This window comes from Solanum lycopersicum, chromosome 3 (genome assembly GCF_036512215.1).
Source record: "Solanum lycopersicum chromosome 3, SLM_r2.1".
Lineage (NCBI taxonomy): Eukaryota > Viridiplantae > Streptophyta > Magnoliopsida > Solanales > Solanaceae > Solanum > Solanum lycopersicum.
Window position 1 is genome coordinate 2,527,298 of NC_090802.1, and position 53,400 is coordinate 2,580,697.

At 34.9% G+C, this 53,400-nt stretch overlaps 2 protein-coding genes across 2 annotated transcripts; both read right to left on the minus strand.

Moving 5' to 3' along the window:
• Positions 1 to 3,171: 3,171 nt before the first annotated feature.
• Positions 3,172 to 43,081, minus strand: LOC101246111 (cleavage and polyadenylation specificity factor subunit 1). Its single transcript, XM_010319165.4, has 26 exons — positions 42,512 to 43,081; positions 42,269 to 42,415; positions 41,568 to 41,721; positions 40,462 to 40,594; positions 37,681 to 37,826; positions 36,019 to 36,114; positions 35,866 to 35,918; positions 33,934 to 34,065; positions 33,574 to 33,625; positions 33,329 to 33,448; positions 32,629 to 32,763; positions 28,484 to 28,612; positions 24,946 to 25,023; positions 22,593 to 22,733; positions 22,352 to 22,446; positions 18,816 to 19,012; positions 17,095 to 17,885; positions 16,724 to 16,804; positions 16,578 to 16,643; positions 9,623 to 9,700; positions 9,006 to 9,227; positions 8,177 to 8,308; positions 7,907 to 8,083; positions 6,754 to 6,933; positions 5,035 to 5,420; positions 3,172 to 3,945 (listed from the first exon to the last, which is right to left on the minus strand). Exons 1-26 carry the CDS (start codon positions 42,817 to 42,819, stop codon positions 3,831 to 3,833), a joined length of 4,344 nt encoding a protein of 1,447 aa, XP_010317467.1. The 5' UTR covers positions 42,820 to 43,081; the 3' UTR covers positions 3,172 to 3,830.
• A 2,472-nt stretch (positions 43,082 to 45,553) lies between these two features.
• LOC101246403 (ATP-dependent Clp protease ATP-binding subunit CLPT1, chloroplastic) lies at positions 45,554 to 50,504 on the minus strand. The gene is made up of 6 exons (XM_004234111.5): positions 50,087 to 50,504; positions 49,919 to 49,948; positions 49,644 to 49,753; positions 49,316 to 49,495; positions 45,878 to 46,005; positions 45,554 to 45,806 (listed from the first exon to the last, which is right to left on the minus strand). Exons 1-6 carry the CDS (start codon positions 50,311 to 50,313, stop codon positions 45,774 to 45,776), a joined length of 708 nt encoding a protein of 235 aa, XP_004234159.1. The 5' UTR covers positions 50,314 to 50,504; the 3' UTR covers positions 45,554 to 45,773.
• Between the last annotated feature and the right edge of the window lie 2,896 nt (positions 50,505 to 53,400).

Sequence of the window (53,400 nt, forward strand, 5' to 3'; positions counted from 1 at the left end):
TAAATTGTCATTTGGAATAATCTTTTATTATTTTTGTTCTCTATTTAAAATATTGAAATTATATCAACTATTATTTATTTCACATGCAACAACAAAAATGCATAAAAACGACAAATTAAGAGAAGCATTCAGTGGTACTAAAGTTTGTGGCATTGTTCCTGTTGGCCCGTGATTTTTTCTTTATTTAGAAGGGTTTTTACGTAAAATTTTTGATGATATTATATTTCCATTTTATTTTCATTACTTTTACCATATATATTTTTGTGCTTGTCCACGTTTTCCTAACAAAAGTCTCCAACACCTCCTAGATTTCGATTGTCTAATATGAAATAAAGATAAGCTAATCTCACCAATCATTAAAGAAATTAGTGTCACTAATTGAAATCTAGGAAATTTTTAAGATTACCCCGTTAACCTTTAAAGAAACAGGCTTAGATCACATTCTATTTTAAGTCAAAAGGAACTCTATTAATATATTTATCACACGTTTAATTATTTTTGACTAATAATATACATAAAACAAATTTTTTGAGAAAAAAAATCATTTTTTCTCACCCTATTCATTCACTATAGCTCTGTCCCTAGGTTCAACAGTGCATAATGTAGCGACAAACTACTAATCAATTACCAATTAAAAATTATATTACCGATATAACTCATCCAAATAAAAATTTCTTGCATTGATTACCAATCAAAAATTATATTACCGATATAACTCATCAAAATAAAAATTTCTTGCATGCTCAAAATTGTTGACTAGGAAATATAAATAACACCAATTTTTTGGAAGATATAATATAGTGATAATTTTTTGTCACAATCAAGACCCCCTATTGCCAAATCCCAAACAAACACCTAAGAGGGATGAGAAATTCAAAGTTAAATAGTTTTATATACAAAAGAAATTAGGCAAATAGCTGACCTTTACTAAAAGATAAAACTTAAAAAGTTAAAGAAAAGAAATAAAAATTGCATGTGAAAATGTATTCACAAAAAGACATTGACCAAAATGTTAATATTCTTTTTTTTTTAGGTACAAATATAAATAAAGTGAAGACAAAAGGCATGCCTAAAAGCAAAAATAACTTTCGACATTAAATTAATTTGGCGTAACGTTTGCCTTAGCAGCATGCATTACTTTCTTTCATCTTCAATGGAACAGTGTAATAATAAGGTCTTCTTTTTCTTCATTTCTTTTTTTTTTTTAAAATTATGTGTCACAAGTTTGAGTTATAATAGTACTTTTCTTAGTCAATGACTTTTCAATTGTACCTTTTAATATCTAATTTAACTTAAAAATTAGCGTGATCTTTTTTTTTTTGGTTGTTGTTTAAGATTACGTAAGGAGACTATAATATATCATACATATTCCATCAATCAACGTGAGCTTTCTTTTTGTTTCCTACGGGGTGTTTCAAGTTTCAACTATATGGGCTTCGACTAGTTTTTATTCTAGTGTTTATATACGAGACCTTAATTAATAATAGAGAGATTTTGTTCATCTCATCACAACTTTTGATGGTATTTACGTGAGACTTTGACATTCTACTTCTCATTTTTTAGTTGGAAATTAAGAATAAACAAGACACCAATTGCTCTTTCCCTATTATAAGAAGGGGATGAAGCTATGCTTAAGGTACCAAATTTCGGCAACTATAGCTCTAACAATAAAAAAAATTGGACCATGATTAATTTCACTTAAACCTAATGCCCTATCGTCATGTTCGGATCAACTTTCATATCTCGATTAAATCCACGAGATACATACCAGCTCTCACCAGTAATAGGTACCAAGTAACGCTGTCCACCAAGCCTAGGGCAAATGAGAAGAACTAAACACACGATAAAAACTCGTAAACTATATTAAGGATTCGTTACAACTAGAACTCTCTCTTCTCTCCATAACAAATGAATAATCTTCTCTTCCCACACGTATCCCTTGATGGGACCAAATTTAAGATGTTTTTAAAATTGAGGAGTTAGCTTTCATGATGGGCTTTTTTGGTAGCATTTGAAAGAGAGATATAACAACAATATCTAGTGATTATGGACTATACACAATAATGTAATATGAATGGGACTACAAATTGGAAAAAGAGGAAGAAACTAATCATGGGAGAGGAGGCCATATGCTATCTATAACTTCACTAATCTCCATTGCATTCTGATCTGTGTCCCTCTTTTTCTAGACATTTCCAAAAGCATTTGTCCCAAACTATATGACTGGATTTTAACTTCTTTATTTCTATGATATTCTTTTTCATGGAAATATTGGTCAAGTCATAGAGTTTAAACATTTAAAAGGGTTAATATGGCCGCTTAATGATTCTTTATAATTTGTGTAAACATGGTAAACCGACCATTCTACTGAGCTACTGAGGAACAACAGGAAATTCGATCCCATGAAGTTCAATTCCCGTTCCCTAACCCATGAGCAATATGAGCTAGAAACTTCCTTCATAATACCCAAAACTCCTTCGTAGTGGCTCCCTAGACTCATTTCAAAGGGAACCTCATAGTAGCTCTATCAAATTATATTTCATTCATATTCCAATTCTATAAATAGAAAGGAAGAGGTCAGTTACCAACAGGAGGAGGATAGAAAAGAGAGTACCAACAACCATTCCACTCGAGCGGAACTTCTAACTGAAGTTGCTCGCGTTTTTTCAGCAAGGTATATGGGCTACGGAGTCCTTTTTCTATCTTATGCGTTTGCGTTCGGGGACGGCTCATGGATGCTATCTATTCTAATTCGAACTTGTTGAATGCCAACTCGGCCCTTCGACTTAGTGCGTCGGCAAATTGGTGACATAACACATGTCATTTAAGTAAAAATAGGAATAAATCATACCATGAATAATCAGGTATCTATTAGCTAGGTTCATAGACAATTGCATACTACAGCTCTTTTTTTTGGGCAAAAAGTAACAGATTAAACATATCTGTACCACAAATATTATCAGACAACTACTTCAACTAGACCAATATGGGTTGTCCATCTATTAAGTATTTACTAATGCGTCCAATAAACTCCACTTTTTCTTCTCTTTTGAGAAGCCATGGCATCAATAACTAGAGCTTTTCTCCATTGACCATTGGAACATTCTTTCCAAATGTTCACATCTATCATCACCATCCTGAGTATACACACGTGCAACGCTTTAACCCAGATTTTGAACTAGTTTAGCAATCATTAGTTAAGAAAGGATGCATACATAAAAGAAAAGAATCAGAATTGGAAGTAAGGGTATGGTGAAACTGACAAGGGTTTTCAATTCGAGTATCATCCACCCACCACATAGTATGTTTCTAGAACGAATCAGTATGAACTACAAACACAGAATGCTTTAAGGAAAGAAGAAAAAACTCTGGAAATGAAAGTGTTGCTCTTAGTCATTCGGAATATGGAGCGAGGTGCCAGAAAATATGCAATAGTTGCGAACTTTGGTGATGGTGTAATCACTTATGCATCATAAACATAATCTACAAGATAAGCAATGATTGGTTATAGAAGATCAAGCTTCACCTTTCATCTTAAGCAGCAATACATAATAAATGACCCTGGATTTCATACACCTAATTCATATACATCCATCAATGACAACAGAGAACCAACGCTGCTCTTGACGAGAATGATGACTGCAACGCTCTTCAGATTCATGATTTGTGAGGAAACAGCTTGTTGGGAGTTAAAAGCAGCCTTACTTCTACGAGGATGATTACTGAAGGCTTTTAACTGGTCAAAGATTTCTTCTGGAATGCTTCAGTACCCCACTTCCTTCAAATTAGCTACATTGGTTTCTGATCTATCCGTCCTCATTAAAGCTACATTATAAGAAACTTGTACCCAAGATCATGTCATTCAAGTTTGACATTATTTGCATCCGAGTGGTTCCGATCTGCTGAGCTATCTCAAGCTGTTCCTCCAATGGGAGCATCTCATAGCTGCAAAATGAACAAGATATATACATTAATGATACGAATACAGATGCTACTACAACTGATCAACGTTGTCAAAAAGATTGAGATACAGTGTCTTGTCACAAATTTCACAAATTTTGATAGTGCTTTGAGCTTAAGCCCTTGCATAGTTTTGGCACTGCTCTATGCTAATTGTCTTGGGCACAGAGAAAAAAAGCTGAGTATCCAACTCAAAACCTTAAAGGAATGGGTGAAGCAGCCCAAGACATAATAGAATCCTTGAAAACCCTTACACAACAAATAAGGGATAAGTAACCTTATTCTAGGAATTTGCACACAAACTTGAACACTTTCAGGGAAAGAAATAGAGAGAGTATGTCTCAAGAGGGAAAACGGCCTAACCAAAGTTTGTTTCATAAGGTGCATCCCTTGGGAGGTTACAAATCCCTTTGAGAACTCTTATGAAACAAACAAGAATATGTATACTCTCTAATAAAACTTACTGAGAAAGATATGCAGTCATACAGCATCTCGTCAAGATCAAAAGTGATCACATATGATAACGCATAAGTAGCATATATAAATGGTAACTCGGAGGTCAGTAGTGTAGATATAATCATGTCCTCCATAGACCTCCCTATGCACCAGTCATTAATGTGACACTATGAGAAATGAAGATGACAAAATGAGACTTAAAAATCCTCTAATGGAAAGTTAAACTAACCAGTTAGGATGAATGCTTTGGTGTTGTGACACATTTAATAGGTCATCTATTTTTTTTCCTGAATGTATATTATGTCATGCATTAGCCAATGCTCTTTTAACCTTGTCAGAGACTTGTATGTCCGTGTAGGAATGAGTGTGAGATCTAGAGTACCCCAAACCAGTCTTGAGAAACAAATTATTGTAGTCATGGTCATGGAGCTCTTCAATCTCATCACAAGGCAAGACACTTCCTTTTCACTTACTACCAAACATAATTTATTTTGAGAAGGTACCACCAAACATAATATGGTACATACTCAACTGTCTAAACAAGGAAGTTGGCAACACTTAAAAACAAAATTTGAGTAAACTAAAAAGAAGTGCTAGATAGTTCCAAAGACTACTTACTGGGATAGCAGCTCACAGTCAACTATGTTGTCTGGACCAGGCCGATGAGCTTTTCCATTTGAACGGAACTGGCGGAAAGATCTTGGATTTAATCCAGCAACATGGGTAACAGCAGTGACAAGCTTTTTCTGCAGGGACTGAAGCCTACGAAAAGTAAGTTCATCCAGAGGGGCTATACAGCCAAGGCTGCCTTCTAAAGTGCCAAACACTGTAGCGAAGCGATTAGTTTTATCAGAGCCAGGAGTGGTAGCAGTTCGTTCAGATGTAGTGGGAAGCAACTGCAAGCGTAGAAACTTTGTAATGCGAGAACCAACATGGAACTCAGCCCTAGACAGAAGCTTCTGCCCTTTCCAACTTTCTGACACCTTTGGAGCATAGTAGAATATCTACATTTAAGCAAGTATAAGTAATTAGAGTCTGATATCAAAGCCCCTGATTAAATTTGAATAACATCGCAAGTCTTCAAACCATTGCTAAAAATAATAGCAGTAGGAAGTAAAAAAAGATATTAACCTCTTGGCTAGATACCATTATCAAGATGCTATTGCAAGATCAGTGATACTGACCAACATATATCTGAATAACTATTGCAAGTATGACTAGTTATATACTTTCCATAACTACGTTGCAGGTCACAAACTTCACTTTCGAATATCATCCAAGGAAACTATAAAATTCTGTGACTCAAAATTGAATTTGCTCACGACATGCTCAGTGGAAAAAGCTAGTTTGTATCATTTTCATGCATTAGAATAGTCATATCATAGCAAATTCATCCACCTTTTTCTAATCAGTGAGAGACCCTTCTCCAACCCGAAGGAAAGAAAGCACAAAAAAGTCCATAATAACAATAATAATAGTAATAAAAAAAAGTGGTACAGGAGATAGCTGAATAGAGAACAAAAAAACAAAACTCTCAGGTTGAAAATTGTAAAGATATGGCACTTGAGCTAACTCAACTCCAAAAGCTAGCTCGTGATGGGAAGATTGCCCAAGTTCATATAAGGAGACCACCAGTCCATTCCCCAACTAATGGGGGACTTTTACCAACTTTAACAACCCCCTACACGCCCAGGACCACTGGAGCGTGGACTGGGAGCACAAACAGGAATGGATCTGTCCGATACCATGTGAAAACATGGCATATGGGCCTAACCCAACCCCAAATGCTAGCTAATGAATGTAGGACTTTTACCCACTCAAACAAAGGTGATAGGCAACAAGTTTTGCATCATATGAAGAAGTTAGAGCAAATCAACTTATGGGTATTCAACTAATCCTAGACATTGGGTGTACACATGCTATTAGAGTGAACTTGTTCTGTGAACTTAAAGTTCCACAGAAGAGCAATGGCCTTCAAGGTTTACATGTCCCACATTTGTGGAGGTAATAGGTTGTCTCCTCATATGGTTTTGGACAGCCCGCGCCTTATGAGCTAGCTTTGAGGTTGAGTTAGGCCCAAAATTCATTTCTTATCCTTATGTACCAAAGCTAGGCTCATCCATGTTATTGTGTGTTTCAATGTTAGCCTCCATGTTATGTTGTCCATGCTATGGTTGGTAAGCTTGGTATGTGGAGGAAATGGGTAGTTGTCATTATATCGTCTTGGACAACCTCAACTTCTAAACTAGTTTTTGGGGTTGCTTAGATCTAAGGTCTGTATTTTATCACGAAAGTTATTGCATCGACAATACAGAAAAATATAAAACCACAACTTACCTGAACATTCTTTTGATCATCTGAAACTACAAGACTGAGAGTGCTACCATCAATCAAAAACTCTGTTGCTAAACAATCAAGAGGACTAAAATCTTTAGCCAATAAACTCAGTTGAGGCTCTTTCCAACTGACGAAGGATATACTCTTGTGAATGTCTCCAAGAAGAATAAAGTTCTTCACCTATAATAACAACATTGAAGGAAAATGTATGGAAAACATTCAGAATATTTTTTTTGTGAGAAGCTTTAGGAAACTAAACAAAGAGAACTACAAATACTTTCATGATTTAATATCGTTTGTCCAAGAATGAAAAGGTACTATTAGATCCCTCATTTATGGAAATTGACAAGGTTTTAGAGAATAAACAATAAATTATGTGCTCCTCCCCAACAGTCAATTTGATTCTCTTTGTAGCTTGAGCCACCAAAAAAATTTGTCCAACTACAAGTAATAGATATAGGACAACCAATCTGAATCTTTCTATAGATAAAAGAAACTACTAGCAGAGTGTTGCTCCTTTCATAACATTTCATTCAAGTTATTTTCCACTTTGTTTTTGGTCTAAGCATATACTCAGGGTTGGGTACAGGGCACACGATTTTAAAGCACACTGAGCTCTTGCAAAATGATTTATCTCATCAAATTCTGTAATTGTTACCAACAATGCAGAATAATAGGAACTGCAGAACTTGGATTCACCAAATCATGATTCATGACTGCATCTTATGCACTTTTTACAGCATTATGATAGGAACTCCTCAATCTAGGCACACCTGCCACTTCTAGTGGATTTTCACAACCCTGGTGTGCAAAAGTGGGATATCCACTAGACCTTCTTTTTAATGTTAAACTCACCACTCTTTAAGATTATAAATTATGCAATTCCTTGTGAGCTTATATTGTTAAATCTCAGATTATATTCATAAGCTTTTATATCCTCTATGCAAATTCGGAAGAGGGTGGGCTATCAGCTACCATTGATCCACATTCTTAAACTTCAATAATTACAAATTAAACGAACCATGATTTACATAACTTCCCCAGATGAAATGAAAACTTACTGAATAAAACACCCAAGTACTAAGCCTTAACAGGATTTGATCTGATAATATTCCTCAGAAATGAAGGAAAAGCCACTAAAAATTGTACTTACAATATTTAGGCTCACAGCATGAAGTGGAGGATAGTCACAAAAGGCAACTCCATTCAATTCAGAACCCGTCCATTTATGCAAGATAATTTTAGGACCAGAAGCTATCAACAAGTGACCTTGAAGTGAAGCTAAAGCAGGTATAGCACCCTTTAATTCCTTTGAGTAGACTTCTGAGACCTGAAACCAATTAAAAGAAGAGAGTAAAACAACTCATTTTGCCCCCAAAAAAGGACGAAATATGGAAGCCAAAAGCCATGTGGTGGGAGATACCAATGTTCGTGAATTATCAGCAGTTCGATCTATAGAAAACAAAAGCACACGCCCCCTTGCAGCCACATCCTCCCCTTGCACGTAAGCAGTTCCCACTGCCAAAAGTGTTTCATTCTCTTTCGTTTTTGTATTCTGTTGTAGAACATTGAAAAAAAGAGGAAATGATTAGTTTTTGAAAGTCTCCACAAAGAGAAGATTTAGCAGTCTCCTCATGTTCCTACCAAAGTAGTATTCAAGTAGTGCTCCAGGTTTTGTTTTATTTTCTTCTTTCTTTTGGAAAGGGGAGGAGACAAAATAGCGCAGGTTACATTTCAATTGATAGTGAAATTAGGGGAACCAACAAATTTCCTTACCATGGTACTTTCATTTCTACTTCCGACTTAAGGGTGAGAAATATCTTAAGATTTTTAAACAGATCACTTCAAGGAGAGCTTTTCAAAGGGAAACTGGAGCTTCAGAAACTCTACTTTAGGTAATTGTGACATTCAACAGAGAAAATGCACAGAAGAGTTGAATGTATGTACCACTAGAACAGTATCTTGTATTTTCCAAGTTGGAATTCCAAAAGTTGTAGCTTTTTATTAAAGAAATACCACCCTCCCCAGATATTTTATTCTCAATAAATGAGGTTATCAATGTTAAGAATCTAACAAGAAGGTAGTAACTTGACCTTCAAAGAATTGAATCAGCCAAGTCTGAGAGAGGAAATAAACATTGAATTATTTTATAAAGAACAAAAATTAAGTTTGAAATTCTTTTTGGAGAGCTTGTACTCAATATTAAAAACAAACAATAAAAAGAGAAAGAAGAGGAATAAGATTAAACTCACAAATAAAGTAACCATCCTCACGGTTAGAGCATTTTCAGAACTTTGCATAGGAATACTTGCCCTTGTTTTCCAGGGCCCACCAGATTTTTCTGGTTCCAAAATCCGAACCTCAAATTCTTCTATGGGATAGCTTCCTTCATAATTTAAATTATCAGGATCAAACTGCTGACCAACCTCTTGATCAGCTATAGATGATAGGACTTGATTCAATGGCTTAAGAACCTGTCGGAAATAAGCAGAACTGTATGAAATGAAGCCAGTAATATTAATGCTAGCCTCTGTTTTTTCCACCAATGATTCACATTTTCTTTCTATCTTAGTTCCTCTTCTTTTATTTTATTTTATTTTATTTTTGTGTGTGTGTGTTGAGTGGGGTTTGGAGGGGGACACACAGATCACTGACCATAAGTGTAGTCAACTAACAATTCTGTGTTGTGCATTCATGGGTAGGAAAGCTCTGTAGTACGCAAATTGCTGTATGCTTAATGACTCATCTCTGAGCATCTGTATTACCAGCCTAACTCTTGAAAGCAAAATATTACCAGCCTACCAACATATGTTAATACATTAATCTCAAAAACCACAAATAGATAACAGAGGATGGAGTATATACTCACTGGAACTGAAACTATAACTGAGTAAACATTCTTCTCAGCAAAATAAGCAACTTGATGTGGTGTTCCCTTTAGTGGTATCTGCAACCCAGTTCCAAGAATAAACGAGAAGAAAGACGAGAAATGTTAAAAGTCAGATATCCATTGGGAGAAAAAAATATTCAACTTTATGTACTAATGATTTTGTACTCTAACTAATGGGAAAACATTAGCAACAGTTCATATGCATAACTTTAATTATTTTCACAGGGAGGAGCTCTTAATATAATTGAAAAAGCTGAACAACATGCTATATTTATAATAGGATAATTGACATTCCTTGACCAGTAGTTGAACTGCTCGAGATGCAATTATACCTTGCTTTGAAACTATACTAAAAAATCCCTCCAATCAATCCATTAGTTGGCCACTGCACAAATTCTTCCAATTAGTAATCACTTTCATCAATCATTTAGTTAGCCATTATACAATCATATTATCTCTGTTGAAGCTCTCATCCGAAGTGCCCAGAATTTCTAACCTCTTTCCTCAATTGGTTATCTATAAATAAACTTGACACAAGCACAATTATTGTGTTGCCTTAGCTCATCAAAAGCAGATCAATCATAATATATCTAGAGGATCAATATAATAAGACATAATTAAGAAACCACTTTTGAATTTCCTTTAGGGGTCGTTTGATCGAGTGTATTAGAATAATGCTAAATGAAGTGTGTTAGTAATGTTTGCATTAGCAATGCATGTATTTTTTTTTCTGAAACTGGCAACTTTAATCTATATATCCTCAGGTATACAACAACAAAAGTGTAGTTCCCCTTCAAAAGTTTTATAACTTACAGAATAAAATAGTCTTAGTCTAAACTGCTACTTATAACTAGCACATCAAAGATATCTTCTGTCCTAGTTAATATATCTTGTTCACACCAAAATAGAAAAGAGCTAAGCAGTCCATCTTCTTGATCTTCTGTAAGCTATTCTGCCAATTTTCAAAACTCCTGGTGTTTCTCTCTTTCCAGATTGTCCACCAAATACATGCCGGGATAAGTTTCGATCTCTTCTCCTTGTCAGAAGCATTGCCATCTCTATTCCAGCTGCTCAGGATTCCTTTAATGCTCCCTGGTTTCACCCATCTTATCCCCTTTAGACAGATGAACATTCTCCATAATTGTTCTGTCCATGTAAAATGCAAAAAAAGATGGTTAATTGTCTCAGCATGTTCTCCACATAAAGTACATCTCGAAGCCAACTGATAGCCTCTTTTCTTTAGATTTTCATGCGTCGAAACTGCTTCTTTTGTTAATAGCCACATGAAGCAGTTTACTCTGTAGGATACTTTTGGTTTCCAGATGATCTTTCATGGCCATTCTATCTCCTGTCCAGCATTCTTGTTGACTTCCTTATACACAGAATTTACTGAGAATTGACCTTTGGTATCATTCTGCCAAACTAATAAGTCCTTTTCAATGAGGTTACTGGAAGAGCCTACTGAATCTTGAAATTCTGCCACTTTGTCAATCTCCCAATCCTGAAGGTTCCTCCTTAAGAACAAATTCCATCCTTGGCCAGTCCACATTGTAGCCACAATGGCCTGTTGATGTTGGCATAAAGTGAACAATTCAGGATGCAACTGTTTCATAGGGACAGACCCGTTTCACTTATCCTCCCAGAAGGATGTCTTTGACCCATCTCCCACTTCTACCTTGGTTCTATGATATAGCAATGGCCATAGATTTCTGATTCCCCTCCACACAGTGCATTTATATGGAGTACTTATCATTTTAGTCATCCACTTATCTTCCATGCCATATTTTGCTACGATGACCTCTTTCCAGAGCATGTTATCTTCATTTGCAAGCTTCCACAACCACTTCATCATTAGGCTCTGGTTTTGTTTCCTCAGATTTCTTATGCCTAGGCCTCCTGTATTTTTACTCACCATCAGTTCTTTCCATTTAACAAGATGAAACTTCTCATCTTCACTGCCTTGCCATAAGAAATTTCTTCTAAGAGCATCAATGCTATTAGATACACGGGCAGGCATAGGGAAGACTGACATCATATAAGAGGGTAATGCATCCATCACACTGTTAATTAAAGTCAATCTTCCTCCCAAGGACAAGTACTGACTCTTCCAGCTGGTGAGTCTCTTTTCACATTTTCCAGTACCCCATTCCATATGCCTTTGGACTTACTTTTAGCTCCCAAAGGCATACCTAGGTAAGTAGTTGGAAGCTCCCCAACCTTGCCTCCTAGTGTTTTGGTCAAAACTTCTGTGCTAAGCACACTATTGATAGGATAGATGAAGCTTTTCTCCCAGTTAATGTGGAGACCAGAGACAGCTTCAAAAATGACCCTCAAAATCAGTATTTGTTTTGTCTCAGCTCCACAAACTTCCAATGTGTCATCTGCATATTGTAGATGAGTTACCTCCAAACTAGAAAGTTCTCCTGCTTGGAACCCCTTGATCCACCCTTTTCCCCTTGCTGTATTAATAAGATTACTCATTCCTTCCATAGCTAAGATGAATAAAAATGGGGAAAGAGGAACCCCGTCTCAGGCCTCGTTTGGAAGGGGAAAAGCCAGTGGGTACTCTATTCACAAGTATAGAGAGCCTGACAGTGCCAAAACAATATTTTATCCATCTTATCCACCTGGCCCCGAAACCTACTTTCAAACATTTGTATAAGAAAGTCCCAGTTTAAGAAGTCATAAGCTTTTTGTACGTCCAGCTTTCATACAATTCCTGGCTTATTACTCCTTTGTCTGGTCTCTATGCATTCATTAGCTATCAAAACAGCATCCATAATTTACAAAGATACCCTCCACTACTATGGTAGAAAAGATGTAAAAAAGGTTTTGAGGGGCAATTGGATCTTTAATCATTTTAATGCATGCATTAAAACCGTTGCATTGCTAATACCTAGAAATCCTTGATATTAGCAATACACACTTCAATACACAATAGATTGTTAGTTATTTATACATAGGTTGAAAAAGAATACCAAACAACCCCCCTTAAAGTATTTGTTTTTTGCAGTTTTTTAAAATAGAAAAACATAGAAAGAGCATTAGAAACAAAAATGACGTTTGAAAACAATATTTCTATATGCATAGAGTAAAAAATTTTAAAGAGTGCTTAAAATAATATGTGAACATATACTCCCCCATTCCAGTTTATATGGCACTTTTCTTTATTAGTCTAATCCAAAAAAAAGCATATTACAATATTTGGAAACAATTTAACTTTAGACTTCTTATTTAACTCTTGATAAGAACCTTTTATAGGCAATGTTTTGGTGGAGACAAAATTATAGGAAGCAGTAGGAGATCATAGTCAACAATTAGAGGGTAATAGATTGGGGTGAGTGTGGGTGTGGGTGTGGGTGTGGGGGGTGGGGTGGGGGTGGGGATTTGGATGGCATTAGGTAGTAAAGGGAGTATAATTACTATGTGGGATAAAGGTCTTGGAAGGGGGAGATGGCGGAGAGTGGAAATCAGATGATCACTTGCAAGTTGAGTGGCATTAACGTAGATCTCAATTGGTTTCTTACAGCAGTCTTAGTTGCACGGACTCTTCTCTTTTGATGTCGCACCCGTGTCATTTGTTAAGAGTCCGAGCAACATATACAGCAGTATATGATTCATGTGATAGAAATGAAAGGAATGAGCTCGGGGAAGAACTAGGTGCAATGAAGAGTTTCTGTGAAGGACCTCGGGTGGTTTGTGGCGATTTCAACACTACTAGATTGCCTTCAGAAAAGACAAATCATACCAAACTTTCAGGAGCAATGAAAGACTTCTCTAGTTGTATCAATGAACTAGAGCTACTTGACCCCCCTTGATTTGGAGGATCTTACACTTGGAGAGGAGGGTCAAATCATAGAAATGCATCACGGATTGACAGATTCATACATTCATTTCCTTGGGACAAATTGTTTAATCAGGTCAAATCGTAGAAATGCATCACGGATTGACAGATTCATGCATTCATTTCCTTGGGACAAATTGTTTAATCAACTCAGACAGAGTTCCTTGCCTAGTTTGGATTCTGACCATAATCCAATTTTGTTGTCATGTGGGGATGATGTCTTCAACAGATCATATTTCAAGTTTGAAAAATGGAGGCTGAATGTGGAGGGGTTCAAATGCAAAGTACAAGACTGGTGGAATTCTTTTAATGTGACAGGAAGAGCAAACTATAAGTTAACAACAAAATTGAGTCTTTTGAAAGTAAAACTCAAAGAATGGAGCAAGGAGAATAAAGGTTACTGGAGGGCTAGAAAGGACCAACTTCTGGAACAAATTGGAAGCTTGGAAATCATACAAAAAGCCAGACCTCTTACTAATGATGAGTAAATGATGAAAGCACAAACACAATGAGCCATAGAGTACGAACAAACGGCTAGAACACAAAGAATTTCCACAGAATGGCTACTGCGCGTAAGAGAATCAACACTATAGATTCTTTGATGATCGATGGGGTTATGTCCTCTAATTCTGTGGAGATTAAGAGGTCCATTGTGGATTTCTATCAAAAAAAATTAATATCTTTTATGTTCAAACTAGTAGTATGGAGGAGCAACAACGGCTTACAAGAAGGTTTGAAAAGGAACAGGTGTTAGAAGGGATCAAAATGTGTGCAGCAGACAAGGCACCTGGCCCCGATGGTTACACATTGATTTTTTTTGCAACTTTCTGGGAAACTATAAAGGAAGACTAAGTTGACCTTCCACAACTTCAACACTCTACAGAAATTTGGAAAAAGTTTTAATACTACATTTGTAGCTTTGATTCAGAAGAAGGTGGGGGCAAATGATCTGAGAGATTTTACACAAATTAGTTTGATCACAGGGGTGTACAAATCATAGCCAAGGTTCTAGCAGAAAGATGGAAGAGGGTGATAAGCAAGCTTGTGAAAAAACATCAGATGGCCTTCATTAAAGGTAGACAGATAATGGAAGTTGCTTTAATTACCAGTGAGTGGATTGACACTAGAATTAGAGGAGATGTACCGGTGGTTATGTGCAAGTTGGATACTGAGAAAGCCTATGGCCATTTAAATTGGAAGTTCCTGATCAACACTCTTAGACAAATGGGATTTGGAAATAGATGGCTCGGTTGGATAGACTTTGTATTAAAATCACCAGGTTCTCCATCCTTGTTAATGGAGAACCCGTAAGTTTTTTTCATGCAGAAAGAGGACTTAAACGGGGGAATCCTCTATATCCGTTCCTTTTTATTTTAGCTACGGAGGGATTTGACAGTTTAATGAGGAAAGCGTTGGAAAATAATTGGATATGAGGTTTCAATATAAGAATAAGGGCAAAGAGAGTATGGAGATGACAGATTTACTGTATGTTGATGATACAATAGTGTTTTGTGAAGCAAACCAGGAACAGCTATATGCTATTTAAGTGTGATTCTGGTAGTTTTTGAGGCTTGTTCTGGACTCAAAGTTAACTGGAGAAAAAGACATATATTTCCTGTAAAAGAAGTTGCTAAAAGAAGTTCAACAGATACAAACACTAGCAAACATCTTGAGGTGCAAGGTAGGGAGGCTACCAACGGTCTATCTAGGCATGCCATTGGGGGCAAACCATAAAGCCATTACTATTTGGGATGGAATTATTAAGAAGCCTGAGAGGAAGTTGGCACTTTGGAAGTCTCAATATCTTTCATTGGGGGGTAGTCATTTTAATAAACTCTATACTAGATCTTATTTAAAGTCCCTTTTCCCTATACCTGGTGAGGTGGTCAAAATTCTAGATGCTTTGACAAGGAATTTCCTCTGGCAATGAAATAAAATTGAGAGCAGTTTCAGTTGGTCAAATGGGCAGAAGCTCAAAAAGGGAGGAATTATGGGGGTTTGGGAGTAAGGAAGCTCATGTTACATAACAAAAATCTGGTAAGCAAGTGGCTATTGAGGTACAACCAAGAGGAGCATGCACTATGGAAAGAGGTGATGCAACACAAATTCAGCCAAGAAGGGGAATGGTGTTCAGATAAAGTATCAACCACTTATGGAGTTATAGTTTGGAGGAATATCACCAGCTTTTGGCCGACTCTAAAAGTTAATACAAAAGTTAAAGTTGGGAGGGGTAAGGTTTTATTTTTTCTGGAAATAAGACTTGATTGGTCAAGGATCTCTTCAAAATTTGTTTCCTGGACTTTATTCTATCAGTGTGCATCCGAATAGCAAAATCAGTGAGTTGTGGTCTCAACAAGGGTGGAATTTGGTATTTAGAAGGTTGTTAAGTGACTGGAAGATATAAGGGGTAATTGAACTACTGATGATAGAAAGCTTTCCAGGCACTAATTTGGACACAGACAGACTATTATGGAGATAACACCCAGATGGAAGGTTCTCTGTCAACAGATTGTACAAGTGGGGTCTATCGGTAACTGGAGGAAGGAAAACAGGGCCATGGAGTTCTATTTGGAAGAGTGTGGCTCACTATGCAAAGAGGCACTGAAAACCAACAAACACTTATTTTTGCATTAACAACACAAGTATGGGCTTTATTCTTCAATTTAGCAAGCCTAAACTGGTGTATACCAGAACACACACAGCACCTGCTTGCATCTGGTGGAATATTTGGAAGGAAAGGAATCAGAGGATTCTTGAAGGAAAAGAATTCTCAATACAGAAGATTAAATGGAAAGTAATTACTTCCTTGGGTTTTTGGTGTAAAGAACAAAATATAGAAGAGGAAATCCATTTAGTTGATTTTGTAGGTTCTTAGTAAATATTTCTGTTTTTTTTCTTATCTTCTCTCCTCTGTTAATGCTTTTTGGAGGAGGTGACCAGCATAGCCCTTAATGCTGAGGAATACAAGTAACCCGTTTCAAAAAATATATATTTCTTTTTTTTACTTGATCCCAAAAAAAGAAAAATAGGAAGGAGCAAGTAAAAGGAAAAGAAAATTGTTTAACCGGTCTACAGAAATAGGATTCCCACCTTTTGCACTGGCCAATAGTTGTCATAGGACAGGAAAGATGGAAGTTGGCAAATCTTTAAAGTTCCCTGCAGTGACAAAAAGCAATCCAGAAATACATTAGCACAGACACATGAAAGTTGGAAGAAGCGTAATTTCATTAACGTACCAGGGCTGTAACATATATAAGTCCGTGATTACAGTTAACATTGTGAAGGACAGTGAAGGCAACAATAGGTCCATCACACAGCTGCAGCAACAAAGCATTACTTGTCAAGAAGAGTACATAACAGGTAAATGACCCAAGGTGAAAGTTTTTAGCTTAGACATCAAAGGTTTACAGGTACATTAAATGGTTGTGGTCCAGGAAAGTTGCTTCAAGGCAAGACCATGATTTCCTGGTTCATTTCTCAACCAGGCACCACAAATAACCAGCATAAACGGGCATCAACTTAATCTAATTTCACCAACCTCTCTACTCTACCAAGAAAACGACAACAATAATATGTGAAATACACATGGAAGTAAGTTAACAATAACCTGTGGATGTATTCTAAGTCGTTCACGAAACACCATGAACCAAGATGGCCTTGATCCGGTGAGAAATATTCCTTGAGAACCACCAATATTCTTATAAACATTCATTCGCTGTAATTGGGATCCAGATGGCATCTCTTCCCTTGCATAATTGTCTACTGGAACCCGAACAAATCTTAAATTTCTGAGCCTAGATGCATTTGTACTACTAAGACTAATGGAATTTTGTGATGAAACAGATCCATCAACTTTAGAAGAATTCTCTGAACCTTCAAAAACATAGGCATGGTAACTTAGAATAGTCCCATCAGCCAATATCCCAAAAAGAAAAGGGCGGGAATGTTTCCCTATCCATCTATGCATCATCAACTCCACCACGTTTATCTTCACGTCCTTACTATTCTCTTTCTGTCCAGGTCGGATTACATCCTCAGTATTCTTTGAATGTGCATGAAGACCATTGACCGAGTCTTGCATAAAGGTGTCAACAAGGTAGGTCCTCCCAGAAATGAATTTATCAACAGAGAAAACACAAGTAAAACTGGGAACATCAAATATTTCAAGAGTGCCATTTTCATAACAAACAACACAATATACATCACCCTGATCCTGAATTACCCCATCGGCACCATCAATTGCCTCCCCCATGCCAGAAGAAAGCCAAGCGTCAGTACTAGTCTTCCTGAGCCAAGGTTCAGGACCTTTATCATGATATAGTGTACAAGCAGATATTGACTTTTTTGAGCTTTCAAATACTGATGGAACAGTAAGAGAAACAGAGCATGATGATGGATCTGAAAGGAATAATAAAGTCAGCATGGAAGAGAAACACAGGATAAATGAAAAAGTTGAGCTTAAAAAGACATGGTTCAAGACAGATGGGAGACTTAAACTGTGAATTGTGCAGTTATTAATAAACCAGCTCAGGCCTTACAGAAATTTTAAAAAAATTGAAACTGGTAACGACTATATATATACACATATATTTTAAATTACACCATATCAGTGGAGAAGACTTCACAAAATCCCCACCAAGCTTAGGCTACTGCTTTCACAAGGATCTTATCATGTCGACTAGTGAGTCAGCCTCCTCAGCATAGCTTTCTTTACACCAAAATAAAACAAAATATAGAATTCATCTTAATTTTCTCTACAAAATTATTTCAAACACTCTATAGTTCCTCTCTTCCAAATGGTCCACCATATACAAGCAGGGACAAGTTTCCACCAATTTTTCTGACTAACTGCCCCATCATTCTGGTTCCAAGAAGTAAACTACAGTGTATTTTTACTAATGCAGATTATGATTCAAATTAGTAGTAAGACAATGATTGAGGCCAGTGGTAAGTCCCTTGTGAGTTGCAGTACATGTATGATTCGGTTTCAAGTTTATTTTAAATAAAGTTGAAGTCAAATTTCACTTGTATCGTTACTCATACGAACTAGATCAGTATGCTTTAGTAACAATTTAAGTTTTTGAGAATAAAGAAAGGGCATTTTGATGTACGGGCCTGCAAAAAAAAATTCTCTTTGAAGTAATGTTCACAACAAATATCACAACCAACACGAAACAAATAAGTAATATTGCATAAAGACAGCAGGGTATTAAGCTGGAACAGGATATATCAAATTAAGCAACGAAGAATGAGTTTCTTGTTGGTTATCACTGCTAGAAGAGTGGTAATAACATACAAAAGCATATATAACTTATCTTGCTAATATACCTCCAACAAGAAGCTGAAGACTTCCATTTGTCATTCTTAGTAGAACATAAGGATCCGCTATAGAAACAGAAGCTACAATAGAAGTATCTGAACTCGAGCCAGATTCCACATTTGAAGCCTTAAAACTCAATTCTTGAGTCATAAATGCACCATCAAGAATTCGAGCACCATGAGCAAACACTTGGATAACTCGGCGTCTACACAAAAAAGTGAAGTGCATTTAAAAAAACTTAAAAAACCCATGCAACTGCTCAACATAATCAACAAGGAAAGAAAACAAAATTCAAGACATAAGTCCAATGGTAAGTTTTTTGAAAAGAAAGTGTGGTATATACAAAATAGAACTCCAGATCAGGGAACTAAATCTTACTTTTTCATTCATAACAACCATAAACAGAAGAATAGAACATACTGCATTCTCATTTTTTATACGTATAACATATTATAATTTAAGGACCACAAAGAAAGCAGAGCCGTCATCAAACCCTTTTCTTTTGAATCAGCAATAGGTACCTTTAAAGAGAAAAAAGGGTTTGTCAATGTCCTCGAAATTATTGTACAACTTCTTGCACAACCAAATCAGGAAACAATGTGACCGCAGACACTAAATATGCCTATCTTAAAGAACATTTACATCAAGAAAGCTCTTTACGAGGCAAGAACAAATGAAGGAATCACTGGCTTTGATTATGCAAACAAAAGGTCATTAGAAAATGATTTGCGTTGAATAATATAATGTCAATGACAACGAAATGTGATTATACAGAATACAAAACCAGTTATGACTAACAAAATGATGTAAACGCTGCCATTTTCATTTCAATCACACAGCATTTCTACTATAATACGCCAAAATATGTTTGAGATGACTCCACTTTTATAGAATTTTGAAGAATTAAAATTCACCAACTTATTCAAACTTCAAATTTCATGAGAATTAGGCAGGGCATGACGCAACTTCATCTCACCAAGGAAATTATCCTTGATAGGAGGGTGTGAAGGTCGAGAATTAGGATAATCGGTTAACAGGTAGTCGAGTGTTTTGCTTTCCCTTTACAGAAGTGTTACTTGGAGTCTTGTATTTTCATATTCTTAGATTTTTGTTTCTATTGGTTGTTTCCCTAGCCTTGATTTTTGTGTTTTCTTGTTGTTCGTACTGCTTGTTGTTGTTCTTACTACTTCTTGTTATTCTCGAGCCGAAGGTCTATTGGAAACATATCTCTTTTCCTAACACACTACCCTCCACATACTCGACTTATGGGTTACACTAGGTATGTTGTTGTTGTGCTAATTTCTCTATCAAAAAGTGTTTCAACACTAATTTAATACAAACTCTACTATCACTAATCTAATATATATGTCAACATCACGTATCATTTTTTTTAGATAAAGTAAAAACTTTACTGATGTATGGGCAAAGCGCTCATATACAAGTATACCAAAAAGTAGAGAACCTACAAAATGAAATGATTTCACAAAAGACATCCAATCTTCTAACAAAATGGAATATCATGGGTGCACCAACAGGAAATAAGGGACACAAAAGCTCTCTTATTTTTGTCTCTCCATGCAACACACATAAATGCAAGCAGTGCCACATTCCACACCATGTGTCTTCTACTCCTTTTACAAACTAGCGGAAGAGTAGCTCATGTCAGCATGGGTCATTGTCACAACTGAAATGAAATTATCAATGTATTTTTGTCAAAATAATATTTAATATAAAATAAAATATGCTTAGTCTACTACTGATACAAATATATATGTAGTCTATTAATGATCAAAATAAATTTGAAATATTGATTATCTATGAGTATATAAGCATCGGGGAAGATGTTTTCTACCATAAATTTAATTCTAGAATTATTAGTAAATTTTTAAAAATCGAAGTAACAACTGAATTGAACCGTACCAGACCAGTTATTAGGTGCCTTTAATTAAAAATGTATGTTAGATAGGTTTTAGTTTTTAAAAAAATAATTATAAAAGTATTTCATACATTTGACTCATTATGTCATAAAATTACTTAATGATAAAAACAACATCAGACGAAAATAATATTCTTCTTCGTAATTTGCTAAAATGAACACATTTTAAGAGAAAAAAAATTCTTTATAAAAGATCCAAATAGAAAATAACATTTATTTACTTTATTATTATTATTAAATTAATATGAATTGATTTCACAGGAAAATTCCAGCCAATAGGAGGATAACATTCTTGTTGATTCATATTATCGATTCTTCGCATTCTTTATTCCTTCCAAAAATTACTTTTTAGTATAACTTTGTAGTATATACTCCCTCCGTTCAATTTTACTTGTCATATTTGTCTAAAAAAATTAATGATGGATATGGGCTATTTTAGTACTCAATCCTTATTATTATTTAGTATTACGTCTTTAAAAATGTTTTGGGAATAAGTAGTTAATGCTAAGGATAAATTATGAAAAAAATATTCTAGAGGTGGGGTTTCATTTCATCAAATAAGAAAATGACACATAATAAATATTTAAAAAAAAAAACAAAACAAAGAGAGGGTTGTTAGTTTCAAGGGTAAAAGTGAGACAAAAAGGTAAATGGAAGGGTATTTTTAGATCGAAAAGATGAGTAGAAGGGTATTTTTCAGACCAGAAGGTGAATGAAGGGTATTTTAGTCCTTTTCCTATATTTCAGGGGTATTTTTGACTTCTGATATTTTAATAATAAAAAGTAAGTTAAAAATCTATTTTTGAAAATAATAGACAAGCAAAAGTGAATAGAGGAAGGAAATAGTATTTAACTATGCTGATTCTTTTTTTAAAAAAAAGGTAATTAACTATGTGCAATACCTAAGGGCCCAATCAAATGAAATTACTCTACGAAGGACTAAGGGCCCTGTCTGCATTTGTGGAAAATAGAAAAAATGATGCCCATCAAATCTTCAACTTCAATAGCACTATAGGGCATGATTTGTAATTTAGTAGTAAGGGATGAGCTTTTTTACAAACTTTGATAAGGTACAAGTAAGAAACATAAAAGCCAATCTTCCTAAGCAAGTTTATTTTACAAGAATTTTTAAAGACTTTAATACCCTTGAACTTTTATTTATTACCCACAAACTGACATGTTGAAACCTTCATTTCTAATATGTAGAAATATTCCAGCTGAACGACATCTCTTTCATAGTACCCGGCATCACGCAAGTCAACATCAATTATCATATATATATTTGTGAATTTAAGACCACAGACTCTGTATCTAATCAAATATTATCACATAAAATAAAACGCGGAGAGTAGTTATCAAATGAAACAATATTATCACATAAAATGGAACTGAGGTAGTAATCAAACAAACCAAAATAGTCTAAACCTAACAGACCAAGAAGGAAGTAAATTGTTGCAGGGGGGAAGAAAGGTCGTGTGAACTTTCTAATTCCCAATCATCAAGTTTAGAAGCATAAGGAACTCAGTGAAGACTTGAATACTATATGACAGAAGATATTGGAAGGGCAAAAGGAAATACGAACATAATGATTGAGCCAAAAAAACCCACCTCCCAAAAAGATTTCCAGCAGCAAGAGTAGTTCCTTGAACATAGTAATCGACATTCTCTGTTACCTCCTCCAAATTATTTGCAGTCTGCAGAACCTGCCAGAGAAGATAAGAAAATTAAGTAACATGTATCTCAACAAAAGATTCAATTTCAGCTATAAAGCAGCATAGACAGGAAAATAGAAGTGTTTTTTCTTATCAGATATTTTACATTTGGAACTATCCACAAGTGAAAGGAGTACCATTGTACGAGCCTCCAAACTAATAATCAAATATGCATGATATTCATCTTCTTCATCTGCCATCCTTGAGGATTCGCTGAGATGGATACGTGTATTCTTGTGGTAGACAGTCCAAATTCCCTTGCAACCTGGTAAAGCTTCCTTCACAAATTAAAATTAAGCATCAAAATTACTTACTCCGGCTAGATTTGTGTACACTGTTCACTAACAGGCAATGTCATGATATGCTGAATATCAAATATTAAGTTATAGAGCATCATAAAACATTTTCCATTCGTCCAAGTTAAGATGCCAATCAAGATTGTGTAACTAAGAAAGCAGAGAAACAGCGAAATTCCTAAATGCTTAGCACTTTCAACAAAAACATCTCCTTGATATCAAGAAATGAACATAGAAAAGCAAAGAGAACAAGCACATCATGGTACAACTCATATTACAGTGCAATCCTATTCAACAGCTTTTCAATAAAATTGAACTCTGGTAAGGCACTCATAATCAAGAAACTAGTAGTTATTCCTTCAAGTCACCACCAGTTGTGTTGTTCATTACACATAAAACTAGACAGTTCTTCAAGTTGCAGGCAGTCACATGGAAAATCATCTAAATAAGTCAAAAAATACAGTGCCATGTATTGCAAGATTAGCAGGTGGTTAACATGAATATGGGATTTCTGTGTTGGTGCATGAAAATTGAAAGCTGGCTTGAAAATATGCATACTGCTAATAAAAAGGGAAGAAAGGCAAGGCACTTCAAAACTGATGTAACTAATTAAACAAGAAAAAAGAGTAAAAGACAGTAAATGGGCCATTCTCAAGGCCTGATGCAATTAGAATTGGAAGATACAGCTGGTGTTTGACTTGATGAGGGCAAGTGTTTGGACTGTTCGACATTAAACTGTCATAGCAGCTTTTCAGGAAGCTGCGATTTTAGTGTGAGTGTCTCAATGATTGACATTTCAAAAGACCACTCTCCCACCACCAGATAAACCTTGCTGGAGGATCCCAAATTGATTCAGTAACACATATGTGAGTCCAAAGCAAATGGTGTCTTTTCTCCATGCCCTCATCTATACCAATGAATCCCCCACCTCTGAATTTAAGCAACTTTTCCAACTATGCATGTAATGGTATGTCAAAGCCCTTATCCAAGGATGGTCCGATTTTGGTGCTGCAAATTCAGTTCCGGGTACCATCGCTCTAGGATGAATCACCTCCAATTCCAGAACCACTAGCCCACTAATACCCTCTATTAAATTAGGTCTTAGGCCTAACTCACACCCCAAAAGCTAGCTCCTCCCCCAAGCCTTATAAGGAGTCCACACATCTCATTAACCACCAATGTGGGACTTTTATCATTCTTTAACACCTCACCTCACGCCTAGTGTGTAACATCTGGTGCGTGAGCAATTTTGATTTTGGGGCCCCAACATCGGGTGAGACGGGCCCTGCTCTGATACTAAAGGATATTTGAGCCACAGAAAGGCCTCGCATGAGAGAAGAACAAAGAGAGAAAGAGAGCATATATAAGGAGTTCGTCTTGTACATTGTTATTCAATGTAGTAAAAGAAGATCTTGTTTCTTCCCTTTTTACACCAGTCACTAAAACTAACTCTTCACAGCAATAGGAAATAATGGAAAAAATCCACCGTTCAGATAACAAAAGAAGGTCCTGACTAGTATGTATGAACCTCTTAACACTTCAAGCTAAATACACCATATTCCAAAACCTATATCACAAGGTATGCTGCTAGACTCGGATCATTGCCTCTTCAAAGAACAATAAACCCATGTAAATAAGTGTGGGTGGATGACAGAAAGAGAGGATGTCTTAGCATCTTAGCAAAAAGAAAACACACCACAAATCCACACGGGCAGATCTAGGAGGGGCGAGGGAGCGAGGGTATTCACCCGAACCCCCTCGGCAAAAGCTCACACTATCTATTATACAAGGTATATTTTAAATTTTGGTGAGCATATGCAGACTTTAAATCCCCTGAACACCAGACTTGGAGGTTGGCTCAATGGTTTAGGGTTTCAAAATTCATCTTGAAGTTTCACGTTCAAATCTTGGGGCACTACATTTTTATTTTTCAAACCTTTTTGAACCCCCTTAGTGAAAATATTAGATCCATCATTGCATCCAGATGCTGTGCTTACCATACTTAAAGCTTACAGTAAACAAGCATAACAAAGAAATAGGAAGAAATTATAAAGGTAACACAAGCTTTGAAGTTCAGCAAATAACATGCAATAACAAGACTTATCACATGTGATGTGATGTGATGTGATGTAAGTACTAGAAAGTTTCACAGAGCCTTAAAACCAGAAGAAACTAGAGTAGAGAGAGAACATACTTGGGTGATCGTTTCTGGGCGGATTGATTGCTGAAGCACACTCAGAGAACCATTCTTTCCATGACCTGAACAGCATACCTGACAATGTCCAAAAGAGATTAAAAAGATCTCATACTGGACCTGAAAACAAGTAATAGAGCATCGAAAAGCTGAAAAAATTTTAATCACACTATATCATATTTTAGGTTTTTGTATTCTGGACATTTGTATGTTCCATGAACTTCAGCAAAAGGACTTCAACAAAAACAAAAATTAACCTTATGAGTTACAAATCTAAAATATATTCCACAAGATAATTTTTAGTTTCTATTTCTCGTTATTTTATAACCAAGAAAATCCCGAAGGGTCCGACTCAGATTTGGAACTCAGTGGATAACAGGTCCGGCCTTCTACCATTCTCCACTTAGATACTAGGCTTTTGGTTGTAGAAAGATTTAAACCCGTGAAGAGCATCCGATCCACACATCATGTTCTGCACTCTTCCCACTAAACCAAAGCTCTAGGGGCTTAATTCTCACATCTTATATTATAAGCATTATATCCATTACTTGATTCTATTGTTGTATTTGAATCGGAAAGAAATATCTTACATATAATTTTTCAAATCTTTTTTTTCATGTTACAACAGAAAACAAGTATGTGTATAAGTCATCTGCATGAAGAAAGATAACAGCAAATAAGGATCAGTTTACAATAAACAGGGATTCATCATAACTTCCTTCCAAATATCAGTATGCAATCAAATATATATCCAGGGTAGAGTTGTTGATTTAAGTAACATAGATATGAATCCTCCAGAAAGTTCACTTAGAGGTGGAACATGCATATCAGAGGAGATTTTTTCCATGATATCGTTTTAGTGCAGGCTCCTACAAAAGAAGCAGGATTGCTACTGCATATCAGAATTTGGATAATCAAAGCTCCAATGAACGTGTGTTTCTTCACATGAATGGAAGCTAGGATATATCCATGTAATACATTATCAAAAAGAGGCAAAGTCTGCACATAATTGGTGTTACATGTGTAAGAACATAGGGAGATAACATGATTCACCTGCTGATCCATCATCAAGCAGCAAACAACTAATGGAGGACAGTTGCAAACCTTAAACCATGGAGAGTGAAGGATATCCTGACCAGCAAGGTCATCAAATGGAAAAGTAGGAGAAAGAGAAAGAAAGGCAACGTTCCTTTGGCACAGATTGGATCCTTTGCGACGAGAAACAAGAGATCTCTTGAGGTGGTTCAAAACACACTTGTACATATTAAGTGTACTTTATGGTTTTAGTCAACTTTTTGAGAGTCCACATGATTCCAGGGAGTGCTGATGATTGGATATTTTTGTGGAGAATCATGCTTTGTTAGTTTCTATCATTTCTTATACACAACTTGACTAATGTAAAACCTCCTACAGTCTCTTGTCTACTACTTGACTACTGTATCCAATCTATTAAATTGAAGGTATGATAAAAGCTTATTAATATATGCCAGAAAAGTGCTGGTTAACAGTACATCAAAAAATTTTAAACAATGAATAGAGATGGTCAATCATGGCATCAGGATCTAATTCTCGCCATCGATAATATTTTTACTCCCTGTCCCAATTTATGAGGCACCATTTGACAGTGTAGAGAGTTTGAGAAATAAGGGAAGACCTTGTTATGTTTATTGCCCATATTAAAGTCACTATAATGCTTACTTTTTGTTGACTTTTCTTCACGATAAAGTGTAAGTGGGACCCCAAGAAGGTAACATGGGGATGGTGCCATTAATAGTTCCAAATAAGGAAAGGTGACATTCTTCTTGTTACAAACTAAAAAGAAACGGTGCCAGATAAATAGAGGGAGTATATAAAGAAAAAAAACATCCCATATCCAGTATGGCTTCGAAGCAACTGGACAAAACCAGAAAGAATTTTCTATGGGAAGGGAATAGCAAAAGTCATAAATTTCATTCGGTTAATTGGCCAACAGTCTGGTTACCAAAAAAGTTAGATGGTCTGGGCATTAGAGACTTAGCACTACACAACAAATGCCTACTTATGAAGTGGTTGTGGAGATGCACTAGCAGAACCATTGGAAGGATGTGATTATTGCTAAACATGGAATCCTAAACGATTGGTGTTCTAAAAATTCAACAGAGCCATATGGAGTTTGTGTCTGGAGAGGTATAAGCAAATTATGGGAGTTCTCTCAACACAAACACTTAATAGCAGGGAATGGACAACATATCAATTTCTGGAGGGACGAATGGATAGGCAACTCCTCTTTAATGGTTGCTTATCCTAACATGTTCCAGATAGCAAGGGAGCCAAACTCTACTATTCAACAATACAGAGAAGGGAAAGAGAATTCCTGGAACATCATCCTCAGAAGGAACATCCATGATTGGGAAATGGGGGAGTTGGTCAGCCTACTAGCAGCACTTCACAAAGTTGCAATTAGCAATGGAACACCAGACCAACTCAATTGGGGAGAAAGAAGGGGTGGGAAGTTCTCAGTTCGAACAGCATTCAAGCATCTAGGCCCAGAAAATGCAATTAAAGACAACTGGCCTTGGAAGTTTATATGGAAGATCGAATTGCCCCCTAAGATTAGCTGCTTCAGCTGGACTGCACTTAATGGAGCTTGCCTGACCCAAGACAACCTGACCAGAAGGAAGTTTCAGATGGCTATCAGATGCTATAAGTGCATGAAGGAAGAAGTAACACAACCACCAATTTCTACAATGTCCAATAGCAGCAGAGTTGTGGCGTATGTTTTTAGCTCTTTTTGCCCTCAAATGCGTCATGCCTCAGAATATCGGGAATGTTGTGATAAGCTGGAGTTGCTGGAAAGTTGAGAGCACCATCAAGAGAATCCGGAAGATGATACCTGCAGCCATTTTTGGAGTATCTGGAACTAAAGGAATAGAAGATGCTTTGATGGAATATCAACTACCTACCAATCTTTAAAAGTTAATTGCCTCGTGTTTTTGTATAGTTGGGTTTATTTATTCCCCTCTAGATTCCCCTGGTTCATTTCTGAATTTTGTCAGCTCCTGACTCTTAATTAACAATGTAAAGGAAAGCTGACCTTTTGCTACTGAACTTCTGTAACTATAATGCATCTACTTGATGACTGCAATAGAACTAATTACTTCATTAAAAAAAAGTATTCATCGCTTATAAACAAAGATTTCTTCAAAATTTTGTTTTAAATACAAATGAGAAGGCCAACACCTCTAATTCAGCTTTTCAGCACATTAAAGTCTACATCAAGATAGTACTTTACCAATGAAAACAGAATTCATGATACCACCAAATAATCAAGTTTATGTGGTTTTCTGATCCTTTAACATTACATACAAGACAGATTGCCTCATATACTGAAGACAAACTAGTCATACAAAATGATAGAGAGACAACAAGATGGTAGAGTATTTTAGTGTTAAGCAGAGCAATTGTAAGTGCATATATCAAAACAAAGAAAAAACAAGTAAACCTCGACCATTAACTAGATTCAAGCTGGGTGGGCTTTCAACAAGAGAACTAAACTAACCAGTTCATAATTACTTTGCTTGGCAATTCCAGTAGCATTCAGGTCAGCATTAATTCTCATACCATACGAAAAGTCTTTTAGAGGGCCAACATTGATCAGGGAATCCCTCACTGCAAATGAGAATGTCTTCTGCGACCACGGAAAATCATGCAATATGATAAGTAATAACAGAAGATGATATTAATGATAAAAACGGTGGACCAAAATATCCAGAAGTAATTATGCAATCATATCATAGACAACTTATTTTATGACCTAGAAATCCATATGGGGCCAACCCCTGGGACCCAACCGTAGTTTTCTAAAGTTGCCCTTCTATTCTTCTCCCCTTAAATACCAGACTACTCCTGTCAACTTATTGTTCTCCCATATTAAGACGCAAAGCTTCACAAATTCGGCAAGTATACTAGGGTTCCATGATCTTTTTTTAGCAAGTACTAAGCTGTCATATGATTAATAGAAATGATAGTACAGGAAAATGAATAAAACAGAGACATGTTAAGCAAATCTATCCAATGTGACAAACGTGGGAAAAGAAAAAAGTCATGTAAAGACCTCTGAAAGCTGGATGCACAAACATGATGAGACAAAAGCTATATGCAACTTCAGCATGGTATATCCTCGGAACAGTAACAATAATATAACAATACAATTGAATATTACAAAGATCCATCAACTGACACAATGCTTCAGAACATGTCTCCCTTTTCTTTTTACTTTTGAAACCCGGTAACAGTATATATATAAATCATGATCAAAACAGTATATACTGAAACAATATATACAAAAGAGATCCCAAATTTTACAGTCCTGTGACTAAATTGAATCTAAAATATCAATAATAGAAACAGTATTACTTGAGTATATCTGATTACATCAAAAACACAGGATCAAGAGACGATTTAGCTTTGATCTTCTACATACTATTCTCTACATTCTTAAAACATCTGGAGCAGTTTCTCTACTGCCAAACTATTCACCAAATGCAAGCAGGGACAATTCATTGGGCACAGTCCAAGATTTTTATTTTCCTTTTTTTAAACTTATCAAACACGCATAACATAATCACACAAGTGGATTCTGAAGAGGTTAGGATTTCGCAAGGTAGAGAAGTTGTTTCCAAAAGACCATCGGCTCAAAACAAATGTAACCGGCTGGGGAAAGTACGAAAGAAAAAGAGACAACAAAATAGCAAATGTACAAAACAAGTGTAGCAAATAGATATTAATACACCTTGGGGAAAAAGTAACTATCTGATACCTAAATTATACTACTGGAAGTATGACAACACTCGAATGCCTACTAGACTTCTACTTTAATCATTAACCTCCATAACTTTCAATCTAATGTCATGTCCTCAATTTGCTAAAGTTGTGCCATGCTTTATCTAATCACCTCCCCCAGTTCTTCTTCAGCCTATCTCTACATCTCCAAACTCCTGTTACAGTCAACCTCCCTCCTCACTGGCGAATCATTGCACCTCCTCTTCACACGTTGGAACCATCTTAGTCTTGCTTCCCTCATCTTGTCTTCCACGGAGGCCACTTTCCTCTTTTTACATATAACTTTGTTCTTAATATATATATCTCCTAGTATACCACGCATCCATTTGAGTATCCTCAAATTTGCTACTTTCCTCTACTAAACGTGTGCACTCTTTTTTTCATTTTCTTTTTTTTTTTGAAACTGGTAAACTAAACATTGCACTCTTGACTAGCCAGCATTCTGCCCCATATAATAGTGCTTGCCTAACCACTCTTATGTAGAACTTCCCTTTGGGCTTCGTATTGCACGGTACCGCAAAGACTCCATTCACCCACCCGTTCCAATACAATGCACGACATCATTATCAATTTCCCAGTCTCCTTGAATTATGGTCCCAAGATACTTGAAGCTCTATCTTGGGTATGACTAGTGCATCATCGATCATAAGTTTCACTTCTGCCTCATGTGTCACATCAGTGAACTTGTAATCTGGTAATCTATGTTAGTCCTGCATAACCTGAAAACTTTAGACTCAATAGCCTCTCTCCAAACTTTCAACCTATTATTAACTTCACCACATGTCTCATCAACAAATATAATGTCATCAGCAAATAATCCTTTATCTTTAACTTATCCCACCAGCGGTGAAAGCAAAAGCAAGACGCACAAGCACTTCGCCACTCTGCATGACCTCAAGCGAGGTTACGTGCCAGAGGGCCCTCTACAATTCCTTTTTTTTAATTCTAAGTTAGTCTGCCAGATTTCCCTAGACCATATTTATGGAAAATGGCAAAGGACATATGGAAAACTAATAAAGGGAGAAAATTTGACTGCCCAAAAATTTTGAAACAGAGAAAATGGATGAAATTATAAGAAAAAGTTAAAATCAATTAAACTTGGGACAAGTACAGCGGAACAAGCCTTCATCATGGGTAGCTTTTTTTCTTCTCTGATTCTCTCTCTTGTCCTTTTTATATGTCGCTCTCTCCTACTCATTTTTTAATTCTTTTTGTTTGTTATTTTTTATAAGGGATAACAACAACAACAATAAACCCAATGTATTCCCACAAGTGGTGTATGGGAAGGATAGTGTATATGCAGACCGTACCCTACCTTGGAAGGTAGAGAGATTTTTCCGATAGACTATCGGCTCAAGAAAAAGCATAACGGAACAGTTCAAGAACAGGAGATAGAGACACTCTACGATGCCACTCTCACCTTGTCCTACATCTCATATCTATCTTTAAGAAGAGATATAAACCAAAAAAAAAAAAGCTCTACACTGGGTTGACTTTTTCTTTTAATTTGGTATTTTGCCTTTTTTCCTTTTGTATAAAGTGGATAAACTAGTGAAGTTAAAAATAATGGCTTTGTTACTGAAATTCTATATCTTTATTTGTTTTTTTCATTGTAGAAAATTTGCAGAAATCAATATAACACTTGTCCATCCATGGTGTCAACTAATATAACTGTCACTGCATATGACAGTTGTAAAGAGTCTAAGAGGGGACAATAATAAAGATACAAATGGTGAATTAAATATATTTTTTGAAGTCATGGCCACAGTGCTGCACCCAATGGTGTTCATCTTTATATTCTTGTTGTATATCATTATTTAACAATTATAATTCCATGCAAAATGCCTGACATTATTTTTTTGAATTTCAGAATTGAAATGGGCAGTGGATCTGTCTACCTTATGTTGTATATTATTATTTAAAAGTTAAAACTGCATGCAAAATACTATTTTAGTGAATAGAAGTAAAATCAAGAATGGGTTTATCTTATAATGGGTTTATCTTTCCATATTAAGACTTAAGCTGATTATTTGATGAACCTATACTTCATTATGAGTAGGGGTGGTTAAATGGGTAAAATATATGGTTATCTTCTCAATTTAACCATTTTTAAATGAATTGGTCATCCAATCATTTAAAAGTGGGTCAAATATGGATCAACCCATTTATCCACCATATGGATAACTCATCATGGGTATTGCACTCTCCTTAAAGTATGTTAGGAGTGTGGACCATCTACAAAGTACACTAACTAAAGCTATATTTGGTATGAAGAGAAATATCTTTTAAAAAAAATGATTTCCTCACGTCTGGTAGGCTCAAATATTTTTCAAAGACTTATTTTCTTGAATTTAAGTAAAAACTTCCCCTAAATAAGAAAAATATGAATTCTTTAAACCTCACCTTCCAAAACGGGTCCAGACATTGAACGCTACCCTGACTCTCCACTCCAACCCGAGACCCAGATTTTGGCCTCCTGACTGACTCAAGACCACTCATTTTCCAAAAAAATATTTCCTAGGAGAACATGAAAACATTTTCCTTCATACCAAACACGCCCTAAAAAAAAATACTTATTATCTGTACCAAATATGGGTCGAGTCGGATATTTTATCTGTTTTCACCTAACTCATTTTCGACCAACCCATATTCGACTTGGCCCACCAATCCCCTATATATATATATATACACACACACACACACACATATATTCTTCATAGTGTGTTGTTTCCCAGTGAAGCCCACGCTTTTAGTGTGCTGGACACTTTGGCGCTTTTTTGTGCTTTTCTCTTTTGATAACACTGCTTACAAATTATCAAATGATGTCACCAGAGTGCAAAAATGTAAGAGAACACAATTCACCTGTGCTGATTGTGCATTATTTGGAGCTGTACCATACAAGGAAAGCTCTTCACCATTAATCATGTCTTGCAATGCGTCCGAGGATGACATTCTTAGCCTCTTTGCAGAAGGAGCATCACTTTCAATATCTCCAACCTACACATGTAGAATAGCAATAGGTTTCTAGAAAACAAAATCGGTACCATTGGAGAGAGGCAGAAAGGAAAGAAAAGAGTAGAACCAACCCTTAGTAGGCGAAGAGCAACTGGAAAAGGCTGCTAGCCTACTAATACCCCCATGGACTGAGGAGCTTAAACGACTAGGAATAGTAACACCCTTGATGAATGTGTATCATTTCAAATGTTCTTCTAACATATTATTTTCATTACAAGTAAAAATAGTTTAAATTATAAAGCAAAAAAATTTTCAAGTATTAATTTTCAAGAAAAATAAAAAGAATAGGAAAGAGTAAGCAAAAGGTAGGGATTGCAGTAATAATAAGCCATATATTTTTTTATGAAGGCAGTGGATCATTGGAGCAACCTGGTGTATAAGTATTTGGGAAAAAGAAATGAACGAAGATCGCTAATCAAAAGGGTATAACTTCATAATGTAGGTATAAAAGAACAAAGTGTGTATACGTAAGGAATATGCAGAAGAAGAAAAAAAAGGTACCAGCTAAAAAGTCAGGAAGTTACTTCAGCAAAAATAGGACACAAACCTCTTCCTGCACCCCAGGAGGCAAATTTGACCCTCCAAGACCACTAGAAAATTGCACGAGCAAACTATCACCAAGACGACTGCCCAAAAAGAATAATGAGTCTCCAATTGTTGTAATTCCCTAAAAATACAAGAAAAACGTTTAATAAATGAATAACCACACACATAAACACCCTAGATAATATATATATGTATGTGTGTGTATGTGTGTGTGTATATATATATAGAATTCAAGAGGTCGCCAACCGATGTAAGTACTGAAGCTCTTGATTTTGAAAGGTCGAGCTTTTGGACAATTCTGCAAAATAATTAAAATAAATTCAAAATCCCAGTTCATCTCTTCAAAGTCTAGGTAATAGACAATTAACAGTGTAAAAATGTCGTAAAGCCAGAAAATTTCTGGACTCCTGATGATAGGTAATAAAACTGTATATGTTCAACTAGATTACCACTTAGATTTAATGTATCACGATAAGAAAGAATGTTGTCTCAACTCTCAAGTAAACAAAATAAACTAGTCTCAAAAAAAACAAAAAATGCAAAAAGTGATGAGTTCCAGATTTCCAGTAACTAAAATTAGTGGATAACAGGATGAAAAGACATTACCTCCCATCATATATAATCGTTAGAAGAAGTAGTTCGCCTGTTTTTGTCGACAGCATTGCCACATCACTTGTTAACCAAGTTGCATTAGCTGCATCTAACTCCACATTAATAGATGATCTTGGCATTTCTTGACTGAAAGTAATCGTAAGGACGTATTACAAAATTAGATACAGGTTTGGGACCTATTCTCATTGTAGGAACTAAACAAATCAACAAACTGCATTGAATGAGCAATCAAAGGAATGGATCTGCGCACAATTACTAAAGAAAAGGTAAAGAGCATGAAAATGGCATCAAAGAACAGCACTTATAGTGGAGTACAAATGAAACCAAATTAAATGTAAATAGAAAGTAGTAAATCAGAAACAGAAAGCACATAGAAAATATCATAAGCTGCAAAATGGGCAGTTTGATGACAAAACACATTTTTAATGAATCTCAGAATCTAATTCATTTAACAATTAGAAGATCAATTCAAATATGACAAATCCATAGATTACCTGTGAGAATTAGGACTTGTGAAGCAAACAACCACCATTATCAAGACCTATAGCTGTTTAGAGTCCCACACTAGTTAAGGATACAATGATTGTCTCTCCCCATATGATCTTAGACAATCATTGCCTCATGAGCTAGCATTTAAAGCTAAGCTAAGCTTAAGATTCAGTACTTTACATGTAGCAAAGTTAGAACCATCCCTACCAATACTTGCTCTTGGTTGACCCAATGTTGAACCCTATGCTATGTTGTCCACGTTCCAAGATGTCCATACCTGGAAGTGCAAGTATATAGGTTGACAGCATGGATTGTTGTCTTCCTATATCGTTTCTGGCAATCTTTGTAAAACCACATAATTTTGAACGCTTGTTCAGACTAATTATAGCTTTAATGAAGTGAGAAAGGAAGCATGGAGGTGTATGAGAACCATAGCCCACACAAGGGAATCAAAGACTTTGGAGTATGTTAAAAACATTATTGTGTGTTGGAACCAGCCTGTGCACTTACTGTGCTATAGCACACTTGAGAGTGCCTCAGAGGTAGCTTACTGCCAAAACTGTGCAATAACGCACGCAGCAGTGCACCTGGGAAAGTCTAAATAGGTGTTGAACCAGGATTTTTGTTCAAAAAAAAAACCAGGCTAGAGACCGACTTGGAAGTCATTCTTTTTCCCAACATCGAGGTAAGTTTTTAACAGCATTTTGGTGTAATTATAATTCTTATGCTAGCCCTAACATTAGAATCCTTGGAAAAAAATTTAGATTTGCAAGAGAAAAAAGAAAAACAAAAAGGGGCTAAGCTAGAATTTGAACTGAAAAGGCAAAAGGTAATGCCTTCACCCCATATTTAAATGTTGTTATGAGTTGAGATTATAAAGGGTGTTAGAGTATAAAAATTGAGATTCTTCAGTAAAGGAGAAACAAGTGACTATAGATATTGTTGAACTCTAAAAGAGTATGAATTGATATGGCTTAATGTTAACCCATTTAGATGGTGAGTCGTTAACGTGTTTGGATTGAGTTGGTGCACACATTGTTCATAAGGAAGAAAGTGAGGTGGGTTAAGATACGTCTTCACTAATGTTATTTACTCACAATAGCATGCCTTTATAGTGTTCAATTAAATGTTCTAGAGTGCAATATATGTGTGAGAAAGTATTGGAGAAGAATATTATTGAATTGTGTCTGAAAGGAGCATCTATAGTAAGTTTACTCTTAAATTGATTGTATCAAGCCACCTTGTTACCAAGGTATTTGACCTTATGTTCCCCTCCCACTCGTAACCGATTCTACTAATAAACATGGTACAAGTTTATGCCAAACTCCCACACCACACACACACACACACAACAGGGGGTGAAAGCCTGGGTGAATTATTTTTGTAAGCAAAAAAAGAGAGGGAGAGGGCGGAGATACTGAGAGCTTAGGAAGAAACCTGTTATCACCAAAGAAGACAAAATTGTTCAACGCCAACGAACAAGAAGATGACTGCAAAATAGGCAGATCAAAGTCAGCACATAAAACATAGTAGCAAAAAGTTGTAAGAATATCATGAAGGAATAAGCAGTTTGTCATGAAGATAACAGACCTGGCTATGATAATGGATAGTGTTTGCACCAATAACAAGTACTCCACCAATAGGAGACGGCACAGCAAGAAGTTTATATGCATCATGAGGGAGATTCTGGAGAAAAAAAAAGGAAATGAAGTCTACTGTAGGAAATATATAATGAAATGGAGTAAGGTTCAAGAAAACATTGATAGTTATCAGAAATGAGCATGTCAAAATCTTGGAAGGAGAAATTAAAACAAATGTCATCTTAGTGACACAGTTCAGCACAGGTTGTGAAGAGGCAAGAAGAACATGAGAGAGGAAAAACTTAAGGAAAATGGAAAACAATTCGGATAATAGGAACAAAGGAGTTCATACAACATTTAACACAGCCTAAGATGTCATAAAACCAACAGCATGCTGAAGTTCTCTCTGCAAAATGAAACAGCAAGTTCACCGTTGTACATTTTCAAAGTTGCAGAAAAAAAATGCCATAATTCTGGTAGGTTTACATGGGATAAGGATGATAATTCCGCATAGGATTTGCGATTAACTTTACCTCATGATTGGTTTGAGCTATTAGCTAATCCCATATGGTAACCCCCCTTTTTTCTAAAATGATGGGATTGCTATCCCATATAGACGGTGGGATAAAATAATCACATGGGGTATCCTAGCTTATCCTATCCCGCATACAAACGACCCCTTTAAAGAGGTAAAGTACTTTTGCATTATTCTCGTCAAATTTTTTTATTGAAATTTCATGATATATATTTGAATCATCAGCCTTTTAGTACCCGCTGTCCACCAAATCAACTCTCTCGTGATAAGTTGGAATCACATTTTCATTACCGAGGCCATGCTTGAAACATCTTGTGCTCCACACTATAGAACCTTAAGCTCAAAATTACTGTTTAACAGACTTAACAAAAAAAAGCAAACAAATCAAAATAAAATAAATTCTTGGTTCTTTTGTTAAGTAATGTGGTTTGTACTGCAGGAAACAAAAGATGAGAAATATTTGCCCCACAGGAAATGACTAATCAGTGGCAACAACAAAGTTACTCCGGGTTTAGGTTGTTTTCTTTTGTTTTTTGACAAGGTAACAAGTTGTATTAACATTTGGGTGGAAAAAAAAAGCATGTATACCAAAGGTATTCCAAAATGTAGAAAACTACAAAACAAAATGGTTTTCTACAAACTTCACCAATCTTCTACACAAACTGGTACTCCACGGATGCACCAAAAAGAAATTAGGGATAAGAGACTACTGCTCAATTTTAGAAAGTCCATCTCTATACCTTCAAAAGCTCTTCTATTAGGTTGTTGATATGAGGAAAATATTTTGAGGGAAATAATTGTAATTTGACTGACAAAAAAGAAAACACAATAAAGAAGGAAGACAAACAAGACCAGAATTAGTATATGAGCTCATCAGCTAAAGGTTGTCATCAAGTGTAATTACAGTGATACCTCAATGAAACGGAAGGATAGAACTTCTTAACTTAAGCAGCATTCTTGACCTTATTTCCCTCACCAAACCAAACCCCAAAATAGAAAGAACTGTGATACAGTCATCATCAAGAAATAGCTCTTACTGGAGTGATCTCCTTTCTTTGTTGCCTCTTCTCTCTCTCTCCTTCAAGCTAATAAGAATATATATAAATAATGCTGGCAACAAAGATCATTGTAACTTACAGTGGCTGACCATATCAGTGGATGCTGCTTCAACGTTGTACTAATACTAAAGGCAGAGACCATACAAGTATGGTGTTTCCAAGAGACGCGCCCAGACCAAGTGAGTTCCCTTTCATGAAGGATAACCATTACAGGCTCAATATAACCTGCATAAAGGCACATGTCAAAGTTCAAACTGGCAACAGTGGTAACTGCAGATGGTGGATGTGAGACATATAGGAGAAGAATATTATTGAATTGTGCGTCTACATTATTACATTGAGACCCTATCTACATTAGACTCATTTTCTAACTAGGACACTACATTATAATCCTTTTCCAAGTAGGATTCTATATACTATTTCTATACCTGTTCCTATTCTAAGTAGGTTGTACTAAAAACCATAATTACAACTTCTCAATAAAACAGGATATCTGAATCTAAAATCTAAATAGAGCCAAGGATCTCAATAATTGACCCAGTGTCGTCTAGGTACATCTGTTTGCACCAGAAACAAGAAAGTTTGATACGGTTCAATTTGATCTTCTGAAGATCACAACTTTTGCTCTCAAAACATCTATTGTTTCTCTCTCTCCAGATTGTCCACCAGATACATGCTGGGACAGACATGATTTTCCTGTATGGGTGAGGGTTGTTAAGAGAGTACGAAAGAAGATGGCTAATAGGTGATTTCTCAGCAGGACAGGAATGGACATATCATCCGATCGAAGCTTGCTGAGAAAAAGGATTTTCAAGATTCAAAAAGTTCCATGGTAAAAACACATTAAGTTTTGTGGGAGGGTTACCAAATGGAAGAGCTTGAGTTGCATTTTTTTGAAACTTGTAACATGTGTGTGACCCTGTGTATATAAATACATACTAGATATGCACCATAAAAGTGCTTCTTACAATTACAAAAACCCAAGCTTGCTTAAGACTACCCTTTCAGAAGGAACTTATCATGACAACTATTGATTCAGTCTCCTCTACATAGTTTTTTTATGACTATGGTGTCCGCACCTCAACTAATTCAACAGGATATTTGTCATCTCCCACCAGGTACAAGGTAACTATGTCCACCAAGGCTAGAATATATCGGAAGAATCACCTACTGTTTTTTGTCTCCGCTGAGTTTTGAACCTCTCTACATAGTTTCTTTCCACCAAAAATGAAACAAAAAAAATACCATTCATCTTGACTCTCTGCACAGAACTGTTTTAGTCTTTCAAAATTCTATATCTCCTCTCCTTCCAAATTGTCCACCGTATACAAGTTGGGACAAGTTTCCACCACTTCTTTTGTCACACTGCACTACCATCATAGTTCCAGCACTTCAATATATCACAGCTTGTTGCTAGCATAGACCATCTTAGTCCTACCAAGTTCAAAAAAAGTTGCCACGATTGTCCATCTAGAGGAGTTAGGTCAATGTAGAAATGGACGACTATTATTTTCTCTGGCTTCACCACACATGCGACATCCAGAGTATAGATGAAATCCCCTTCTTGAAGTTTCCTGAGTGAGACATGCTTTTCTTGCTACAAGCCAAGAAAAACAGCAGACTTTGTAAGGGGCCTTGGTCTTCCAGATGAACTTCCATGGCGACGGGTCAAATGTGCATTTTCCCTATTCTGGTAGTTGTATGCAGATTTGACGTAGTAGATTCCATCACTTCCAGGTTTCCAAAATAGCCGAAAGTACCAGTTTTTCCAACAAGCAACTTGTCAACAGAGAAGATTTTTGAGTTTTGAAGACCATCCCATGGTTCAAAATGGCTGAATTTAAACAGAGTTTTATCCGACAATTGGTAGCTGCTGTCTAAGCTGTCAAAAAAATCTTTAAACATTCCTTTGAACTCAACAGATTTGTGACTTTGTCAGAAAGGGAGAGCACCGGAGCTTCATTCACTCAACTCATTTTCTTTCTTTTTTTTCTTTTCAGATCTTGACTTTTTTCCCTTTGCTAACCTGCTTTTGTATTATTGGTTGCTTCTGCCATAGCGAGTTGCATTCATGCATTTTATGTTGTCTAGAATAAGAAAATATGTGTTCAATCGGAACATTTTCAGTATTATTCAGGTATTAAATAGGTCGAGTCTTTAGTTGAGGTCTCTAACTGAAATATCCTGCCAAGTTTAGGGGCTGCCTATGCATTAGGCCAGTAAAATAATTAGATAGGAAATGATTAAGATTATGAAAGAAATAGAGGTCAATTCTGTTACCTTTTGTCAAGAAAAAAAAAATAGAAGTCAATTAATTTTTTCTCGTCAAATAGAGTTCAACAATATCAATTTCCATTGTGACAACAACAATAAAAAAAATATTGTAACCAAGATATCCCTGATGACCAGCTGGCACACAATCCAAAATTTGGAGGATATTGGGTCCACCCCTCTACCCTCTTCCACTTAAATACCATGTTTTTGGTTCACAGTAAGGTTGAGACTCTTGTGGCATGCACATCACAAGCTACACTCTTACAACTAGACAAGCTCTGGAGGCACTAACAAAGTATATTTTCACAACCAAGAGATATCATTCTACTACAGAAGAGAACAAAAATGTTGGACCAGTCGTGGTGTCCGATAAGAGTTATACAGATTATAACAAAGTTTATCAGGTGTAAACATTGTGGAAAACAAAACTCCAGCATTGTCTAATTTTCAACCTTAGTTTATTCTTGTAATACAAGTAAAATCACGACTTTGTCATAGTAATCTCTGAACAGTAATAAGAATCAATGAGGAAGCAAAAATTTAATTATAAAAAACTATACACAAGAAACAGCTAGGGTATACCTACCATGAAGAAATGTGAAATCCTTGACATGCCTCACATCAAGATCTCGTAAGGTGATGATATATGATGATTCAATGCGAGCTGAGGCACCTCCAGCACTAAAAGCACTGTCCTCACCAGCTAAGCTAGAGTTGACCTAAAATCAGAATACATCACTCGAAAATATAAGCAAATTGTACAACCCAAACCACATCGATGGAAAGAGAAATAATTCATTACATATTGATTTGATCTTTTTAATCACCCAAAAAGAACCCACACATTTCCTACAACCTTGCAACACTTCCAGATAATATTCATAATTATGTTTTTTGATAAAGATGATATTCATAATTTGGTATTGGTGAATTTGTACCAACTTGTGTGCCCCTAAACTATTCCACTGGGAACATGTCCAACAAACTACCACACGTTTCATCTTTAAACCTAGAAATCCCCGTAGGCAATGGAGCACGGTCCGAAACTCGTTAGATAATGGGCCATCCCCTCTACCCTCCTGCAATTAAATACCAGGCTTTTGTCCCAAGCAATCTTGCTCACCAAACTAGAGCAGATAGGCTAACATCCAGTATTGCACATGTATTCAAATTTGGGATCTCCAAATGGTCACTCATACGCCTCAACCACTACATCATCCTCTTGGTGACTATGCTAAACACAATACCATCGCAAATATCAAGAATATACAGACCATTGACAAAGCAGAGCAACTTACACCAAATATGTTTCTGTTTGACTTGATTAAAACAGTTCTTTGTTAGTATTGTGTGTGAAGATTAATCAGCTACCTCATAAATAATTATTGTTCATACTATCCCTTTATGAAACCCAATAAAATAATCAGTCAGAGTACATTATGACGTAATTTTGATTCAAATTTCAGTAAGTGGTTGTGCATAGTGCATACAAGCCTATAATGGTAACTTTTGAATAAGATAATTGGAAGAAGGCTGGCCAGCAATATCCACCAATAAATGGTGTGAGCATGATTAGTCCAGAACAGTAAGGGTTTCAAAAGGATTAATTGGGATAGATACATCTTCAAAACGTTACACAATTTAAACTTCAGGTTAACTAAGAAAAAGAGAGGGAAAACAGCAAAAGAAAACCTCAGCAGCCTTGAGGACTATCATCTGCTGTTCGAAAGCAAAGACACCAGCACATCTCCCCTGCGGATCAACCTTGATAATAGGACCTTTGTCAAATGACTCTCGACCTCTTTTTAAATGAAACCAGTCTGGACCTTCGAAAAAGTGCATTGAGCTGGAACAAAGGAAGAACAAGGAGATTCTAATGTAGTTTCTCAGATTTTCATGCTTAAATAGTAAAGAAACAGGAAGTAAAAGGCAAATATACTTAATGTTCAGTGAATTGTTTGAGAATTCATAGGGTAGACGTTTAGAGTTACTATTTTGATGAATCTCATAAAGTTATGATTTCTCCAACTATAAAGCACAAAAAAAAACATAAGAGCAAGTATGACATTGAACTCATGTTATAGGTAGCCATATAAATAATTGCAGACTCTTGGAATCTTTATTAAAGAGCCCATTCAGATATGCATATAGACATGAAAATTGGGGAGCTCTCAGAGTTTTCTAAAACAGAATAACATGGGAGGTTCTTAAAGCTAACAAAGTTCACCACCTTGACAAGACGTCAACAATAACTTCATCTTTTCTTTCTCGTTTGTGTTTTTCATTAAATAATTGTGGTGCCTGCCAGCTTTGGCACCTCCACTACTCCAGTACACATCTTTTCTGTTATTTTGGCTCAATCTCTCATTTAAATGCATTAGCTGCAGGTTTACCTGGTCCGAAGCCCATGAGTGGCATCATCAAACTCAAGAACAGACATTTTAGCATCTTCAAAAGATAAGATAATTGAATCCCTCCTTTTCCCACCATCAGCTCCTCCTGCTGTTATCACACCCATTGAATATATATTTCCATGTAACCTACACATGTTACACAAGAAAAAGACAAGTTTTTGAAACAGTAAAAATATCCAAATAAAAGAAATTCGTATGATTTGATATTTCAAACTGAAATACCTATAAGTGCAAACTAGCTCAAGTGAAGCAGCAGAAATTCCGGCCACAAGGCCACCACGTTTCACTACTTCGGCGGCATCCCTGGATGATGCTTGTTCAACCCTAATCAAGTAAACATCAAGCACATTTCCAGCTGAAACAACAAGGTTCGGCACGGGGCCGATTGGCTTGGTGGCTGGCCAATCGGAGTCGACGTCGGCTGTCTGAATTTGAGGGGTGATATCGGCGGCTGAGTGAGTGATAAAACCGGAGGCGCAGTTCTCGATGCCGGTGGGGCAATGCATTGTCTTACACGCCGCGAAACTCATCTTTTTCAGCTTCTACTGCAACCGTTTCTTGGCGAATTGAAGAGTGAAGAGTGAAGACTAGGGCTTTTTGGGGGGAAAAGCTTAAACCCTTTGTTTTGGGTTTGTCCGGTGAAAATACGTACTTAAAACTATCAGTCACGTAGTTTTTTCGATCTAATTGACTAATTTTCAATCAAAGAGCGTTAATTCTAAGTTTTGAAATATTAAACAAACTTCATACCCAATGAAATTTCATAAGTGAGTTATGATTAGCGGAAAGTGTACCTAAAATTTTAATTTTTAAAATTACAAATAATAATATATTCAGTAAAATTTCACAAAGTGAACTGTAAAAAGCGAGAATGTATACAATATTACTATTTTCTAGTAAAATATTTATTTTTCAAAGATTTTCGATTCAACTAGAACAATTTCACCAATTGAGGAGAAGAAAATAGTGACAAAAACATATGAATTAATAAAGGAGGTCGTACAAAGTAGGATTGTTCAAAACTCGATCTAAATCAACAACTCAAATAAAAAAAACTATTAATTATCGGTTTCAATTAAAAAAATAATTAATTTATCAAAATTGATTTAAACCTCCATAAAATTCATGAACTTTATTTGTTCATCAGATTAAACTACAATCTCGGTAATAAATTAATAAATTATATTTATATAATTGGACAAATAAAGTCTTTGAATTAAGGTTTAGTTTCATGATTTACTTTTGGAAAAAAGGTCTAAAAATACTTTAATTTTGGTCAAAATTGTTGTTACGATACCAAACTTTATGGAGGATCTTTTACCCTTGCCCTATTCAATAGTGTATTTTTAAGGTATATACGTATCCACATTGACACGTTACTATTTATAATTATGCAATATTTATGATGTTCACATGACACATATATATGTTTAAAATACACTACTAAACAGTGCAAGGGTAAAAGGTCCTTTTCAAAGTTTAGTATCGTTACAACAATTTTCGTCAAAGTACGGATATATTTTGGATTTTTTTCCTTTACTTTTGATTATATCAAAGTAGGGATATTCAAAATCGAAATCGTAATAAATAATATGAATCGGAAAAAACTACTAGTTCAATAATTTTGATTACGATTTTGATTTTTTTATTTGACGGATTTGAGTTTTTTTCTTAACAGATAACCTAATAATAAATTAGTAAACTATACTTTGTATCATCAAATATATAAAGTCTTTGACTTGGAGTATAGTTGTATATTTTTATGTTTATTGTCTCAAGGTAGCTAGGTTTGTTCAAAATCAAACTAAAACAAATAATATGAATTAAAAAGATAGTATTTATTAAGCGATTTTGACTATTTAGTAATTGATTCTTAACGATTTAAAGGTTTTTTGCTTAATGAGTTAACAGATGACATGATGATAAATCAATAAATTATATTTGAATCATTGGATATACAGAGTCTCTGACTTATCATTTAGTTTCATATATTTTTATTATGGTTATCTCAAAGTAGGATTATACAAAATCAAATCCAAATCGAAAAAAATAAATTGGCTTAGCGATCTAATTTTTTTAATTATCGGATAGTTGATTCTTAATAATTTGAAGTTTTTTCTTGTAACGACCGGTTAGGTCATTTAAAATGTATTCTTCATAACATAAAAAACAAAAAGTTGAATTTTGATAAAAGATTTTAAGTATGAAAATTTATTCTTAATAGATTAAAAATAAAGTAAAATAATATGATCATTATTTTAGTTAAATTGGTTCAATGAATTAAATTAGTCTATTATTAAAAAAAAACTTTAATGACATGTCATGCCAACTAGGAGAGAGTGATAATTTTAAAGTGTCAAGTATATTTGAAGGAAAATAGTAATAGTTGAGTGATATTTTGATTCTAAATGAAACATAAATGATATTTCAAGGCAATTCTCTAACTTGGGTGACCATTTACGGAATTGACTCTAATATGGTTTATGTTAAAGAGAGTGTAATTAATTTGCCCCTTGTGAACAATTATGTTATTTTTCCTTGGTAAAATATTTCTAAAATGACCTTTAACTTGAAAAGATTAGTTGAAACGAATTTATATTTACCTATCAAGCATAGGTTCTACTGTTTGCCTAAAAGATAGAACTAGAACTTGTGGTCAATTGAATAGGTTTAATGTCTTGAAACATCTTCAGTGTCTAGTAAATAACATACCAAAGCTCCAACTTTTGGCTAATTGAGTAAGTTAACGATCTTAAAATGCCCTTATCGTCTACCCTAAGGGAAATCATCAATTTTCTTAAGCGGAGCTGGACAAAAAAAATAAAAATCAACACCAGCCCTTAGGAAGGCCATGTCTGTTAGACTTCTCTTAAGAAGATAAAATATCAAGACTGTTATTACATAATCAAATTGCCAATGCTGACTCTATGGAGGCCTTGTGATCATTGTCTACAAGTTGTAGACTACAACTATTCATAAAGCAAGAGTGGGTGAGAATTACTAAAAAATGTAAGCCTGTATCTTCTGTTCAGAATTTACTACTCCAAGCTGAAATAAGGTGTTCAAACTAAAATATTAGACTTCATTTAGGAACTTGTATTACTAGATCAAATTTCACTTGATTTTATCTCATCATGAAGACTGAAAATATCAAGTTATTGTTTTTGTTCCTGAATCACCATCTTTTAACGGAGAGCATTCTGTACCTTCAAAGAAAACAGTTCACCAAACCAAAGAAAAAGGAGGATCAAAGAGACTACCGTATTTTTGGGGAATACTAATTGAAATTGATGGTGTTAATTTCCCAGCCGTTTAGATAACAAAATGTCTTCTACTGAAAAAGGGTTATAAGTAAATGGTGATTGTGTATGGGGGAAAATTGCTTACAAGGCCACGAACATTTGTTACTAAACTCTTCTGCAGGAGAAACTAGCTGAAGATTGTGATGGAAGGATGCGTCAAATGCTTGTGCATCCAATACTAGCTATTTATAGGTCAGCTCACTGTCCTTGTCCATCTGCAAACAAGAAAAGGATGTAAAGAATCCCATTGAGGAACTAAGAGTAATAGATCTATCTTGGAACTTACAAATTTGGCCAGCTCTTTAGCCTTCTCGTCATCAAAACCAAGTGTAGACATTATTATATGCCCAGCTGATTCCTTTACTGACCAAATACCAAGAACAATATGTGTGACGGTTATTTCCCCATCTTCACCTGTAAATTCATCACAAATACATGTAAACAAGAGTCTAATGATACATATCTCCAGGATAAATGAACCTGGGTTGACATTTTTAGCTCAATGTTGGCATCTAGTTTTAGCTTTTTTTATGTGTTTTTTCATCATGCATTTCCAATGCTATGTAGTCATTCTGAAATTATGGTGTTTCACCCTCTACACAAAAACAAAATTTATCAATTCCATAATAACGTGTCACGTTAGAGGATAAAGATATCAGTTCAGTGCATGTATTAGATGCTGTAAGAAACAGGTGAACAAATTTGTATAATGGGCTTTAGGTCATATGAAGAGTGCTTGGATACTTGATGCAGCATAGATTCTTCTTTTTTTTTTTTTTAAATGACACAGTTAAGAGTCAGCAAATCTCTTTTTGTATAACCGAGAAATTCTCAAGAACCAGTGGTGCTGTTACCTTCAGAAAATTTAAATATGGCAAGGCCGTTAGATATGTGGTTCTATTATTTCAAGATGGGGAAAACAAAAATGAATTCTCCGGATATCCTTATTTTTGCATTTCTTCCATTTTGGTGATATTAAAAATAGAGTTAATACCTCAAACCCCCTCTAAACTATCCACATTTTATTAGTTAAATATTTAAATATGAGTTGTTATGGTCAGAATATGAAATTATGAATAGGTATATACAATCCTACATAAATAGAAATAGAAATAAGAATAAGAATAATATATAGTTTTCTACTTGGTCAAGGATTGTTTTTTAGTGTCTATAAATGGGTATAATGTAGATGCACAATTCCGAAATATTCTTCTCTCAATATTTCTCACATGGTATCAGAGCCTCTATGATCTTGGAGAATCAAAGAGCTTTCATTGTCGGCGGGTAACTATTACCCATATATACCATCCGTCTGGCCAACAATTATATTAGCAAAAGTTGGGTCACCATACTATTTTCTCATATCTAATTCGTGTAGCACTGTGTCATCATCCCGATGATTACTTTCTTATATCTAATTTTGTAGCATCGTGCCATCTTTCTGGTGACTACTTTTTCATATTTAATTTGTATAGCACTATGCCATTTTTCCGGTGACAACTTTTACATATTTAATTTGTGTAGCACCATGCCATCATTCCGGTGACTACTTTCTCATATCTAATTTGTGTAGCACATTGCCATCATTCAGTGACTACTTTCTCATGGACGGAAAGGAACCATGATGCTTTGATGGTATCTCAACTGTCTGCTCCAAACTTAAACCCAGATGCTTAGTTCGTTTTAGTTTGGGTTTTCAATAGACCTGTTTTTAACCCTAATTTGTATTTGGAATTTTAACCACTACAAATCTATTACCCGGACTTTGTTTGAGATAACCAACTTTGCATGAGATAGCCAACTTTGCATCCTCACAGCATGTTCAGAAATTGTACCCAACTCAATATTTTCATGTCGTACCCTCTTGGTTCCGTGCCTACTTCAATCGCACTTGCATGCCTCAATTAGGTCCAGAAAAGGATCCTATTGCACCAATATCCAATCAACATATAGGTGTCACCTACAAAACCTAAACCTAAAAGATGATAACTACAATACCCTGTGAAGTCCGAATATATTTAAAGATGCTAATTTTTCCATCACAGTGACTAGAGGAGCAGGCCTAGATGTCACACAACTCAGATTCTAAAGTATTTACCTATTTGGTGATAGTAAGATGCGGATTTACAGATTGGATATCCACCTTTCCAGAAAGCAATTGTCATTTGTACATTTAATGCCACTAATGTTACTATATCCTAAAGCGGGTTATCCTATACATGTTAGACTCAAGCCTCATTGCTTGCTCGATGTGGATTGCAAGCAGAAGTAAGAGTTTTCCAACAGCAAGCAGTCAAATTTGGTATAGGCCTATAGCGGTATAGCCATATCATGGATAGTACTGATGGGTTATCTAACAAATGTCACACTCAAGCCTCATTGCTTGCTCAATGAGGATTGCAGGCAAAAGTTAGTCTTCGTTGCAGCAATCAATCAACTTTATTCTAGCCATACAGTGTAATAATTCTTTGGTACCGGGTTATGATAGGATTTAAATTTTTCTACAGAAAAAAAACAAGGACCTAAACATATCTTTTACAAGTTTATAGGTGTCAGATTTCTTTATTTGATGAGTTAGAAACTTGAAGCTTTGAATCTTCCGCCTAATTCTGTTGGCTGAGTTTGAGCTGTCTCAGAAAGGACAATGTGAGATACTAAAAGGGCCCTGACATACATTTTAGTACACTTGTATGTTTAGTACATACCACTTGGGGTAATACATAAGAAAACCTTGAACTATGACTAGATTTCCAGTTACATACTCAAACTTCACAAGGAACCTATCACCCCCACCGACTAACATTTTAAAATTGGAACTTTGACCACCTTTAAACGCGCCTTTGACAACACAGCTCTCTATCTCACAAATGTAGGGGTAAGGTCCGTGTACATCCTACCTTCTTCCTAGTGGGATTATAGAGGGTTCATTGTTGTTGTCTCATTTTATGTGATGCATTTTGATTAGGCCCGAAGACTAAGAAAGAATTTTCATTTTGGAACTCGTGATCTAAAAAAGATATAGATACTTGTGTGGCTATAAATCAACTCACTAAGGTCAAAATGAAAAGCTAAAAGTTAAATTATTTTCAAATATGGAAAGGTGACATTCATTTGGGACAAACTAAATGAAGAAAATGCATCACATAATTTAGGACAAAGGAGTACACGGAAAACACGTGGCAGCATTACACTGCCAATTAAATCTGATTTTGGTCTCTTAAGGTGGTCAAGATTCCAGTTTATTGGGGTAATAGGTCCTTTGTAATTTCACTTTGAAGATGTTTAGGGGGTAATAGGTCATTCAAAAAGTTTGAGTGTGTAACCGGGAATACGGTTATACTTGAGAGGGGATTTCATGTATTATACCTTTTTTATAAGGATTAAATATATGTCATCCCTATTATATCTTATATAAGATAATGTATTGTCCCTGCTCTAATTCTTGTTGATTAAACCTTATGCATGCTCACCTCTGTACAGTGTAAAATGGTATACTATCTAGAGTTGATATCACTGTTAAAACCACTCAAGTAAGTCTATTATATATCGTACTCATATCAGGGGTTGTTCAGGACAAATCCATAAATGATACATACATCTTCTAATAGAAAGCAAGGGCATTACCTGATTTCAAGTCTATTATATATCGTACTCATATCAGGGGTTGTTCAGGACAAATCCATAAATGATACATACATCTTCTAATAGAAAGCAAGGGCATTACCTGATTTCAATTTCTCATTGACTGCCCAGTCAAGAGCCTTCCGAGCTGGTTTAGTAAGGGGAGGAGACTCTGGATTGGAATAATACATGTCGGATTTTCCAAGCAACTTCAGTGTTTCTTCACTCACCTTGAAAAAGGTTATACCATTTGCTCTCAAAAACTTGGCAGCCAAACTGGTCCCTAGCAAAGCAAATCTCGCTTCATTCAAACTCAAAAAACTATCTTCCAAACCTAATAGACAATTACCATCCATACACGCACACACACATGCCATAGTAGGAATAAGAATGTAGTTTCTTCAGAAGCATCCACTGAGTTTGATGCTAACCTTCAACTAAGATGCCCATTAAAAGAGCTTCAGTGCCAGTACTTGGGTACTTGATCTTCCTTGCTTCTAATTCAGCCATTACGAATGCCTGTATTGCTCTTGACGACCATCTACAACATTATTCAACAAACTTTTTTTCACATTACAAATCAAATGGATAAAGATGATTCATAAACCAACTCCAAGTGATCTGCGATTTAGGCATAGTTGATTACATTTATTTTAAAAAACACAAAACTAAATAGTCAACAACTAAACTAACTAAGCAAACATACTTGGGCTGTTTCTCATAACCCTCTGGTTTCCTGCAAAGCAAAAAAACAACAATTTGTTACTCATTTTGCAAAATGCACTTCCAATGCAACACTAGGACAAAACAAATTGGAACGGAACGGATAATTTACAATCAAATGAAATCCAAACATAGCGACATGGAAGCTTACGTAATAGGGAGGCTGAAGGCAACCGTTGCTACTGTAGAACGACGACGTTTGGGAGTAACACTGTTCAAATTCTGCGGCCGAATCAAGAGCTTCCCGCCGGTAAAACTAGTAGCCAGAGCTTTACAATACTTATGGGTTAAAAAAGTATTAGTATTCTCACTTTGTTTGTTGCTAGAATTGGAAGTTAAAGACTGGATTGGAAGTAATGAAAAACTGTGAGTCGCCATTGGAGTAGAAGAAAACCCTAAAAATGTAGAGAAACTAATTTGATTCTTGTCCCCTCCCGCACAGAATTTTCTACTTTTGTAGCTGCTATAAATGTGCTGATTAACAATGGACGAAGCGTAGAAGCTTCAACTGAGGTGGATATAGCTGTGAAAGATAATTCTCTTGAAGAAGACATGGAGCAATGGTAGTTGGGCCGAACTCACACTGATACGCAGCCATAAATGGGCCTAACGTAGCCCATATGTGTTCTTAGTTTTTATATATGGGAAAATTTCATATATCGCAAACTTAATTGATGAAATAACATTAGATTGGTATAGTTTACATAATTACATTCTATGGATATAGTTTAGGTATTTAGGTATGTTTAATTTTGTATATAACGTTATTTATTTATTATTTATACAATTTTTTTTATAAAAAAATGGATTTTAGCTGAAGCGTTAAATAAGGTAACAATAAATTTATATAATGTCATAATTTAAGGTAAACGTTCAAAATTAATATTTTATTCAAAAAAAAAAAAGAATTATACAGTAATTGAAAGACAAAAATAACTTGTTTTTGCGCACGAACGAAGCATCAGTTTAACAATTTTTTTCTTGATATATTCAAAGACAAATAATGTTTCATTAGAGGAAACTCCATGTTACTAATTGCAATAATTATACAATTTTCTCTTATATTTACAAAGTTGGATGTATGTGCGGTTCTTTGTGTGTTGAAACTTGTATATGTCCACAACGTAATTGTATTACGATATTCTGGAGTGTTTCAGAAAAAACTGGTTTGAATATCTATCGTAAACTATAGTTTTTGTATTCTAATATTTATAAACAATTTATTGCACTAATGTCAATGAGCAAATGTATATTAATTTTTTGTATACGAAGGTCGTATGACAAAATTGTATAGATCTATGAAATTTGAGTCTTGTCTTTAATTTCGTTACCCGTAATATAGTTGTGTAGGATAAGTTTTTTGATTTCTAATATTCATATACAAATATTGTAGTAATGTATATGTTGAGATGTATATAAGTGTATTACATAAAAAGTCGTAGGAGACAATTGTATACATTTTTAAATGCAGATCAGTGTAAATGTAATTTTGTTATTATTGATTATTGATTGTATAAAAATGTTGTATCAATTGTATATATGTTATTTGTGCATGATTTGAAATAAAGTTTTGATTAAAAAATCTTCAGATAATGTCTTCATTGGCTATTTTGGTTATGCATTCTGAAAAATAGGACGATACAAATAGTTACATTGATTATATGATAGAGTGTATAATGTTTAAGGAATAAGCAATGTTTTTTGAGTTTTATACAACAATTGCCACACAGATTGATGTTGATATGAATAATAAGATATTGAAGATTAAGTATGTGATATAATTGCATTTTTGTATAATAACAAAAAAATGTATACATAAATTATATTTGTAATTGTAATTCTTTTGTATATATATACAAACTATATTTTTTGTGTATTAACATGTGTACATGAATATGGTACTTGTATATAACTACTAAAATATACAAATTATAATGTACAATTATAAATTACGCATATTCCTATAACTTAATACAATTGATTTTTGTATATATATACAAAAACTAATAAATATTTTTTTTAAGGATGTTTATCTAAGAATAAAATTAATAATATATAAATATTTATTATTCTACTTACAAACCAAACGATATACAACATTAACCAAGTTATTTATACACAAGGTCAAGCTTATATAATAACCAAACGGTTCCTAATAATTCAATAATTTACTATATTTTTCATTGAACTCAATATATTTATAAATATACTTACTACCAAAAAAAATATATTATAATGAGATTATTTTATGTTCAAACGAGCTGGAATCTTTTCCTTTTTAAAATATCACTAACTTGGAATAGTAAATTTTCATTTTTTAAATTATAATATAAAACTTTTAATAAATGTATTTTAAATATTATCCCACAATGTTATTTTAAATTAAATATTATAATAGACAATATGGTCTACAGTCTAGACAATATATGGTTGGCAAATTGACTTTACTAATTTCTAATATTATTATATTATATTCTTTTTATAATCATGATAACGGTGCAAGTGAACATTATAATATTGTTGCCATTATAGATATCTATTCTCCGTTCTATTTTAATTTGTCACTTAACTTTTTCATATTCATTAATAACTATTAATATAAGGTATAACTTATAAAATAATTCTAATTTGTAAAAACAATTGATATTTTTTCTTTAATATTATGGGTATATTTTAAAATAATAATCAATTTTAGAGCCTATTTAAATTAGCTTAAAGTTGATTCGTTTTTAAAAGTGTTTGATAAAGTTAGAAATAAGTTAAATAAATTTAAATGATTTTTAAAAAGTTAAAAATTAAAAATATATCTCCTCTTACTTTTTATTATTTAATTGTTATTTTTAAAAATCAATCTAAACGGGCGCTTAGCCTTAAATTTCTAATGTGACAATATTTTGAGATAATTTCTTAAAATTAAAGTGAGAGTTAGTTGTTACTTTGTGGATAGGTATCTGTTTTTGTCGGCGGAGAGATATGTCTATTCGTTTTTTATTATTTTATTATCCATACGTTTGCATTATTTCATTTTTTCAAAATGTATTAAAATAGAAAACAATTCGTAACATAATAAATTTACTATTTTATTTTTATTAATTATGAAATGTTTGAATTAAAACTTTAATATTTTCAAAAAGTTTCATTTTTTTAAAGTAATTAATTGAGAATATAATAAATAAATATTTTCTTAAATTTATCAAAATAAACAACGAATTAGAAATAACTAAAAAAAAAAAAGCAAATAATTAAGGATCGAGACTATTATAAATATAATTGAAAACAACACTTCTTTAAATATTTTAACGACATATTGATTTATTTTTCGAAACATATTTTAAACTATAAGTTGTTCATCTAGCTAAAAGGCAATTTTGAGAAGGGAAAAAAAAACATAACAAATTATAAAATTGATTGATTTTTATATAGCTATTCACTTCTTTATTCAAAAAAATATTTTCTTTATTCGTT

Bases quoted from the DNA above. Each gene is read 5' to 3' on its own strand.
- LOC101246111 (XM_010319165.4), bottom strand. From the start codon at position 42,819: ATGAGTTTCGCGGCGTGTAAGACAATGCATTGCCCCACCGGCATCGAG. The intron at 35,919-36,018 runs GTCTGTTATCTT...CCTATTTTGCAG, and splicing joins CTATCCATTATCATAGCCAG to TCATCTTCTTGTTCGTTGGC. The intron at 22,734-24,945 runs GTATGTTCTCTC...TAATTTGTGAAG, and splicing joins GCCCAGAAACGATCACCCAA to GAAGCTTTACCAGGTTGCAA.
- LOC101246403 (XM_004234111.5), bottom strand. From the start codon at position 50,313: ATGGCGACTCACAGTTTTTCATTACTTCCAATCCAGTCTTTAACTTCC. The intron at 49,949-50,086 runs GTAAGCTTCCAT...TTTGCTTTGCAG, and splicing joins GCCTTCAGCCTCCCTATTAC to GAAACCAGAGGGTTATGAGA. The intron at 49,754-49,918 runs GTATGTTTGCTT...ATAATGTTGTAG, and splicing joins GGTTATGAGAAACAGCCCAA to ATGGTCGTCAAGAGCAATAC.